Genomic DNA, 72,089 nt, shown 5'->3' on the forward strand with positions numbered 1-72,089 from the left:
GTGCTTTATCACATGTGTTCCCACTAGCTCATCACCTACACATGCACTTGCACATACTCACAAATACAATGGTGCACATGAGGGGTAGACCTCATGTTCATGTGCCTTAGCACATCACCACACACACACATACATCAAGCACACATATATGAAGCACCTACACATGCTAGTAAAACACACACACTAACTTACACTCACATCATGCATTCCCACACCTACACACACAAGATTTCACATAAGTGCTTATCAAGGAACACCATGACTTGGGCATGTGGGTGTCACACACACACATGCACACACAAACATCACATGACCATCTAAACACACACACAAGAACCACTACTCCTACACACAAAGTATGTGGGGGGGGACCCACACACACACACACACTCACACACTTGCACACCCTAGTGCATAAGCTCATCACCTATGCACAAGAGTAACACACACGCATACACACTACCCTAGTGCAATACACACATACTAACACACACCTCTATGTAGCTTGATCACACATACACTAGCTCACAAATACCTACACATGCAATTCTACACATGCTAGCAAAATAATTAGAGACAACTACTGGTTGTGAGGTAAAAAATAGCACACAAGGTGACCAAGCAAGCTGCAGCGACAATCTAGCAAGCAAAAGAAAAACAACAAAGGAAATAGACAAAAATATAAATGGGCTTGGGGGGAATCGAACCCAAGATCCCCTGGTTCACCACGAGCAACTAGCACCACTACACCTCATCACTGTGGCTCGACAGAAGAGATAGGGTAAGCTGGATATGCTTACCCTGAAGCTAGTGTGCCGAAAAAATAAATAGCAAAAGGGGGAGTGTCGCTGCAGGACTCGAACCCACACCCTCCTGATGCCACAAAACACCCCTACCACTATGATGTGCACTTGGATCTTAACAGAGAGGAGGGCTCTGCTCTTTTGAGCAACCGCCTCTGTTCTTTCCTCTGCCGACGGTGGCCGGAACAGGGGAAGCACCACGCTGGCGATATACACCAAATTGAACTGCGGCTCGTCGATTGAAGGGAGAAGGGGCTCCCACGGTTCCATTCCACTAGCTAACTCCCCTCGAGGAGGCCTAAATCTACTGCTCGACGACACGCGGTGGCGCCGGTGACAGAGACATGCTCGGCGGCGATGCTACGGTTCCTATGCGCTAGATCTACCGACAGGAAGGGGGAGGAAGACTCGTGCGCACCCACTGGACGAGGACGTCGTGCCTGTCAGAGAGGAAGTAGAGGAAGGAGTGGAAGAAGCCGTGGCGGGGAAGATCGTCGGAGAGGAAGCAACCGTCGTCGAAGTAGGGGTAACAGTGCAGATCTGCTCCTCCTGGCTGCGGGAACGGGTCCCCTTGGGGTCCCGCGTGCTCACGAAAGTCTTGGAGAGGGCAGAGATGCACGGCTACGACGGCGAGGAGTTCCTCAAGTCACGGCCATGGCGGAGGAGCCACTCGCTTACCTGCTGCCGATGAGGGAGAGGGAGGAGGAGATGGGGAAAGAAGTGGCGGTGGCTAGGGAGCAACCCTAGGCCTTGCACGGACGCCAATGCTCTTTATAGGAGGAGGAGCAGGCGAGGAACGCGTGGCCTCGACGTCCGTGAGACGGTGTTGATGTCTGTCACGCTGTCTTTGTCTGTGAGGAACTGACGGGAGGAGGAGGAAGGAGAATAGCGTCTACAGGGAGTGGCTGCGCGCGAGGAGTTGGGCCAGCCAGTGGGAGAGAGCCCACTCGAAGGCGCCAGATAGAGAAAAGAAAACCCACTGGGGTTTTCTATTTTCAAAACAAACAGAGACAAAACAAATGCACAGGCAAATCTGTTGAAGCTAAAAATAAAACATAAATGCCCCTGGTCATATGGAATTATGACCTATTTAAATAAAATGGAAAAGGAATATTTGGAGCCTTTAAATATTTACAAAACATGATTAATTGATCTGTTTTGTGAATATTTGCACCACTCCAAACAAAGTTTCAAACACTAAAAACATAGCATCACATCCACCACAATCCATACAAAAAGATGGGCATCTTTGAAACAGGGATGGAACAGGTGAATCTTGAGCTTTAAGAAAAAATAGAGAATGGGAGAAAGTTTTGAAACCTAGCATAGTTGCACCCTACTTACAATTGCACCACTCCACAACACTTCACATAGAACCACATATCATCACATGCCATCACATATCACACCACATGCATGGATCACAAATGGCAACATCACAAAGAAGGCAAGGAATGAAATGAATGCATGCATGCAAAGGAAAACAAGACATGAGCACATGAAATACTAGATGGAATATAACTCCTATTGCAATGACAAGATGGACCCACATACAGAAGGTTCCAAATAAGGCAAGTTACACTCTGGGCCATTACATACCGTCCGTTCGGCACTTGCTCGAGACGGATCATGAGACGGTTCGTGGGACGGATCGTGGGACGATTCGTGGGACGGATCGCGAAGACGTACCACTACATCAACCGCGTTTATTAACGCTTCCTCTTAGCGATCTACAAGGGTATGTGGATCCGATCTCCCTCTCGTAGATGATCATCACCATTATAGGTCTTCGTGTGCGTAGGAAATTTTTTGTTTCCCATGCTACGTTTCCCAACAATCAAGTGGTGATCGTCATCAAGATTGCTGTGTGCAAGTTCAAGTGAAGCATCACGAAGATATCATGCTTGAAGCTTGCCTTCCATTATGGTGGCAATGGGCTTGTGAAGATGTGCTGAAGAGTGGCTCACCCATAGTGAGTATGGGGGAGCAATCAACTAGTCTTCATCAAGCCAACGCAATCAAGAAAGGTGGTCCATCTTGAGGAAGTCAAGACCGTTATCATCTAGCTCAAGTGAAATATGTGCAAGGTATAGGTTTATCCTTGATAGGTTTTTCTATTTTAGAATAAATTGTCGTACTGTCAAGGGGGGCTCTCAAGTGAGTACCTTGATCGTATGTTCATTGAGAGCTGAAACCATTTGCATCCTTGCATCATATTTATTGGTTCTTGTTTGGTGTTTCTCTTTGTGAGCTGTAGAGCTTATGGTCATCTTCATGACAAGCTTGAGTTCATCGAAAAAAGAGTCCATATGCATCCTCTATGATGTTTTCAATGTTGGGAGTTGTTGCCGGTTCTTCATTCATAGAGGTTTCACATCTCTATATCATTGGAATTTTCATAACCGCACGTTCTTACGCTGTTGGATAGCTCTTGTCATCCAGAATCCAACAAGCTTGAGTGTGCTCAATTCGGAGCTCATTTGTAGAAGTTATGGTACTTCTCATATTACTTGTTATCTTCCAGCGGTTGTACTGCAGCCTAGGGCGGTTGTACCGTCCCAGCACTGGTCCACAACCAGACACGACTCTGTTTAACTGCGGTAGTTGGGTGGTGGTGGCTCGGTTGTACCACCATATTAAGTATAGTCGGTACTACCGGTGTTCCAAGCGGTTGTACCACTTGGGACTTAGCCACGTCCACCGGCCGTGGCAGGTGGAACCTCGGGCCAAGTCTCTCATTTGGACCGGTTGTTGGGTGGTGGTTGGACGGTTGTTCTGCTAATTTAGGCTGACCGGTTGTAGCGCCCTCGCAACCGGTTGTACCACTGCCGTGTAAAAACGACTGTAACGGTGTGGTTCGTGAGGAACTATTTAAGGGGATGTTCTTGCCCAATGGTTCCCTATCCTTCCAGCTCGTGTTTGCCCCCCATTGTTGACCTTCTTAGAGCTTGCTAACTCCCAATCCCTCCAATGATTCTTGCTAGTTCTTGAGGGAAAAGAGAGAGGAGATCTAGATCCACATCTCCACCAATCACTTTCTCCTTTATGTGAGTTCCCTTGGATCCTGATCTTGGAGTTCTTTGTGAGCTCCTTATTCTTCCTCTCATATTTCTCCATAGCTTTTGTTGTTGTGGAGGGATTTGACCACTTTGTGTGTTCTTGCAATTCCATTAGTTGCATCGGTTTGAGTTCTCCACGGCGATACGTGGAAGTGGAAAGTTGAGAAGCTTATTACCCTTTGGTACTTGGTACCCTAGAGATTGTTCTTCATGGATGTTTTGGCATCCTAGAAGCTTGGTGGTGCCTCAAAGCTCAATCATTGTGGTGTAAAGCTCTGGGCAAGCGTTGGGGTCTCCAATTAAGTTCTGGAGATTGCCCCGAGAATTTGTGGTCACCTTGAAACCATATGCCACTATGGTGAAGCTTCGGATGTTGTTGGGAGCCTCCAATTAAGTTGTGGAGATTGCCCCAACCTTGTTTGCACAGTTTCGGTGACCGCCCTCAAGGGTCCCTTAGTGAAATCACGACATCTTGCACTGTGCGAGTGCGTGAGGAGATTACGGTGGCCTTACTGGCATCTTGGGGAGCATTGTGCCTCCACACCGCTGCAAACAGAGATTAGCATCCGCAAGGGTGTGAACTTCGGGATACATCGTCGTCTCCGCGTGCCTTGCTTATTGATACGTCTCCAACGTATCTATAATTTTTTATGGTTTCATGTTATTATCTTGTCAAACTTTGGATGTTTTGTATGCATTTTATATTTTTTTGGGACTAACCTATTAACTCAGTGCCAAGTGCGAGTTCCTGTTTTTTCCGTGTTTTTGACCCTTTTCAGAGGAGGATTTTAAACGGAGTCCAAACGGAATAAAACTTCCGAAAAGATTTTTTCCGAAACAAAAGACGATCGGGAGACTTGAGAACCAAGGCAGAGGGTCACCAGGGACCCCACAAGCCCTCATGGCGCGGCCAGGGGGACCCGCGCCTCCCAGGCTTGTGGGCTCCCTGGGCCTCCTCTGCCCTAGCTCCCTCTCCTATATATTCCCTAAAATCTCAGAAAAAATCAGGAGAGCCAAGAAAATACTTTTCTTCCGCCGCAAGCTTCTGTCTCCACAAGATCCCATCTAGGGCACGTTCTAGTGCCCTGTCGGAGGGGGGATTCGGATACGGAGGGCTTCTTCATCAACACCATGACCTCTCCGATGATGCGTGAGTAGTTCACCATAGACCTACGGGTCCATAGCTAGTAGCTAGATGGCTTCTTCTCTCTCTTGGGTCTTCAATACAAAGTTTTCCATGATCTTCTTGGAAATCTATCCGATGTAATCTTCTTTTGCGGTGTGTTTGTCGAGATCCGATGAATTGTGGATTTATGATCAGATTATCTATGAATCTTATTTGAGTTTCTTCTGATCTCTTATATGCATGATTTCATATCCTTGTAATTCTCTTCGAGTTGTGGGTTTTGTTTGGCCAACTTGATCTATGATTCTTGCAATTGGAGAAGTGCTTGGTTTTGGGTTCATACTGTGCGGTGACCTCACCCAGTGACGGAAGGGGTAGAGAGGCACGCATCGTGTTGTTGCCATCAAGGGTGAAACGATGGGGTTTTCGTCATTGGTTTGAGTTTATCCCTCTACATCATGTCATCTTGCTTAAGGCGTTACTCTGTTCATCATGAACTCAATACACTAGATGCATGCTGGATAGCGGTCGATGTGTGGAGTAATAGTAGTAGATGCAGAAAGTATCGGTCTACTTGTCTCGGACGTGATGCCTATATGTATGATCATTGCATTTGATATCGTCATGACTTTGCGCGGTTCTATCAATTGCTCGACAGTAATTTGTTCACCCACCGTAATATTTGCTATTTTGAGAGAAGCCTCTAGTGAACAGTATGGCCCCCGGGTCTACTTCACATCATATTTTCAACCTTACACTTTTACTTCGTTGCACTTTCCGCCTTCAGATCTCACTTTGCAATCAATCTTGAAGGGATTGACAACCCCTTTATAGCGGTGGGTGCAAGCTCTTTTGTGTTTGCGCAGGTACTCTCGACTTGACGCGATTCTCCTACTGGATTGATACCTTGGTTCTCAAACTGAGGGAAATACTTACTGCTCATGTGCTGCATCACCCTTTCCTCTTCAAGGGAAAAACCAGCGCAAGCCAAGTCTCCGTCAACGTGCCAATTTCTGGCGTTGTTGTCTGTTGCCGTAGCAGAAGAATTTCTGGTGCCGTTGCCGGGGAGGATCAAGTCAAGAACTCATCCAAGTAAGTGTCGCAAACTCATCTCTTGCATTTACTTTTTTGCCTCTCGTTTTCCTCTCCCCCACTTCTGAAAAAAAATTACAAAAATATTTCCTTTTTTCCTTTGCCTTTTTCCTTTGCCTTTTTTGTTTGCCCTTTTCTCTCGCTTGCTTTCTGTTCGTTTGTGTGCTATGTGCCTTCAATATGCTTGCATCTTCGCTTGCTGAAAATCTATTGATATGGATCCTCATCCACTTGCTAATCTGTTTAAGAGATCCAATTATGTGGAACCAATTGCTAGTGAGTTGAGTGCACTTGACTATCTTTATAGAGTTTTGCTTGAGATGCGTGAATCTGAAAATCGTGATGAAGAAATTTATGAAGTGATTTACGAGGGCTCCTTGAATGAAAAGCATTATTGCAATGATTTCATTATAAATTCTATTAATGACAATCATGCTAAAAATATGCAAAACCCTAAGCTTGGGGATGCTAGTTTTACTATGTCCACTACTTGTTGCAATGATCATCATCGGGGTAATAATTTTTCTTATGATCTTGAAAATTTGTTTAACCCTCATGATTATTATGATGTTTGCAATAATATTGAAAGTGGGTTTGGAGAAGTCATGACTTTAGTTGATGATAATCCCACTATTTTTGAAGATCGTCAACTTTGCATGCATGTGGATCATGAAAAGAATATCCTTTGTGATAGCTATGTTGTTGAATTTGATTATGATCACACATGTAATTGCTATGAGAGAGGAAAATATTGTGGTAGAAACTTTCATGTTACCAAATTACCTCTCGTTATGTTGAGATTGCTATTGTCTCTTTCTTCACCCTTGCATATGGTAACCATTGGTTGTATTGACAACTTGTTTTCCTATAAAATGCCTATGAATAGGAAGTATGTTAGACTTAGATGTGATTTTCACATGCTTTATGGTGCTCTCTTTGTGCTTCATTTCTTGTCTTTTGTGTGAGCATCATTGAATTATCAATGCCTAGCTAAGGGCGTTAAACAATAGCGCTTGTTGGGAGGCAACCCAATGAATTTATCTTTGCTTTTTTGCTTTCTGTTTTGTTGCGTCCACACCATCATAATTCTGTTATGATTGTGTCTTTTGTGTTTCTTTTTTTGTTTGAACCAAGCAAAACCTATATGACTAGTCTTGGTGATGGTTGTTTGATCCTGCTGGAAAAAGACAGAAACTTTTTGCACACGAGATTATTTTTCATTTTTATTCAGAAAGAGATTTTGAGTAGATTCTTTTTGCTGCTGGTTTATATTCCTTTTTACCAGGCAGTAGTAAGTTTTCAGAATTTTTTAGATAAGAGTAGTATACGAAGTATATAGATTGCTACAGACTGGTCTGTTTTTGACAGATTCTGTTTTTGTTGAGTTGGTTGCTTGTTTTGATGAAACTCTGGATAGTATCGGGGGGTACTAGCCATGGAAAAGTGAGAATACAGTATTCTAACACCAATTTAAATAGAAATCAAGATTGCTACAGTACCTAAAGAGGTGGTAGTTTGTTTTCTTGTGCTAATGATATCACGAGTTTCTGTTTAAGTTTTGTGTTGTGAAGTTTTCAAGTTTTGGCTGATGTTCTCATGGACAAAGGGATAACGAGTGGAAAGAGCTCAAGCTTGGGGATTCCCAAGGCATCCCAAGCCAAATTCAAGGACACCAAAAATCCTAAGCTTGGGGATGACCCGGGAAGGCATCCCCTCTTTCGTCTTCAATCCATCGGTAACATTACTTGGAGCTATATTTTTATTCACCACATGATATGTGTTTTGCTTGGAGCGTCTTGTATCGTAGGAGTTTTTTCTTTTTGTTGTGTAACAATCATCCTTGCTGCACACCTTTTGAGAGAGACACGCACTCATCATGGTTTTGCTAGAATGCTCATCGTGCTTCACTTATATCTTTTGAGCTAGATAATTTTGCTCTATGTGGTTCACTTAGATCTTTTAGAGCACAGCGATGCATAACTTGGTAGTTGGCTTGTGCTATGAAAGTAGTCCCAAAGGTGATAGGTACCCAAAGAGGATACAAAAACCTCCATCTTCATGTGCATTGAGTAGAAAGAGAAGTTTTGATTCCTCTCAATTAGTTTTGAGACGTGGATTTGATAATATTAAGAGTTGTGTTAGTAGGGTGTTGTGAATCTAGAAATACTCGTGTTGAAGTTAGTGATTCCCGTAACAAGCACGTATGGTGAACCGCTATGTTAGGAAGTCAGAGCATAATTGATCTATTGATTGTCATCCTTTGTGTTGCGGTCGGGATCGCGCGATGGTTAACACCTACCAACCCTTCCCCTAGGAGTATGCGTTTAGCACTTTATTTTGATTACTAATAAAAACTTTTGCAACAAGTATGTGAGTTCTTCAGGACTAATGTGAGTCCATGGTATAGATGCACTTTCACCTTCCACCATTGCTAGCCTGTCTAGTGCCGCGCAATTTTCGTCGGTGCACAAACCCACCATATGCCTTCCTCAAAACAGCCACCATACCTACCTACTATGGCATTTTCATAGCCATTCCGAGATAGATTGCAATGCAACACCCACCGTTCCGTCTCATGACTTGTGCCGTCATTCTCATATTGCCATTGCATGATCGTAAGACAGCTAGCAAGATGTTTCAACGTCATACGCCAAGCTAGATCGTTGCACATCCCAGTACACTGTCGGAGGCATTTCCTATAGAGTCACCATCGTTCTAAGCTTTGAGTTGTGAGTAAATAAAAGTGTGATGATCATCATTATTAGAGCATTGTCCCATGTGAGGAAAAAAAAGAGAGGCCAAAGAGCCCAAATAAAAAAAGAGAAAAAGAGAGAAGGGACAATGCTACTATCTTTTTCCACACTTGTGCTTCATAATAGCACCATGTTCTTCATGATTGAGAGCCTCTCGTTTCGTCACCACCATATGCTAGTGGGAATCTTTATTATATAACTTATCTTGTATATTCCATTGATGGGCTTCCTCAAATTGCCCTAGGTCTTCGTGAGCAAGCAAGTTGGATGCACACTCACTAGTTCTCCTTTTGAGCTTTCACATACTTATAGCTCTAGTTCATCCTTTGCATGGCAATCCCTACTCATTCACATTGATATCTATTAATGGGCATCTCCATAGCCCTTTGATACGCTGAGTCAATGTGACCATCTCCTCCTTTTTATCTCACAACCACGACCACACTCTATTCCACCTATAGTGCTATATCCATGGCTCACGCTCATGTATTGGTGATAGTTGAAAAAGGTTTGAGAAAGTAAGAGTGCGAAAACAATTACTTGGCCAATACCGGGGTTGTGCATGATTTAAGTTAGTTGTGTGAGGATGATGGACCATAGCCAGACTATATGATTTTGTAGGGATAACTTTCTTTGGCCTTGTTATTTCGAAAGTTCATGATTACCTTGCTAGTTTGCTTGAAGTATTATTGTTTTCATGTCGATAGCAAACTATTGTTTCGAATCTTACGGATCTGAACATTCATGTCACATGAAAGAAGTTACAAAGGACAACTATGCTAGGTAGCATTCCACATCAAAAATTCAGTCTTTATCACTTCCCTACTCGAGGACGAGCAGGAGTTACGCTTGGGGATGCTTGATACGTCTCCAACGTATATATAATTTTTGATGGTTTCATGCTATTATCTTGTCAAACTTTGGATGTTTTGTATGCCTTTTATATCTTTTTCGGGACTAACCTATTAACTCAGTGCCAAGTGCCAGTTCCTGTTTTTTCCGTGTTTTTGACCCTTTTGAGAGGAGGATTTTAAACGGAGTCCAAACGGAATAAAACTTCCGAAAAGTTTTTTTCCAAAACAGAAGACGATCGGGAGACTTGAGAACCAAGGCAGAGGATCACCAGGGACCCCACAAGCCCTCATGGCGCGGCCTGGGGGGCCACGCCTCCCAGGCTTGTGGGCTCCCTAGGCCTCCTCTGCCCTCACTCCTTCGCCTATATATTCCCTCAAATCCTAGAAAAAATCAGGAGAGCCACGAAAATACTTTTACGCCGCCGCAAGCTTCTGTCTCCGCAAGATCCCATCTGGGGCACGTTCTGGTGCCCTGCCGGAGGGGGGATTCAGATACGGAGGGCTTCTTCATCAACACCATGAGCTCTTCGATGATGCGTGAGTAGTTCACCATAGACCTACGGGTCCATAGCTACTAGCTAGATGGCTTCTTCTCTCTCTTGGATCTTCAATTCAAAGTTTTCCATGATCTTCATGGAGATCTATCCGATGTAATCTTCTTTTGCGGTGTGTTTGTCGAGATCCGATGAATTGTGGATTTATGATCAGATTATCTATGAATCTTATTTGAGTTTCTTCTGATCTCTCATATGCATGATTTTATATCCTTGTAATTCTCTTCGAGTTGTGGGTTTTGTTTGGCCAACTTGATCTATGATTCTTGCAATGGGAGAAGTGCTTGGTTTTGGGTTCATACCGTGCGGTGACCTCACCCAGTGACAGAAGGGGTAGCGAGGCACGCATCATGTTGTTGCCATCAAGGGTAAAAAGATGGGGTTTTCATCATTGGTTTGAGTTTATCCCTCTACATCATGTCATCTTGCTTAAGGCGTTACTCTGTTCGTCGTGAACTCAATACACTAGATGCATGCTAGATAGCGGTCGATGTGTGGAGTAATAGTAGTAGATGCAGAAAGTATCGATCTACTTGTCTCGGACGTGATGCCTATATGTATGATCATTGCCTTAGATATCGTCATGACTTTGCGCGGTTCTATCAATTGCTCGACAGTAATTTGTTCACCCACCGTAATATTTGCTATTTTGAGAGAAGCCTCAAGTGAACACAATGGCCCCCGGGTCTACTTCACGTCATATTTTCAGCCTTACACTTTTACTTCGTTGCATTTTCCGCCTTCAGATCTCACTTTGCAATCAATCTTGAAGGGATTGACAACCCCTTTATAGCGGTGGGTGCAAGCTCTTTTGTGTTTGCGCAGGTACTCTGGACTTGACGCGATTCTCCTACTGGATTGATACCTTGGTTCTGAAACTGAGGGAAATACTTATTGCTCCTGTGCTACATCACCCTTTCCTCTTCAAGGGAAAAACCAGCGCAAGCCAAGTCTCTATCAACGTGCCAATTTCTGGCGTTGTTGTCTGTTGCCGTAGCAATTATCTCGTACCCGAGCCCTTTACTTATGCACTTTATTTTGTGATAGCCATATTGTTTCTTGTTATTTATCTTGTTATCACTTAGTTGTTTATCTTTCTTAGCATAAGTTGTTGGTGCACATAGGTGAGCCTAGTTGTTTTACGTTTTGTGCTTGAAAAATTAAACGTTAGTTTTATTCCACATTTGTTCAAGCCTAAATCGTAATTATTTTAAAGCGCCTATTCAATCCCCTCTAGGCAACATCCATTTCCTTTCACTAGGAGAAGTGATTGGCATTAACATTGATCGAACTTATATACTATGCTAGCACTCACACTTCATAAATTATTTCTTTTATCATCTACCTACTCAAGGGCGAGTAGGAATTGAGCTTGGGGATGCTGATGCATCTCCAATGTATCGATAATTTATGAAGTATTCATACCATATTCTCCTATGTTTAAAATAGTTTTATAAGGTTTTGAGGCAATTTATATGTTTTAATTAGAACTAACCCGGACTGACATTGTTTTCAACAGAATTAGCGTGGTGTTGCTTTTTTGTGCAGAAAATGAAAGTTCTCAAAATCGCCCAAAACTTTTTGATGATTTTTTCTCGAACATATGAGAAATACCGGAGCAAAGAACCACTGAAAGGGGTCACCAGGTGCCCCCAAGTCATCAGGGTGCCCTTGCTTGCTAGCAGTCCCCAGCAACAACACTAGAAGAATGTTGTTGACGTGTGCCTGACTTGATGCCTCCGCGGCAACAGAGCCAGAACTGCTCCGAGTTGCTCAACAATTAGTAATTGTCTTGCAATGGCCCACCAACATGTGGGTTCGCGGCAGTTTTCAAGGGTAGAGTATTCGACCCAAATTTGTTGGTTTTCCAGGCGGGAAGTGAAAGGATACTCTCAAGTATTAGCAACTGAATGTGTCAGATTCAACCGCACCTGAAAGATTAGTATCTGCAAGCAAAGTATCAGTAGCAAAGTAGTATGATAACAACGGCGCCAGAAACGATCTGTTGACAGTAGACTATTCCTAACTGTTGTATCAATGGCGCCAGAAAAGTATTGTAGCAGGTAGCAGGAGTGTAACGAGTAACAACAGTGGCAAGGAACAGCTATAGTAACAACAGTAGCAAGTAGCAACAGTAGCAAGTAACAGCAGCAGAGCAAAGCAAGTAACAACAGCAGCAAGTAACAGTAGCAGCAACGGTAGTAACAGCAGCAGAGCAAAACAAGTAACATCAGTAGTGGGACAAACTCGTAGGCAATGGGTCGGTGATTCGTTTGGATGACATTCATCATGCAACAGTTATAACACGGAGAGATATGTGGCTAGCTCCCGTTCGTCAATGTGATGTAGGCATGCATTCCGTGTGTAGTCATACGTGCTTAGGGAAAAGAACTTGCATGACATCTATTGTCCATCCCTCCCGTGGCATCGGAGTCCAAAAGGATACTATGGGATATTAAGGTTCTCCTTTTAATAAAGAACCGGAACAACGCATTAGCACTTGGTGAACACATGAACTCCTCAAACTATGGTCAACACCGGGAGTGGTTCCGGCTATTGTCACTCCGGGGTTGCCGAGTCATAACACATAGTAGGTAACTACAACTTGCAAGATCGGATCTAAAACACACATATATTGGCGACAACATAATAATTTCAGATCTGAAATCATGGCACTCGGGCCCTAGTGACAAGCATTAAGCATGGCAAAGTAGTAGCAACATCAATCTTAGAACATAGTGGATACTAGGGATCAATCCCCGTAAAAACTAACTCGATTACATGATAGATCTCATCCTACTCATCACCGCCCAGCGAGCCTACGAATAGATTACTCACGAACGATGAAGAGCTTCATGGAATTGGAGAGGGAAGAAGGTTGATGATGATGATGGTGACGATTTCCCCTCTCCGGAGCCCAAAACGGACTCCAGGTCTGCCCTCCAGATGAAGAATAGGATGTGGCGGCGCCTCCGTATCGCAAACGCGACGAAATCTTCTCTTCTGATTTTTTTCTGGACGAAAGTGAATTTATAGAGCTAGAGTTGGGGGCGGCAGAGCCACGTGGGCCCCACAAACTTGGTTGCCGCGGCTAGGGGGGTGGCCGCGGCAACAGGGCTTGTGGCCCACTGGCCCATCCCCTCCGGTGGATCTTTGCGCAGGTATTTTTCATATTTTCCAAAAATATTCTCCATAAATTTTCAGGACGTTCCGAGAACTTTCATTTCTGCACAAAAACAACACCATGGCAATTCTGCTAAAAACAACGTCAGTCCGGGTTAGTTCCATTCAAATCATGCAAATTAGAGTCCAAAACAAGGGCAAAAGAGTTTGGAAAATAGATACGATGGAGACGTATCAGCCCTCACCCCTTAGGCGCTCCCTAATAACTTGGGGCCACCTCGTGGCTCCGCTTGACGCGATTCCATCGCTGAAAATCCTATATATACACAAACCCTTAGAAATAAACCTAAAACTTGTGCTCCTCCACCGCAAGCCTCTGTATAAGAAAACTCAGCTGGAGCCCTGTTTCGGCACCCTGGAAGAGGGGGAAATCATCACCAGAGGCCATCTTCATCATCCCAACGGTGTCCATGACGAAGAGGGAGTAGTTCACCCACGGGGATGAGGGTATGTATCAGTAACTATGCGTTTGATCTCTCTTTCTCTCTCTCCCTCGTGTTCTTGAGATGTCACGAACTTGATGTATCACGGGCTTTGTTAATTTAGTTGGATCATATGGTATTTGTCTCTTGCTATCTTGATGTGATGTATTGAATCATTCCCTTTGAGATTTTGTTATGTCGGGTTGAATATTGGATTTGAGATCACTTGATGTATGTCTTGCATGTGGATACCCGTGGTGACAATGGAGTGTTCTATTGATTCACTTGATATATGTTTTGGTACTCAACCTATGGATTTCCGAGGTGACATTGGGGTAATCTATGCATATAGGTCGATAGACGTTCTTGTCCTACTTCGATAGATATCTTGGGGTACTCTTTGAAGTTCTTTATGTTGGATTGAATATGATGAATCTGAAATTGTTTGATGCATGTCGAATAATTAACCCATGGATACTTGAGGTGACATTGGAGCATCTAGGTGACATTAGGGTTGGTTGTTGTGTATCATAGGTGTTATTCTTGTATGAAGTCTAGGGTTGTTTGTGAAACTTATAGGAATAGCTCAATATATTGATCGAAAGAATAGCTTTGAGGTGGTTCTACTACCTACAACTATTTCATCTTATGCTCTCCGCTGGATATGAAATTTGGAGTGACTCTTTGTCACACGTTAAAGGATGATTATATGGTTCTATTATGTTAGCATTGCTGAGAGATTACACTAATGAAAGTATGAACCACATGCCTTATGGATAGTAGAAATAAATTTATAACGTTTTTCTCACTTTTTACTACTTGTTACCTTGCTGTTTTTATTTATTTTGATTATATAAATTTATTTCTACTATCCATATTACACTTGTGTCACCAAGTCTTCGTCGAACTAGTGCACCTATACAATTTACCATTGTATTGGGTGAGTGGGGGACACAAGAGATTTCTTGTGTTCGATTGCAGGGTTGTTTAGGATAGGTCATATTCATCCTACGCCTCCCACCGATTGATAAACCATAGGTCATCCACTTGAGGAAAATTTGTTGTTGTCTTACAAAACTCTGCATTTGGAAGGCCAACAACATCTACAAGAATAAAGTTATGTAGTAGACATCAGTCCCCTTCCCCCATGTAAGTGTAATTATTATTATTATTATTATTACTATAAGGTATCTCAGAAGCTTTGCTCTCTCTCTCTCTCTATGTATGTATGTATTGCATATGTTGCAAACCATCTCTGGATGCCTTATACCATAAACCCCCCTGGAGGCCCCTTCCTCTATGTAAATGTAAATATTATTATTTATGTTAGGAGTCTCTCCAACAATTTACAATGTTAAAAAGTGTCTAATGGTTGTGTGTATCTTTTTTCAAAGCATGTGTGTTGAAACAGATACACCGAATCTTAAAGGAAACAAGTGGAACGTAATGATCACGAAAAGTTTTATAGATAATGAAAATATAAGGAAAGTAGGTGACCGTTCACTTTTACTAACGTGTTAATTAATTGCATACCAACAAATTTGGATACATCAAGATCACACTTTTGTAACGGTCAATCCTATCTAGGGTTAGGGCAAACTAGGGCTCATCTAGGTGCGACGAGTAAGAATTAATGAGAGTGGAGACGCTGGTTTTGCTTGGCATAAGATGAAGATGGTGAGTGGTTGCATAGAAAGATACATGCTATATTTAGACACGTGGCAAGGATGGATACGAGGTGGGTGCATGCCATCGACTACAAGGTGATAACTGAAGCTTGTATGGCGTCGGTGGGAGGTGGTTCACCATGCAAGGGTGTTGGCATAGGGACACAATCATCACACATTTGGTCGTATGTGTCTGCTTGGATATCGGTGTTAATTTAGAAGTAGAAGTACATAATGATGATAATTCCCTTTTTTGCGGGGGAAATAGCATATCGTTGAATATAGGTAGCATCTTTCAGTTGCTCTTCTCTTAGGGCATTTTCAATGCTGAGCACTTGGTTAGGCGCTTAAGGAATAAAAAATCAGCATAGTGTCTATGCAGGAGTTCATCTCTCCGACCCGTAGATTCCTAGCAATTTATAAATGTATGAAAGAAAATCGTAATCGTCTGTTTCGTCAACGCTCGTGACTAAGAGTCCATTCTAATAGCTGATGGATCCTCCTACAAATATTGTTATTTTCTGGCCTCCAGCATCGGACCCGCCGCCATCAATTTTTGTGCGTGCGACAAAAAAAAGCAAGGCACCCGACGATATGTATGCGACGCTAACTGTTTTGCTAGTTTTAGCCGAGAATCAAGGAAAACGAGCATGATGGAATTTCTGGCGTGTCAACGAAGTGTCGACGCTATGCGGATGATGCGACGATGAATGTGACAAACAAATAATCACAGGGCGGCAACGAAATAAAAGGGAAATCTTCTGGAGCGTCGGTCTCAGGCTGTTACAAGCTATGTGTTTGCTCTCTCTCTCTCTCTCTCTCTCTCTCTCTCTCTCTCTCTCTCTCTCTCTCTCTCTCGTGTTCTTGAGATGTCACAAATTTGATGTATCACGGGATTTGTTAATGTAGTTGGATCATATGGTATTTGTCCCTTTCTATCTTGATGTGATGAATTGAATCATTCCGTTTGAGATGTTATATTGGATTCAATATTGGATTTGAGATCACTTGATATATGTCTTGCATGTGGATACCCATGGTGACAATGGGGTGTTCTATTGATTCACTTGATCTATGTTTTGGTACTCAACTTGCAGATTCCCGAGGTTACATTAGGTAATCTATACATATAGGTTGATATACATTCTTGTCCTACTTTCTTTGATAGAAATCTTGGGTTACTTTTGAAGTTCTTTGTGTTGGGCTGAATATGATGAATCTGGAATTGTTTGATGCATGTCGAATAATTAACTAACGGATAATTGAGGTGACATTGAAGTATCTAGGTGACATTAGGGGTTTGTTGTTGTGTATCATAGATGTTATTCTAGTATGAACTCTAGGGCTGTTTGTGACACTTATAGAGATATCTCAATAGATTCATCGAAAGAATAGCTTCGAGGAGGTTCTACTACCTAGAACAATTTCGCTATATGTTCTCCGCTAGATATGAACTTTGGAGTGATTCTTTCTAGCACGTTGAAGGATGACTATATGATTCTATTATGTTAGCATTGTTGAGAGATTGCACTAGTGAAAGTATAAACCCTAGGCCTTATTTCCAAGCATTTATATAACATTTTGCTTGCTTTTTACTACTTGTTACATTGCTGTTTTTATTTACTCTGATTATAAAAATTTATTTCTACTATCCATACTACACTTGTATCACCATCTCTTTGCCGAACTAGTACACCTATACAATTTCCAATGTATTGGATGTGTTGGGACACAAGAGAATTCTTGTGTTTGATTGAAGGGTTGTTTAAGAGAGGATATTTTCATCCTACAACTCCCACGGATTGATAAACCTAGGTCATCCACTTGCGGGAAATTTGTTATTGTCCTACAAAACTCTGTACTTAAAGGCCCAACAATGTCTACAAGAATAAAATTGTATAGTAGACATCAGTCCCCTTCCCCTATGTAAGTGTAAATATTATTATTATTACTATAAGGTATCTCAGAAGCTTTCCTATCTCTCTTTATATATATATATATACATATATATATTGCATATGTTGCACACCCTCTTTAGTTGCCTTATACCATAACCCCCCTGGGGAGGTCCCCTTCCTCTATGTAAGTGTAAATATTATTATTCATGATAGGAGTCTCACCATCAATTTACAGTGTTAGAAAGGGTTTAATTGTTGTGCGTATCTTTTTCCAAAGCATGTGTGTTGAAAGAGATACACTAAATCTTAAAAGCAACAAGTGGAAGTAATGATCACGAAATATTTTATAGATAACGAAAATATAAGGAAAGTAGGTGATCGTTCACTTTAACTAATCGTGTTAATTGCATACCAACAAATTTGGATACGTCAAGACCATACTTCCGTAACGGTCGATCGTATCTAGGGTTAGGGCAAACTAGGGCTCATCTAGCTGAGACTAGTAAGAATTAATGAGAGTGGAGACACTGGTTTTGCTTGACATAAGATGGAGATGGTGGGTTGTTGCATGGAAATAGATATTCTATATTTAGACACGTTGCAAGGATGGATATGAGGCGGGTGTATGCCACCGACTACAAGGTGATAACTGAAGCTCATATGGCGCTGGTGGGAGGTGGTTCACCAAGCAAGGGTGTTGGCATGGGGACATGGGGACACGATCATCAGAGAGTTGGTCGTATGTGGTCGCTTGGCTATCGGTGTTAATTGAGAAGTAGAAGCACATAATGATGATAATCCTCTTTTTGCGGGGGAAAATACATATCGTTGAATATATGTAGCTTATTTTAGTTGCTCTTCTCTTAGGGCATTTTCAATGCTGATCACTTGTTTAGGTGCTTAAGGAATTAAAAAATGTCAACATAACATCTATGTAGGAGTTCATATCTCCAAAGTTAACAGCTATCCGTAGATTCTTAGCGATTTATAAAAATTTCAAAGAAAATCACAATCGTTTGTTTCGCCAACACTCCTAACTAAGCGCCCGTTCTAATAGCTGAAGGAGCCTCGTACAATCTTGCTATTTTTTGGCCTTCAACATAGCGTCCGTCACAACCGATTTTTGTGCGCGCGACAAAAAAAGGGCAAGGCATCCGACGGCTCTTTTTGTTTCGACGCTAACTATTTACTAGTTTTGACCCAGAATTAGGGAAAACGAAGAGGATGAAATTCCTCGCGCCCAATTTAAGCGCCCACAGTGGAGATGCCCTTAGAGGAAACCAAGACATCATAATGGATAATTTCCAGCATTTATACCCACGTGCTTTGTATTTTTTATGAACTTTTATAATAGAACCTGGTAATTTTCACAAACAAATAACACTTACAGCACACAAACTGTAACTTGGCGGAAAAAAGGAAGAACGCTCAAACATCACGGATGGGACGGCTCAAACCGCACTGCGTGCCCGCAGATTTCTTGCATGCATGCATGCATGGGTCGAGAGTCCAGACGCGCCTCTGCAGCCCAGCCTCGCACACGGCGATGTACATCCCCTCTCGAGATAATTGCAGGGCACTACCACACTTGAGCACCATGTAACGAATTGGTACCGATGGTCATTTTTTTTGCGTGTCAGTAACATCTCATAGCCTAATTGTTGCAATACGATCTGACAGCTGTATAACATGTATTGACGTTGTATATGACGTATCGGGCCCTGATGTCAGTCTCCACGGTGGCGTACACGTACCGGCTCGGTCACTCACTCGAACCTGGTTGAACCCGACCATCTCGCTCGAACCTGGTCGAACCGGACTAACCCTCTTCTCTCGCTCGAACCCTAGCCTTTCTCTCCCCTCTCCCTCTATGTGCGGCTCTCCGACGATGGCGACGGTGACTCCGGGCGGCGGTGACGTTGCTGGCGGCTACGGAGACCTCCCCAGCCTCGGGGTAGATGACCACGTAAATCTGGTCGTGGACGATGATGGCTACAGTTCGAACCACTCCTCCAGCGCTGGTTCGGAGGATAAGGATTTGGAGGAGGAGGCGGCGCTGTCCATGGAGGACAGGGTGAAGATGGCAGAGATCTGGGTCGCCAACCCTAGCAGTAGCCATCACTGGACCAGTGGTGATGGTGGCGGCATGATGTAAGTCACTGATGAACACTGGCAATTTTTTTCTTTCTTTTTTTGGGTTGTATCAATGGTAGAGGCTAGTTGTATCAATGATAGAGGTTGTGTGTCGCTCGTGGACTCTGAACCAGTGCTCCTGGACTCGATATGTGTGTTGCTCCAGCTAGGTTTATCAATGGTAGAGGTTGTGTGTTGCTCCTGGACTCTGAACCAGTGCTCCCGTGACATTCAAAATTCATAGTACAGGTTGTGTGTTGCTCCTGTGCAATTCAAAATTCATAGTAGAGGCTTTATATGCTTATAGTTTGACTGATGAAGACAACAAGTGCTTATGTGTTTATCTGAATTTTGATGTCTATGTGCTTATTTGAATATTTATGCTTATGAGTTTACTTATCTGAATTTATATGCTTGCTTATCTGAAGTTATATGCTTATGTGCTTATCTGAATTTTTATGTCTGGACTGTAGTTTGAATGATGATGTTTGGGAACTGAGGATTCACTTTGATTCTCAGCCAAATATTGATATGAAGCTATGTAGCTCAGATGTTACATTTCTTAACCTTTATGCAGTGTTGCAAACACAAGGTTTTTATTTGTCAGATGAGTTATACCACATGAGGAATTTAGGAATAGGAGAGGAGAGAGAGCAGGGCTTAGATTTGATTGACACAAACATCAAACTGCAGGAACTAAAAAAGGAATATAACCATAGTTTAGTTCTCAACTTGCTAGTGAGGGCAACAACAACTTATTTAGCAGCAAGTGCAACAACTGAAGAGGATAAATTAGCAGCAATAGTTTATGAACCACCTGTTCTTTATGATCTTAGTGAGCCTGTAGTTCTTGATGTTGATCCAGAAGGTGTAGTTTTCCATGGCAGCCCTAGTCAGCCTACTGCCTTTTGCACCCAAGAGAGCATAAACTTCAGAAAGGACAATCTGAATGTTATAATGGAGGAAGAGCCAATGTTTGAACAGTCACATAATAGTAGTGATGCATATGGCAGTGATAACAATTCAGATAACATCTCACAATTAGGAGAGGAGGAATAAGATGTAGATCAATCTGAAGATTCAGATGAAAATTCAGATGAGGAACTATTACATTATGAGGGTGACACTGATGTTGAGGATTTGTTTGAGCAGGAAGATGAGGATGTTTTTGCAACAGAAGAGCCTCAAATGCAAAAATCTCCAAAAAGGAGAAAGAAACTTGAAGTTAGGAAAGGCCCCACTACTAGGTCACATTGTAGTGTGTTAGAGGAGGTGATACCTGATTTCATTCCTTCAGCAGATGAAGAAGATGATTGGTTGTTGTTTGAGGATGATGATGATGGACATGAGCCACGCTCATTTGTGCTACCTAAAGGGAGGAAGAGTAGGGCCAAGAAAAGGAAACCAAGGATCTGGTACAATGACAAACTTGAGCATCCACATCAGCAGTTATGTCTATACATGTGCTTTAAGGATCAACATCAATTCAGAGAAGCTTTGTTGAGCTTGCACATCACACGGGCCAGAGACTTTAGGTATCACAGAAACTCAGACCAAAGGATCATTGCTTGTTGTAAGCAAGATCATTGCCAATTTTGCATTGTTGCTGCAGTTATCAAAGGGGAGAAGACCTTTGCTATTAAGAAAATGAGGCTGGAGCAGACTTGCCCTACCAATACAGAGAAATCAAGGATTAGTGCAAAGTGGCTTGCAAAGACCTATGAGTCATTGTTCAGGTCTGATCCCAGCACTAACATAAACACTTTGATGGATAAATGTAGGGAGAATTATGGTGTTGATGTGGGAAGGCACGTGGCCTATAGGGCCAAAAACCTTGTTGTAGAAGCTATGCTAGGAGAGCACAAGAAGCAGTATCCTAGACTTGGAGATTATGCTCAGACCATCATGGATACAAACCCTTGTAGTAGAGTTGTAGTCACAACAGTTACTTCTAAACCTACTACAAAAATACCACATCCAGCACCAAGGTTTCATGATATGTTCTTCTGCATCAATGGAGCAAGGGAGGGATTTCTGAATGGATGCAGACCATTCATTGGTTAGTCATTCTTTTATTGTGCATCAGTAATTTTAATTGTTTAGCAATGCTTTATAGACTTAAATTGTTCTTTGCTTTCCATGAACAGGTGTTGATGGATTCTTTGTTGGGGAACGTCGCATGGGAAACAAAAAATTTCCTACGCGCACGAAGATCTATCATGGTGATGTCCATCTACGAGAGGGGATGTGTGATCTACGTACCCTTGTAGACCATACAGCAGAAGCGTTAGTGAACGCGGTTGATGTAGTGGAACGTCCTCACGTCCCTCGATCCGCCCCGCGAACTATCCCGCGATCAGTCCCACGATCTAGTGCCGAACGGACGGCACCTCCGCGTTCAGCACACGTACAGCTCGATGATGATCTCGGCCTTCTTGATCCAGCAAGAGAGACGGAGAGGTAGAAGAGTTCTCCGGCAGCGTGACGGCGCTTCGGAGGTTGGTAATGATCTCGTCTTAGCAGGGCTCCGCCCGAGCTCCGCAGAAACGTGATCTAGAGGTAAAACCGTGGAGATATGTGGTCGGGCTGCCGTGGAAAAGTTGTCTCAAATCAGCCCTAAAACCTCCGTATATATAGGGGGGAGAGGGGGAGCCTTGCCTTGGGGTCCAAGGACCCCTAAGGGCTTCGGCCGAGCCAAGGGGGAAGGTCTCCCCCTCCCAAAACGAGTGCTACTTGGTTTGGAAGGTGGAGTCCTTCTTCCCTTTCCCACCTCCTCCTTTTTTTTCTTTTCTCGTTGATTTTTCTTCCAATGCGCATAGGGCTCTTTTGGGCTGTCCCACCAGCCCACTAAGGGCTGGTGCACCACCCTCAATGCCTATGGGCTTCCCCGGGGTGGGTCCCCCCCCCCCCCCCCCGGTGAACTCCCGGAACCCATTCGTCATTCCCGGTAACTCCGAAAACCTTCCGGTAATCAAATGAGTTCATCCTATATATCAATCTTCGTTTCCGGACCATTCCGGAAACCCTCGTGACGTCCGTGATCTCATCCGGGACTCCAAACAACATTCGGTAACCAACCATATAACTCAAATACGCATAAAACAACGTCGAACCTTAAGTGTGCAGACCCTGCGGGTTCGAGAACTATGTAGACATGACCCGAGAGACTCCTCGGTCAATATCCAATAGCGGGACCTGGATGCCCATATTGGATCCTACATATTCTACGAAGATCTTATCGTTTGAACCTCAGTGCCAAGGATTCATATAATCCCGTATGTCATTCCCTTTGTCCTTCGGTATGTTACTTGCCCGAGATTCGATCGTCAGTATCCGCATACCTATTTCAATCTCGTTTACCAGCAAGTCTCTTTACTCGTTCCGTAATACAAGATCCCGCAACTTACACTAAGTCACATTGCTTGCAAGGCTTGTGTGTGATGTTGTATTATCGAGTGGGCCCCGAGATACCTCTCCGTCACACGGAGTGACAAATCCCAGTCTCGATCCATACTAACTCAATGAAAACCTTCGAAGATACATGTAGAGCATCTTTATAGTCACCGAGTTACGTTGCAACGTTTGATACACACAAAGTATTCCTCCGGTGTTAGTGAGTTATATGATCTCATGGTCATAGGAACAAATACTTGACACGCAGAAAACAGTAGCAATAAAATGAGACAATCAACATGCTACGTCTATTAGTTTGGGTCTAGTCCATCACGTGATTCTCCTAATGACGTGATCCAGTTATCAAGCAACAACACCTTGTTCATAATCAGAAGACACTGACTATCTTTGATCAACTGGCTAGCCAACTAGAGGCTTGCTAGGGACAGTGTTTTGTCTATGTATCCACACATGTATATAAGTCTTTATTCAATACAATTATAGCATGGATAATAAACGATTATCTTGATACAAGAATTATAATAATAACTATATTTATTATTGCCTCTAGGGCATAATTCCAACATGCTTCATTAAGCTGACAACTGGTGCTCAAATCCTTGCTGCCACTGGAAGAGATGGCAATAACAATATTTTCCCACTTGCATTTGCTATAGTTGGACAAGAGGACACAACTAACTGGTGTTGGTTTCTGCACCAATTGAAGATATGTCTAGGAGGTGAAATTGGGAAATTTGGTCCTTATACTATCATGTCTGATAGACAGAAGGTATGTGCTTTGCAACTGAATCAAATTTAGCATTTCTATTAAGTTCTGCATTTGTAGTTGTATAGTAGCTAAGTTTAGGATGCTATGTGATCACGGGCTGCTAAATGCAGTAAATCAAGTATTCCCAAACTGCCATCAAAGATTTTGCCTTAGACACCTCTATGCAAATTTGCAGAATGCTGGTTTTAGGGGGTAAGATCTTAAGAAATGCATGGATAATGCCAGCTATGCTTACAGCCAACACAAGTTTAACATTGCCATGAATGATCTAAAAAATGAGAGCGAGGAAGCTTGGAAGTGGCTGACTGGTATACCTAAGCACACATGGGCTAGGCATGCTTTTGACACTAACTGCAAGAGAGACTTGGTTGTTAACAACTGTCTGAGGTGTTCAACAATTATATCCTAGATTTTAGCAAAAAACCTATTAGGACTATGATTGATGGTATTAAGGGCAAGCAGATGGTGAGGTGTCATAGGAATAGAGAGAAAGGAAAGGCAGCTCTATGGGAGATTACACCACATTATGCTGAGAAGCTAGAGGTGGAAAAGGAAAGGGCTAGATACTGCAAACTTATCCAAGCTGGTGTTAATCTATGGCAAGTGAGTAGTGGGTAGCAAACACATGTTGTAAACTTGGAACTGCATACATGTGGCTGCAGAAAGTGGGACCTGTCTGGCATACCTTGCAACCATGCAATATCAGCAATTAACAAGGCAAAAAGATTTCTAGAGGAATATGTGTCCAAATTCTTTAAAAAATCTTTCTACCTTGCTTCTTATGAGCCAATGATATATCTTCTTCCTGGTGAACATGATTGGACAAGGACAAGTGGACCAGACATAGAGCCACCCACATTTCATGTGAAGAGGGGAAGAAAGAAAGAGAACAGAATAAAGGGAAAATTTGAGGTTCCAAAACCAAAGGACAGTTCAAGAATAGCCACTATAACATGCAGCAACTATGGGTTCCAAGGCCACAGTTACACCAACTGCAGACAACAGTTGAGAGCAGAGTTGGCTATGAGGAAAAACAAGCATGTGGTAAGCACATTTTCTCATAATGTGCTTTCCAAGTATTGTCCTTTTGTGTTTATTTGCTTTGCAACTATTATGTTCATGTGTTCAATCCATTATTACAGGCTAGAACTGGAACATCACAGCCTCCAACTGCAAGATCACAACCTGCAGCTGCAAGACCAAGGAGGGAAGCAAGATCACAACCTCCCCCTGCAAGATCTACTAGAAGATCAACAAGTAGTGCCAGTGTTCATAGGACTTTCACTACCCCAAGATTTGCTGGTGGAGGTTCATCATCTATTGATGCAGGTTCATCATCTCCTCCTGCCCCAAGATTTGCTGCTGGAGCTTCATCATCAGCTCCTGGAGGTTCATCAGCTTCTCCTACACCAAGAAACCATTCTGGCTGGATGGCATTTTTTACTGCCAGTGGTAACCATGACTAATGATGTGTATTCACAGCATTTTCTGGTTGTATGATCAGTACTAAGTGATGTGTGATAAGTGATAAGTACTAAGTTCTATGATGTGTATTAAGTGAATTTGCTGGTTGTATGATCAGTAGTAAGTGACGTGTGATAAGTGATAAGTACTAAGTGATAAGTATTAAGTGAATTTGCTGGTTCTATGATAAGTACTAATTTCTTGGTGAGCTAATGATCAGGTTATATGATGTGTGATGTGATGATCATGGTTCTGATCTATTTATGTGTTCATCATCTGTTTATAGCAACATGATAGGAAATTAAGAGCTCTCTTTAGTCAGGAAATTAATAGCTAGCAGATTTCACATAATATAACAAATGGGCATTCATCATGCATTAAAGAACAACATTTCACAAACATAGCATAGTAGAGTTACAAACATAGCATAGTGGAGTTTCATCATGCATTAAAGAACAACATTTCACAAAAGGGCACCACATCAACCATAGCATAGTGGACTTCATTTTCATCTGATCAGCTCATCCATCCAAAATGTCCCTGATCATCTTCAACTTCTCTTAGTTCTTCTCCAATGCCTTCAACTGATCAGCAATCTGGAGCTTCAGCTCATCCCTGCATTTAATCAAATTCTCAATTCCTTTCTTTAGACCATCAGTGTGAAGGTTGAGAACCACAATGGCATCATTAAGTTTTTCCTCAGATTTTGACAGTTTATCAACCTGAAACTTTAAATAGTAGTTCTCTTCACTTAGCTTCTCCTTCTCCTTCAAATGATTTTCCTTCTGGGTCCTAATCACCCTGCCTTGAGCTTCTGCAAGGTTCATAAGCACTGAATACTTCCCTTTAACTTCCATTATCTCTGCCTCTTTCTTCTCAATCTCAGACTTCATGACAGACACAACAGAACTAGAGCTCTCTGCACCATGGGCATTCACCTTCATATAGCTCAAATCCATGACCCTCTCCTCCTGGGCATTGAGCAGTTGATTCACATCTTCTACTAGTTTTTCATAGTTTGCATCAAGATTTCTTTTCTCCTCTGTGAGGTGGTGAATTTTCAGTGAATTCTCCAAATTATCATCCCTCCTACCACTCTTGTTGTCTTCCAACATTTCCCAAAGTTTCAACAATGCATTTTGCATTGTGGGAGGCCACTCTTGGTCTACCCACCCAACAAAACCACAGTTTTGAGGTGGCTGCAATACAAAAAACACATATTATATTATTCCATAAAGAACACCAATAAAATAATTGCAAAAGTACTGACCACTACTTCCACTACTTGTAAGAAAATAACAGCAATTGCAGAAGTAATGACCACTACTTCCACTACTTGTAAAAAATACCAACACTTCGAACTAAGCCAAAATCTTTGAGCTAAGCTCCATCTTTAGTATTAAACAATCTAAGAGCACTTGCCCATTTGTAATAAACAATGACAGTGGTGGGATCAGGAACAATGATAGTCTGCATCTAACTAAGCTAATAGGGATCTAAAGAACCAACCAAAAACAATTAACTATGCAGTCTTCTATATTGACTAAACAGGGATCTAAACAGGAATTTAGCAAGGCACATTCTATATTGTTACATCAACAATTAGCTAATCTAACTAAGCTGCATCTAACTAAGCTGAGATAATTGCAGGGAACCAGCAAATAGAAAAAACTGAAGCAACTTCATGCATCTTACTGGCTAAGCACACACTAAAAACCTCCCGCTTGTCTCAAATCCTTCGAATGCTACGCGACGCTCAGGTGGCAACCCATGCTCCAAGCAAACATCCAGGGCAGAATTCTCGATGCCCATGTAGTCTTCGTCGTCGATGCTAGCAGAGATCTAAAAAAGAACCAAAAAACAGAGATAAATCCTCAATGTGAAGAAACAGAAACCCTAAACCTAACCCTAGCTCTACAAATTACCCGGTACATCATGCCGTCGGAGGAAGAGCTAATGTCCAGGCTCGATAGGTCGTTGCTACTCTCATGCTCATAAACCATGGCGCGACAGAGGTGGTGGCAGCCGACGAGGTTCGGCGACGAGAGGGGCAGAGTGCGAGGAGAGAAGAAGGGGGGAAGGAGGCGACTGGCTCGGTCGAACTCGGTCGACCAGGTTGGAGCGAGACACAAAGACCGACCGAACCGGTTCGTGTCGACTGCCATGCGGGTCCGGTACGTCAGATACAGCGTTAATACGTGTTATACGGCTGTCAGATCATATTGCAACAATTAGGCTATGAGATGGTACTCACACGCAAAAAAAAGACTATTGGTACCAATTCGTTACATGGTGCCCAAGTGTGGTACTGTCCTGCAATTAGGCTATGTGATGGTACTGACACGCAAAAAAATGACTATTGGTACCAATTTACAATGTTAGAAAGGGTTTAATTGTTGTGCGTTTCTTTTTCCAAAGCATGTGTGTTGAAAGAGATACACTAAATCTTAAAAGCAACAAGTGGAAGTAATGATCACGAAATGTTTTATAGATAACGAAAATATAAGGAAAGTAGGTGATTGTTCACTTTAACTAATCGAGTTAATTGCATACCAACAAATTTGGATACGTCAAGACCATACTTCCGTAACGGTCGATCGTATCTAGGGTTAGGGCAAACTAGGGCTCATCTAGCTGAGACGAGTAAGAATTAATGAGAGTGGAGACGCTTGTTTTGCTTGACATAAAATGAAGATGGTGGGTGGTTGCATGGAAAGAGACATTCTATATTTAGACACGTTGCAAGGATGGATATGAGGCGGGTGTATGCCACCGACTACAAGGTGATAACTGAAGCTCATATGGCGCCGGTGGGAGGTGGTTCACCAAGCAAGGGTGTTGGCATGGGGACATGGGGACACGATCATCAGAGAGTTGGTCGTATGTGGTTGCTTGGCTATCGGTGTTAATTGAAAAGTAGAAGCACATAATGATGATAATCCTCTTTTTGCGGGGGAAAATGCATATCGTTGAATATATGTAGCTTCTTTTAGTTGCTCTTCTCTCAGGGCATTTTCAATGCTGAGCACTTGTTTAGGTGCTTAAGGAATTAAAAAATGTCAACATAACGTCTATGTAGGAGTTCATATCTCCAACGTTAACAGCTATCCGTAGATTCTTAGCGATTTATAAAAAATTGAAAAAAATCACAATCATTTGTTTCGCCAACACTCCTAACTAAGCGCCCATTCTAATAGCTGAAGGAGCCTCGTACAATCTTGCTATTTTCTGGCCTTCGACATAGCGTCCGTTGCCATTGATTTTTGTGCGCGCGACAAAAAAGGAGCGAGATATCCGACGGCTCTTTTAGTTTCGACCCTAACTGTTTACTAGTTTTGACCGAGAATTAGGGAAAACGAAGAGGATGAAATTCCAATTTAAGTGCCCACAGTGGAGATGCCCTTGGAGGAAACCAAGACATCATAATGGATAATTTCTAGCATTTATAGCCACGTGCTTCGTATTTTTTGTGAACTTTTATAATAGAACCTGATAATTTTCACAAACAAATAACACTTACAGCACACAAACTGTAACTTGAGGAAAAAAAAGAAGAACGCTCAAACATCACGGACGGGCCGGCTCAAACCGCTGTGCGTGCCCGCAGATTTCTTGCATGCATGCATGGGTCGAGAGTCCAGACGCGCCTCCGCAGCCCAGCCTCGCACACGGCGATATAGGTACATCGTCTCTCTGAACACACCGCGACGATGCTTCCTGCAGTTGCGCCCCACAGCCTTTTCGGCCCCGCATGTCAGTGTGGTAACCATGCCATACCCTTGTAGGAGTAGGTGACAACACGTTCTCCGGAAAGTGGAAACCGACGTCAGGGAAGCTGCCGTGGAACGCGCGGCGCTGCCCCTTGTGCAGCCAGTCTACGGTGGACTTCTGCACTCCATCCCTAGGAGCGTACTGCATAAATACAAGCCAGAGATAGCACTCCAGTTCCAGTGCCAACTCTGCCGTTTCTCCTCCGCTCGATCACCCATGGACCTGCTGCGAGGAAGCGGTGCGACGCCGGCGGTCACGGCGGCCACCGCGCTGCTCAACGCGCTCGCCAGGGAGTTCGTGCCCATGGGCGCCACCGCCGACGTCCTGAACCCACTCGCCAAGGAGTACTTGCCCGCGGGCGCTGCTGCCGTGCTTAACCCGCTCGCCAGGGAGTTCATGCCGTGGTGGTGCGTTGGGGGCGGATCAGGGAGGGGGCTCTCAGCGGACCCGCCGGAGTTCGTCGTGGCGCCGGGGCTCTATTTGCAGGATCTCACCACGGTAGTCGGCTACCCTGCACGCGGCACCGGCGTCTACATCGGCAATGCCGTCCCAACTAGGACCTGGAGAAGATCAGTAAGCTAAACAGACAAAGTGCTAGTCACATGCTCGTATCTATAATTCTATATCCTATAGGCGTAGAGTGATAGATGCATACGTATGAATGCAGATCCATCTGCGTTTTCAGTTTTCATTTTGCCCCTTTCCTCCTGCACTTCTTCAGTTCTTCTTTCTTCCTCGATCTCCATTCTTGATTTCATTTTGGAGTTTTCTTGTTGGGGTTTTAAGCTTTCCTTTCTATCAAGTGGTTTCTTGGATCTTCGCTTCTTCTGTTTGAACTGATCATGGTTGATCCGTTCAAGACCTTGATTGTAATTTTCTGAATCTTTCATTATTATTGTGCTTGAGACATAGCTTGTCTTCCCAGTTTTAGACCGTGTCATGTTTGCCTTTTTTTCTGGCATATCCAAAGCAGATCAATTAGTTTTCTCTTTGAATAGAGAAATATGGTGTATGTGATTCCTAGCCGCTTCAAACATCCCTCTCTTTTGGATTTATGAAACGTTTCTGATCATTTCAATTATGCAACACAGTTCAGCATTGGCTACAATGTTATATTTTTAGCCATCCTAGTTATATTGTTCTTCAATTTTGACGCCGTTATCATTACTTGTTTGGTAATTTGATGGTTACACATTTTTACAGAGGGTTAGCAGCTACTCACGACAGGGAAGGGGCAGGTATTCTTACCGGATTCAAAGGATCCACGACCAAGAATTTGTGAGAAGAACAATTTATGTTGGCGATATTGATCACACCGTAAGAATTAATGCCATTTCCATGTGGAATAAACGTGATCTTTTTGTGTAACTTGCAAATCTGAAGTAATGTGTCACTTTTGGATGTGACATTTGTTTGTTTCAGGTCACCGAAGAAATGTTGGCTGGGCTCTTTGGAATATGCGGAGTCGTATGTCTAATCCTTACCCTTCTAAACCTGATAAAAAAAATATGAGTACTCTTGAACAAATTGCTATATTTACATGTATTTTATTTTTATTTTTGAGTATACAAGATCTTGCGGATTATGCTCTCCACCGATCAGTTCACATGCTTGACTTTCTCAGCAAAAAGTTCGGATGCTTGACAGATTGATGGCTAATATTACACTTATTTGCATGTTTATGTATTATATATCTTAGAAAGGTCTTAGTTTAGTTTAGCAATTTAATTGCTATAGCATATTTCGCTATGTCAACATTGTTGTAAATCATATATGGAACTCGTAGCTTCTAGCTAGCTAGCTATATCTAGGCTTATATTGTGTACGATTTTGTGTGAGAGTGTACAGGAAGGATGCTATGATTTTGTAGTGTATGCATGTGCGAGCTGAAATAGGTCGGTGAACTCGACGTGGCTAATTATAATTCATAGAAGAATTTTTCATTTCATGTTTGGATTCCTTTTGGGGGTATGAGAATGTACTCGCTTCTCATCACATACCCCCGGCTAGGCCTGGACGTACCGAGCGGGCTTCTTGGCCCGCTCGTGGCCCGCTCGGTCCAGGCCCGACCACAAAAACAGGCCGGTCCGGTCCCTCAAAACAAGCCCGAAAATCGCTCGGTCCGGTCCAATTAAAGCTTGGTCCGACCGAGCGGACCGAACAGCTCACCGGCGGCATGGCGAGGGCACGGCCGGGGCATGACGGGGGCGTGCTGGAGGAGTGCCAAGGGCATGCTGGAGGAGTGCCGGGGGCGTGCTGGAGGTGTGGCGTGCTGGAGGATGCCAAGGGCGTGCTGGAGGACGTACTTGTGCCGTGGCCGCCACCGTCCAGAGCACGAGATCTCGCGGACGTGGCCACCGTCCTCTCCAGGACGAACCACCATGTCCAGGAGCTTCGCAAGCATCGGATCTCCTCCCCCTCCCCCGTAACAAATCGATGGGATTCGCCACAAATCAGTCGGGATCTTGCTCCATCTCCAGCTCCGGCCGTCGCCGTTCGTCACCGATTGCTTCGCCGTCCCTGCTTCTCCGGCCTCCCCGACCTCGGTATCGAGCTCTACATGAGTGCCCGCACCTATTCCCTCTGTCCCCGCTTCCAATTACGGCCTAGAGCCTTTGATAGCCGGTGCCATGGTCACCACCTCGCCGCCGGTGAGCTGTTGGCCGGTCCGCTGGTCCGGCTCGGGCTTTTGCCTCGCCGGTGCGGTCCCTGAAAATAGGACCGCCAGCCTGCTCGGTCCGGTCCGGACCGGACCGCCGGCGGCCGGTCCAAATGCCGGCTTGGACCGGGACCGGACCGGCCCGGACCGTGTCCACCCTGACCCCCGGCTGGGTGTGGGTGAGAGTGTTTTTGTTTCTTAGGGCTTGTTAAGGTGTGCCCTTAGCACAACCCTTTGTTGGTGTTCCGTGCCACTTATGTGTGTTTTTGTGTATGTTGTTGAATCTGGGTGTGTTGAACCTATGTTGTTTGTATTGGTCTGACGGTTTGCTTTATTTATAAAGCGGGGCGAAAGTCTTTTTTGATAATGTACTTGTGCATATGACGTGGTTAATTATGATTCATAGAAGAAATTTTCATTTGATGTTTGGATTCCTTTTGTGGTTATTTATTATATTAGTTTTTCACATTATCGAATTATGATATACTAGTTACATTCTTATTATTTTGTCAGAGATTGCAAATAGAAGTTTCAAGTGCAAGAAAGTTTAAATTGTTGCCTTCGTATGTTATATAGTAAAGAGTGTGTTGATAGTCCAAGAGCATTCTTTGTTTTACGCTACTTAAAAAACTAGGGCGAGAATGTTGATGCTTAAACAACACATACATATTTTGCGTTAATTACATAAAGTACTTGTGCTTTAGTATTAAAAAAATAAAGCATGTACCTATGTAGGATTGAAATTACAAAGAATCAGATACTATTTGTTTGACATGAATGCTTATCGTTTGACTGTGAGAGCCCCGACAAGCATTAGGTAAACTATTTTTTCTTTGTAGTGTACCGTTTCTGTTCATAATTAAGAAATATTTTTATGTTGTTTTGCAGTGATCTGCCGTGCACCTTTCTTACTAATTAACTAAGCTCCATCCACTCCTAACAAGCAACTTAACATATTACTAAGTTTTTATTTGTTAGACCGTCATACTAGTTAGCATGTTTAATGTCATCATCTAATTGTTTTCATCAAAGTAATGGACTTTTCACTTGATCAATTGGTTGTGGTGAGGTAATGTGTTAGAGCATATTTGGGTGATGTTCTTCTTATTTTCATGCAGTTCTGTGATTAACATAAATAGTGTAATAATTCTGAATTCCCTTCTCCATCACACAGGAAAATAAATATAAAGGATATATACCATTACATAAATAATGTGACTTAAACATTGTTTATTCTTATTGATAGGTTGTAGATTGCCGTCTTTGTGGACACCCCACTTCTGGTTTTCGCTTCGCCTTCATAGAGTTTCAGTATCAGGGTTAGTCATCATATCACAAGCTCAAATATTGATGTTCATCAACAATCACTACAGAGTGCAGTTCGTAAATAAGACCTAAAGCAACCTTTACACATTTTCAGAGGATGCATTTGTTGCGCTGCATTTTGATGGGATCATTATAGGACGTCGCCCTCTGAAGGTAGCACCTTCTAGGACTGCAATCGTGCCTATCAAGCATTCGTTTCTTCCTCAGGTATGTACAACATAAACATCCGTTAATGTTAACTTGTTAAGTGATTCTTAGATGACAATACCCCATGCAAGAAAATTATTCAATATTTTTGCAGTCTGAAGATGAAAAGGAGAGGTCTTCAAGGACAGTATACTGCACTAATATTGAAAATATGGTATGCATACCTGAGGATTCGTTTCCGCATGTTGTGTATTAGTGTTTATACTTTACTTATAACTTGCCTTTATATATAGGTCACTGCCGTTGAGCTAAAGGACTTCTTCCAGACATATTTTGGCTTGGTTAGAACTCATCAAAAAAATCATCATATATTAATTGTGTTGAATTAAACTTATGCAAAGGAAAAAAAAAGTATAATACATTTGTATCCTTGTTTCAATGGATTATAGGTTTCTCGTGTAAGGCTTCTGGGTCATAGCAACCATGGCACTAAGATAGCTTTTGTTGAGTTTGTGGAGGTGATAATCTCAATCCGTTAAATCTTTTATTTTTATATTTTATTTTGCTATAATTATATGGGTATCCATCGTCGTACTTATCATGTGGATATTACACTTGTGTGTGTGACCCACTCTGTTTTCCTGTACATACATCTTACGTTGATAAACCTAAGAGCTACCTAATGTTCTCACTCTTGTATTATTTTCCAATGTTGATAATAAAAAAAAGTACACTGAAAAAAAGTTATAATCTAAAATCGCTAGCTATTATGTTCATTCTTTACAAGATATCCAATAACATGTAATGTCTTTCTGAAGAGTTTTTTCCATTTTATGTTGACCACCAGGATGTTTATTCGTCATGCCTGGATTTTACTCAGGATACGAAGACTAAATTTCTAAAAACATACTTCGTTTCTCTGGATTACAGGTTAATGGCGCTATTATTGCTTTGAGATCCAGCGGCATATACATGAGAGGCCTTGCTATCAGGTTTGATAAACAGCTCCTCATTCAAAACTTTTTGCACGGTGACAAGACCAAATAATTTTTACTTGTATATTTAACAGGGTGATCCCTTCAAAGACACCAATCAGGACAACCTTCAATGATAATGGGCGCATTGATAACTAACTGTTGCCTCTCTGCGAGTTATTGTGCCTTAGAGAATGAGGCGTTTTATCTAGAGGCTAGCTGGTCAACTACTCGTTTAAGCAATCGATGCATGTGAATGCTAGTTCAAGACTATGTTGTCGTTATCATAGTCCTCCTGGACTCTTGTAACTGGAGAGATGATGTTACACTCCCAAGACTAATTTCATTGTGGATGTATCTGTGATGTCATTTCAATGTTTGTCGAAAGGCCTAGACCGATCTTTATGAGTACTATAGTATGTGATGATAACACACAGATTGTGTTGTGGTCTTCAGCGTATGCGGTAACAAAGATCGCTATTCAAAGAAGAGTTAAAAAATATATAAATATTAACCTCCACGGTCGGAAAAAATCCATACCAAAGCGCCTACTACTTGAAAGAAGAGCTCAAGTATTTGTACCAAGCGACTACCGCATGAACTTGTCACCATGCTAGCAAATCTTAACATCTGTGCAGTTATTAAGCATGGATCCACAAGAATGCTCCGCAACTCCAAGGAGAAACACTATCGCACATGTACACCTTCCAAGGAGACCCAACACGAACACAACAAGCGGTTGAAGAAGGCCTTGCTTAGGCCAAGATCTCTACACTCATCATTTTCTCGCGGATGAAAAAGAGTTTTATTTCATTATAATAGGGTTACAATCGAGAGGCAGAAGATCATCTATACATGGTGGTGCTCTATGTAGTCACACAACAGTGCCCTTCCCTATGACTATGCGATGCCAACCTAACTACCACCCTGTTTTGCTCATGCTTAACTTTCATGGGAATAAACTCTTTTCGTTCCATAAGGAACTTGATCTCCGCTACCAAATGACCATATGTCAATCTCGACAGGCCCTCCCTAGTCAAAGCGGAGACGTTGCTCAACACGATAGCGCATAGCTACTCCATGGCCCGATACTGGGCAAGGAAGATGGCAAAGCAAGGAAGTTTTGTACTCAACAAAGAGCTAGGCGCAAGAGTGCTCAAGAAAATTTGCCTTCCATTTTCCCACATCCTACCACTATGTTACGAGGTTAGCAACATGTCAACTGTGTGTACCTTGACACAATAATCCAGTAATCCTACACCTAAGGTCGGTCTTCCATTAAATCCCCCCCCCCCTCCACCACCACCACCACCACCATGGATGGACCCCACCCGCTAATCCTAAACCACTGATTTGCTCCACATCATGACGTATGTTAGAGCATATATCTCCATATGTGGTTTTGGTAATTGATGACAATTCCTATGGACTAATGGTTGCCTTAAGTTATATTTATAGGATTTGTCCATATGCACTTCTTGAAGTCCATCTGTTGGGTTCAAGGAGTTTATATGATGACCAAGGTGGTATTCAAGGTATTATCCAAAGAATGGTCATAGAGACACAAGGTTGATCAAGATCGTGAGACAAAGAGTAAATCAAGATGATCATCACACAAAGCGTACAAGATGTACCGAGAGGGATCAAGTGATCCCATGGTATGGTAACCAGTGTCCAGTACGTATTTGTGTACTAACCCATGGTCTTTGTGAGAGTTCTATGTGGTGGTTAGGTGTGTTTCCATGGGCTTGCGTCTAGAGGAAGATCTCATACAACCCATGAAGGATGACGTCAAGTGGTGATCGTCATCAAGATTGCGGTGTGCAAGTTCAAGAGGATCAGCACGAACATATCGTGCTTGAAGCTTGCCGTCCATTGTGGTGGCAATGGACTTGTGAAGATATGCTGAAGAGTGGCTCACCCATAGTAAGTATGGGGAAGCAATCAACTAGTCTTCATCAAGCCAACGCAATCAAGAAAGGTGGTTCATCTTGAGGAAGCCAAGATCATCATCATCTAGCTCAAGAGGACGAGGTGCAAGGTATAGGTTTGCCCTTGATAGGTTTTCTGTTTAGGATAGATTGATGTACTATCAAGGGGGGCTCTCCAGTGAGTAGCTTGATCGTATCGTTCGTTGAGAGCTCAAACCATTTGCATCCTTGCATCATACTTCTTGGTTCTTGTTTGGTGTTTCTCTTTGTGAGTTTTAGAGCTTATGGTCATCTTCGTGACAAGCTCGAGTTCATCGAAAACGGAGTCCATATGCATCTACTATGATGTTTTCCATGTTGGAGTTTTTGCCGGTTCTTCATTCATAGAGGACTCACATCTCTATATCATTGGCATTTTCATATCTGATGTTTGGATAGCTCTTGTCGTCCTGAATCCAACAAGCTTGGGTTTGCTCGATTCGGAGCTCGTATGCGAAAGTTATGGCTGTTTCAGTGGCGAGCGGTAGTACCGCTGGACCTAGCGGTAGTACCGCTAGAGTTGGCGGTAGTACCGCTGGCCCTAGAGGTAGTACCGTTGTCCCAGCGGTAGTATCGCCCCTGGTCAGTGGTAGTACCGCTCCAATATTTTAGTACCGTCATCTTTGCGGTTGTACTGCGTCGGACATTTTTGCGAAGACTTTCTTGGTGGTGGTTGGCCCAGTAGTATCTTTGCGCTACCATGGGCTCAGCGGTAATACCGCTGGGTATTACCACTGGAGGGTCAGCGGTAGTACCGCTGCAGCCAGCGGTAGTACCGTCGGAGGGTCAGCGGTAGTACCGATGGAGCGAGCGGTACTACCGCTGGGCTCGGGCTGTGAGTGGGGGTAACGGTCTGATTCCTTCCCCCACTATATAAAAGGGGGTCTTCTTCCCCCTTGGTCTTATCCATCCGTTGAGCTCTTGTTCTACCTTCATTGTTGACATTCTTAGAGCTTGCTTACTCTCAATCCCTCCAATGATTCTTGCTTGTTCTTGAGGGAAAAGAGAGAGGAGATCTAGATCCACATCTCCACCAATCACTTTCTCCTCTATGTGAGGGGAACCCCTTGGATCTAGATCTTGGAGTTCTTTGTGAGCTCCTTGTTCTTCCTCTCATATTTCTCCATAGCTTTTGTTTTTGTGGAGGGATTTGAGTTTGAGGGACTTGACCACTTCGTGTGTTCTTGCCATTGCATTAGTTGCATCGGTTTGAGTTCTCCACGGTGATACGTGGAAGTGAGAAGTTGAGAAGCTTAGTACCTTTGGTACTTAGTAACCTAGATATTGTTCTTCGTGGATGCTTTGGCGTCCTAGAAGCTTAGTGGTGTCTCGGAGCTCAATCATTGTGGTGTGAAGCTCCGGGCAATCGTCAGGGTCTCCAATTAGGTTGTGGAGATTGCCCCGAGCAATTTGTACGGGTACCGGTAACCGCCCCCAAGGGTTGCCACGTGTACGGGTTCGGTGACCGCCCCCAAGGTTTGCCATTTGTACGGGTTCGGTGACCGCCCTCAAGGGTCCCTTAGTGGAATCACGGCATCTTGCATTGTGCGAGGGCGTGAGGAGATTACGGTGGCCTTAGTGGCATCTTGGGGAGCATTGTGCCTCCACACCGCTCCAACAGAGATTAGCATCCTCAAGGGTGTGAACTTCGGGATACATCATCGTCTCCCCGTGCCTCGGTTATCTCTTACCCGAACCCGTTACTTATGCACTTTACTTTGTGATAGACATATTATTTATTGTAATATATCTTGCTATCACTTAGTTGTTCATCTTGCTTAGCATAAGTTGTTGGTGCACATAGGTGAGCCTAGTTGTTTGTAGGTTTTGTGCTTGAAATATTAAACGTTAGTTTTATTCCGCATTTGTTCAAGCCTAAACCTTAATTGTTTTAAAGCGCCTATTCACCCCCCCCTCTAGGCGACATCCACGTCCTTTCAACGTACAATGAATCACGTAAGAGCATGATTAATAGTATAGCCAACTAATGGCTATAACATATTTCCATGTCATAATATAGTCATCATTTTTAATCACTCATACAACAAGGTTAGTTATAAGGATGGCTATAATAGCAGTACTTGCCTTCACCTTCTCTCTATATTTTTTTTCATATTTAGTGTATGTGTCTAGAAACACATAGATAGCTAGGATCTTGCATGGCGTCTTTTTCTTCATATTTATTGTATTTATCTCTCGGAACAGGCTTTCGCCCCGCTTTATATATAAAGCAAATAGACCAGAATCCAAACATCATATACCAACAAAGAAATATAAAAGAGAGTCCGCTCGGGCATCAGCACAGTCCAGCCCAAGAAAAGAGAAGAAACAAAAAATGCCATCACAGGGACAAGCTAAGCAGCATGCGAGGAAGAGGAGAGTCGTCGGGCGGTCACCATCAATGCGTCCAGGTAGCGCTGAAGCCGGTCCCGGTCTCGGGTCCTACCAAGCGGATGCTAGTGCTGCAAGAAGGCAAGGAATTTGAAGAACGAGTCGGATGCACGCCGCTGAAACACCTTCTCAATCACCATTTTATTGCGAGTAGTCCAAAGGGTCCACATCATAGCTGCGAAGACCAGCCAAAACAGTCGACGTTTATGGCCGACCTGGGTGGCCCGTACCTGCAGAAAATCTGCAAGTTCATAGGCCTCCCACTCCGGTCCCAGAGCCTCTCGTACAAAGCACAAGAGTGCCTGTGCCGCGACGCAGGAGAACAGAATGTGAGAACCAGTCTCCGGGACATGGCACAGGGGACATATGCCGTTACCCGGACCATGGCGTTTCAGCACCTCGGTCCCTGAAGGTAAACGGTCTCGGAGAAGCTGCCAAACAAAAATCTTAATCTTCAAGGGCAACGGTGCCTTCCAGAATGGGGATAACCACGGGAAGACCGGCATCCTGCACAGTGCCATGTAGGCCGAACTAACACAGAATTCTCCCGAGGGAGAAAGACTCCAAGAAACACTATCGTTGACCGCCGAGACCGGGAGGGGAACCACTGCCAGTAGTAATTCCCAGTCCTGGACCTCAGCTGAACCAAGGGGACGGCGGAATGCAACATGCCATCCGTCCTCCAGAGCAGATGCAGAAACAAGGACAGCAGGGTCGGAGCAAATAGCAAAGAGCCTCGCAAAACGAAAGCGTAAAGGCTCCCCCTCCAACCAGGGATCTAACCAAAACTGGGTCCCAGACCCATTGCCCACCGAGATCCGCAGACCCAACCTAATCTCGTGCTTAATGCTCTGGATAGATTTCCAGAACTGCGATCCATTCGCGAGCGAGCAGGCCAAGAGGGGTCTGCCTCGAAGGTACTTGGGCTCAATCAATTGAAGCCACAAACCCCCGTCTCCATGTAGAATCCGCCATACCCATCAGAGCATCAGGGCCACGTTCATGCGGCGGGACGCAGGTATGCCTAAGCCCCCTCGGTCTTTTGGCACGCAGATGTCGGCCCATTTCACCATGTGATACTTGGGTCTACCATTTCCTGCCTGCCAAAAGAATCTAGCCAGCTCCTTGTCAAAGGCTTTGTGCACACCTTCGGGCAGGATATACATCCCCATCATATACATGGGGAGGCTCGCAAGGTTAGAGCTAATGAGAATGGATTTGCTACCTTTAGACGTGAACCGGCCGCACCAGGGTTCCGCACGGGACGCTACTCGTCCCACAAGCGGATCAAACCCGCTAACCAGAATCCTGGACTCAGCCAGGGGCATCCCCAAATACGAGATGGGGAAAGCAGCCAGCTTGCAGTTAAGGTTGTCCGTGATCCTGTGCTGCTCAGTCTCAGAGTAGCCTAGGACCACCACTTCACTCTTATCGAAGTTAATCTTAAGCCCAGACATTCCCTCGAAGCAGAGCAAAAGGAACTTAAGATTAGCAATGTCCGAGTCCGAGCCTGAGACCATGATCATGGTGTCGTCCGCATACTGGAGGTGGGAAACCCCACCACCCGGGATGAGGTGGCCAACCACCCCCCTGATATGTCGGAAACCGCATATTTATTGTATTTGTCTAGAGCACACATATAGCTAGGTTATTTCATGAAAACCCACTTCCCTCACTTTTTTCATGTCTCTCTTAATTGTCGTGTAAGCGGATTATGAGCCCACTATTGTCTCAGTCAAAAAAAGAACTGACAGTAGCTCTAGCATCGAAGGAAGGAACTGACCTTCGCTTTATCCCACTACATCACTCAGGCCAACCCAGCTGATGGTTCTACACCGCAGCTCTACATATTACTTCTTTTTGCCAAACATTCATAATTCTGCTATTCATCTGCCAACATATTACAATCGTTTTGGATACACCTTTCAAGGAAAGGAGGAGTAGTTTCAGCCCACAAGCTACATACATTATCACTATTAGCCTGTTGCGCACATAAGTGGGCAACAAAGTTAGCCTCACGTCTTACAAAGATCAAATTACAATGTAGCAATTGTGAAGCGATCTCTTGAGTCTGATGGAGGATTGCCATAATTTTAGACCAATGATGTTGACGAACCTCCCAAAGTTGCACCAAATTATGATAGTCAGTTTCGACCATTACCCACTAGAAGTTCAAAGTATTTGCAAGATCAACACTATCGCGGTATGCGAGTGCTTCCATCGATAGTAGCATTGGGTACCTCCTGTAGCACCTATGCTACCCATCGGGCAACTTTGTTTGCTGAGAGGATCTGATCTCCTTTTTTTTTCTTGTTCCGACTGGTCCATATGGCATACACCGCTGTTGTGATTGTCTCAGCATCCTTGGCTGAACACACTTCCCGCTTATGATATGTGACGCTCATGTTTTTGGGTTAAGATGAGGGAGTTTGACGCTGGTTGCCTCATTTACAGCGTTCCATATTAACATGCTAGATGTACACGGTATTATCGCATGGAAGATAGACTCGTCATTATTTCCACAGAAAGAACATGCCCCATATGTTCGATATGTCGTCTCTTTAAGATAGCTATGGTAGGAATGAACTCTCCACCAGAAATGCTTTATCTTTGGGAGAACTTTGAGTTGCCAACATAGCCTCCACATGGAATGACTGAACCTCGTGATGATGTTGGATTAATGTGCCGGCATGCAGTTGCATTATTCAATAAACAATGATAAGCTGAACGCAGTGAATACATACCATGTTTCCCGAATGCCCAGGCTAAAGTGTCACAGTCCAAACCACCTAGAGGAATGGAGAGGATTACATCAGCATCCGGAGGGAGGAAAGAGTTTCTTATGAGATGATCATCCGATGTTTCATCTTCGCGAATGAGTTCACACACTAGAGTTTGGTGAGTATTATTGGGTTTCCACAAGGGGCGTATTGATGGATTAGACAGGATCCATTTATCTTCCCAAATATTAATCTGTATGCCTCTTCCCACACTTTTGATGAGGCCCATGTTACTGCACGCCCAGTAATAATCGCTCGCCAAGTACTCCCTCCGTCACGGTTTAGAAGACACGATTAAATTTGCGTGCGTTTTCAAAATAGACCAGGTTTAAGGCGCGAAAGCAATTACTCCTATTAATTAGTACTAGTACATGCATACGCCCTTCCAATTTGCTGCTCACACATTAGTACTAGTATTTTCTTAGTTGATTAGGCGCATTAGCATCTACACCTGCTACATCTCACAACCAATCGATGACTACCTTGGTCTCAGAGAATTTTCAAACGTGTCTTCTAAACCGTGATGGAGGGAGTATGTGATGAGTGTCTGCCTTTTTTAGCGTCCATAAAATTGCAATGCGGGTAATATTTTCCTTTTACTATCCTAACAAATAATGAGTGTCTTCATGATTAAACGCCACCCTTGTTTCCCAAGCATCGCCAGATTGAAGGTAGGGAAATCATGGAAGCCCATACCACCATGCAGTTTGGAGCGAGTCATGTCCGGCCAATTTAACCAACGGATTTTCCTCTTCTCTCGACGGCCCTGTTTGGATACTCTAGCTTAGCTAGTGGTTAAAGTTAGTTTCTAGCTCATGACTAACCCTAAACTAACTCTAGCCAAATAGGTGTTTGGATGAAAGGGTTAGATTAACAATAGATGCACTTTATGGAAAAAGAAAAGTGATTTTTTAATGAGCCCCATGAGAACTATCTCCAATTAGCATTTCGTGGATGGTGGGAGAGAGAGAAAAATATTTTTTAATGAACCCCATGAGAACTAGCTCCAATTAGCACCTCTTGGGTGGGATAGTTTTTTGGATGGGTTAGATGCAACTAGCTTCAATCTAACCCTTATGTTTGAATACTTTAGGGCTAGTTGAACCCAAACTAGCTCAAACTAACTCTAACCCATGGATCCAAACAGAGCCGACATTCCCTCCAATAGTAGCTGGATATTGACGATCTAACTTTCTTGTAACCGGACTGAGCTTGAAACAGTTCATTGAATAAATTGGGATGGCTTGCTCCACTAACTTGAGAAGGACATCTCTCGTCTGCATTTAGCTTCTTTTCACGCCAACCTGATACCAATGAGCGTGCATGTTCACGAATATGCTCGAAGGCTTCCTTAGTGGACCGACCAACGGCCGTAGGTAATACCAAGTATTTAGCACCAACATTGTGGATATTCAAAATATTACACACTTCCATCTTAACATCATATTCTATATTTGGAGTGAAGAAAACTGAGGAATTTTGTTTATTGACTAGTTGGCTCGAAGCTCAGTTATAATCCTCAATCACAGCATGAATCAAGTCCGCTCCTTTCTTGGAAGCTTCAGAGAAAATAATGCAATCGTCCGCTAACAAAAGATGTGACACCGAGGGAGCATGGATGCCAAATCTGGTTCCTTTTGCCAAGTGTCTTAGACCATGTTGACTTTTGAACGTGCGTATCCAGCTGTACAGGCGTGCCTACGTGATTCTTGTTTCGACCGGCTACTTGACGGAACTTGCGTAACTAGCGATACGAATAAAACTGATCGATGGATTTGATGGCTAAAGGCTCGTGTCGTGCCTTTACTTTGTATTGCTTTTTGTTTTTCTAGTGTTACAATCAACACCCCTAGGGTGTCTTTTATACACGTCCACAAGGGACTATGGAAATAGACTAGGACTAGGAATCCTAATACTACTAGGACTCGGTTTGGCTTTCTTTCCTAATTCTAAAGAAACAACATGATTAACTTCTATATTCACCTCCTTAATCTTGTTGCTTGACTTCACTTCTTGCACTCCGACTTTCCTCCTCATCTCGATGAACTTCTGTCGACCGAGGGACTTGGTGAAAATATCGGCAAGTTGGCATTTCGTGTTCACATGTTGAACCTCAATCAACCCTTCTTCAATGCACTCCCGGATGTGGTGGAACCGGGTATCTATGTGCTTGCTCCTTTCGTGATGAACCAGATTTTTGCACAATGAGATTGCAGCTTGGTTGTCAATCTTCAATGACACCTTCTGCACCTCCCGCTTTGCAAGAATAGCTAGGAGTCTTCTCAGCCACACTGCTTGACAAGCCGCCGTGCTTGCCGCCATGTATTCTGCCTCGCATGAAGACAGTGCCACCACCTTTTGCTTCTAAGAATTCCAGCTAATCGGATTCGGGCCAAGGTAAAAAACCATGCCCGTTGTGCTCTTTCGGTCATCAACATCACCTGCCATGTCGCTATCTGAATATCCACGAAGGATCAATCCTTCCTTTCCGTTTTTGCACGTGCAACCAAGATTAATGGTGCATTTCACATAGCGTAGAACTTGATTGACCGCGCTCATGTGTTCGGTTGTCGGATTCTCCATGAAAAGACTCACGATCCCGAATGAATACGCCAAGTCAGGTCGGGTATGCACCAAATATCTCAGGCTGCCCACAACGCTTCGATACATTGTGGTGTCCACCGGCGGATTTGAGCTACGCTTTCTCAACTTGTGACGTTGGTCCATTGGAACTTGTGTCGTGTAGCAATCTGACATGCCACACTTGTCCAATAACTTGACCGCGTAAGCCGATTGACATAGGGAAATCTCTCCGGAGCTTTGCTTCACTTCGATGCCCAAGTAATAGCTGAGTAATCCCAGATCACTCATGCTAAACTTGTTCTTCATTTGCGCCTTGAAACGTTCAATTTCGTGTACGCTATCTCCGGTGATAATCAGATCGTCGACATAAACTCCAACTAGCAGGTTTGAGCCTTTGGAGTTCTTTGTATAGACTGCGTGCTCGAGGGGACATCTCTTGAACCCGAGCGAGACCAGACTTCGGTCTAACTTTGAGTTCCAAGCTCTTGGCGCTTGCTTCAACCCGTAAAGTGTCTTCTTGAGCTTGTAAACTTCCCCTTCTTCGCCTTTCTTCTCGTAGCCGAGGGGTTGTTCCACGTACACTTCTTCTGTGAGATCGCCATTGAGGAAAGCGGATTTAACATCCATATGATGAACCTTCCAATCCTCTTGTGCTGCCAAAGCTAGGAGCACTCTCACCGTCTCCATTCGAGCAACCGGTGCAAACACCTCATCATAGTCAACTCCTTGACGTTGAACGTAGCCCTTTGCAACGAGTCTTGCCTTGTACTTCACAATGGCACCCTCCGTGTCCTTCTTTAACTTGTAAACCCACTTCAAACCTATCGTCTTTTGGTTTGGAGGTCGGGTTACCAAAGTCCACGTGCCATTGCTCTCAATTGCCTTCATCTCCTCATCCATGGCGTGCGTCCAGCTAGGACTTTTTCTCGCCTCTACGAAGTTCGCCGGCTCCTCAACTCCGAAAAGACATAGTCCGGAGTATTCGAGCGTAACTGGCTTTGTATACTTGTAGACTTTCTTGAGGGTCTTGTAGCGACGAGGCCCTGAGGAATCCATTGTGGCTTGCGAAGGAGGTGACACAAATTGTGTCGATGTTGATGCACTTGAGGAAGATGGCTGAGTCTCGGGCGTGTCATCGACATCCGCGTCGTCGGCGTAGTCGTCGTGATCATGATCATCATCTTGATTGTCATCCTCACTATGCGCCTCGTTGTCGATGTTGTCGTCGAGATCTCCACCCGTGTCGTGCGCTTCGTTATCGCTATCTCCTTGCGACCTATGCACGTCGTCGTCGGTGTCGGCACCATGATGATCACTACCATTGTGGTCACCATGGTTGGGCGTCTTATCAACCACTTGGACATCCTCCCCTGCATCATCATCAGTTGGAAATGCAACCGTGAATATGTTACTGTTTGGAGCATTGTCGGTTGCGGCGCTCCAATTCCACGCTTGGTTTTCTTCAAACACGACGTCGCGTGAAATCCGTAGACGCTTGGTTTGTGGATCGTAGAAGCGGTATGCTTTGGTGTCGGAACTCCTCTCGTATCCGATGAACACCATCTTGGTGCTACGATCGGCAAGCTTTGAGAGATGCGGCTCCGCCGTCTTCACATGTGCCACACACCCGAACGTCCGTAGATGAGACACATTCGGCTTACGTCCGTAAATTGCTTCATACGGAGTCTTGTCGATCACCGCCTTCGTTGGAGCCCGGTTGAGAAGATAGACCGCCGTCGAGACAGCTTCTCCCCAAAAAGTCCCCGGCAGGTTCTTGCTCTTGAGTAAACTCCTTGCCATGTCAACGACGGTTCGATTGCGCCTTTCAACGACCCCATTCTGCTGCGGCATGTAAGGTGCCGTGAGGAACCTCTTTATGCCAATCTTCTCGTAGTAGTCGTTGAACTCATTCGACGTAAATTCTCCGCCGCGATCTGTCCGTAGAGCGCGAACCTTCAACTTGTGTTCCATCTCCGTTGCAGCCTTCAGCTTCTTGAACGCTTCAAACGCCTCATCTTTAGATCGTAGGAGAACGACCCACATATATCTCGAGTAGTCGTCTACCACCAGGAAGAAATACTTCTTTCCCGCGTGAGTTGCTGGGGTGATAGGGCCACATAGATCACCATGGAGCAGCTCGAGTGCATCACTTGCACGATAGGTAGACTGAGCAGGGAACGGCCTGCGGTGCTGTTTTCCAACCAAGCACCCGTCACATACTCGATCAACATGGTCGATAAATGGCATCCCGGATACCATCTCCATCTTTGACATCTTGTTCAAGGCGTAGAAGTTAACGTGTCCAAATCTAGCATGCCATAACCATGAATCATCATCACTCTTGGCGAGCCAACACTCCGGTTGAGATTGATCAAGGTTGAGGATATAGAGCCTATTCCGTGTGCGATTAACACGAGCTAGCATGTTTCGGAGGTTGTCGAAGATCGTCATCACTCCGTTCTCGATATTCACCTTGCATCCATTCTCGTCAAGCTTCCCAATAGAGATAACGTTGTTGCGAAGCCGTGGGATGTAGTACACTCCGGTGAGTATGCGATGTTCGCCTGTGAGACCCTCGAAGAGGACAGATCCTTGCCCCCAAATCTGCACAGCTGAACCATCACCGAACTTGACCGAGCCTTCAACATCGTATTCCAGCTCGAGGAATTTCTCCTTGCATCCCGTCATGTGGTTACTGGCACCCGTGTCGAGATACCACGACCCATTGTGATCCCCGGATAACTTAGGTGTCACATTCTTCTCATGAAGTAGCACCTTCCGGGTTGGTTTCACAACCACTGTTTTAGCGAGATCACAAACTTCGGCCATCAGAAGACCTGGGCCTTCGTCTTCCTGCTTTGCCAAATTTGCCTTGATCTCCCGCTTGTTAGGCTTCGGACAATCCTTTGCAAAGTGACCCATCTCGTTGCAGTTATAGGACTTAACCTCGGATAAATCCAAGTTCCGTGGCTTCCGCCCTTTAGATTGGTCCGCCTTACCACGACCTTGTGGCTTGCCTTTTCCTTTGCCTTTTCCGGTTTGTCCGTCGCGCTTCACGTTGCTTGAGCCTTCGCCACCATCACGCCTTCCTTTGCTACTTGGGGCCTCCCAATTTGCGCGCGAGTACATGAGTTGGTCGCTACCTCCTCCTTTGCCTTTCCGACAGCCACGAGCATTCTCTTCCCATGTCCGCAAGCGTACGATTGCCTTCGTTATGGTCATGTCGTCGATGTCGTAAAGCTGCTCGAGCGTGCCGATGATGTACGTGAATTTATCAGTCACCGAACAGAAAAATTTCTGCACAATCTCTGTCTCATCGAGCTTTGCACCAAGCGCGCGGATCTCTCCCACCAAAGTAGTAAGACGCATGGCATAGTCGTTCACCGATTCAGTTTCCTCCATCTGCAACTTGTGAGATTGGCGCTTCAGCATTTGTGCCCGAGCCTTGGTGACGCGATCTTCTCCGATCCTCATCTCCTTGAGTGCGTTCCACGCCTCTCTTGCCGTCTCGAACTCCGCCAATGTCATTAGTACGGAATCCGGCATGGACTGGGCTATGGCGGCCATGGCACCTTCGTCGGACTCGTCATTGACATCGTCGTCCGTGATTGCCTGCCACACTCGAAGGGTTCGGAGAATAATTTTCATCTTCATCGCCCACACGCCGTAGTTGGCGTCGGTGAGCATCGGATACTGGATGGGGATGTTGCGATGCGCCTGGGTGTTGGCGCCGCTCGTTCCTCCACCACTGGTTGCTGACTTGACGCCCTTCTTCACCTTGTCGCCGTTCTTGTTCGCCTTGGCACCGCCGCTGCCGGACTTGACCGACTCAGCGTCGCTGTCCGTCATCGTAGATCGTAGATCGTCAAGGCTCTGATACCAATTGTTGGCTTTTGAACGTGCGTATGCAGCTGTACAGGCGTGCCTACGCGATTCTTGCTTCGGCCGGCTACTTGACGGAACTTGCGTAACTAGCGACACGAATAAAACTGATCGATGGATTTGATGGCTAAAGGCTCGTGTCGTGCCTTTGCTTTGTATTGCTTTTCGTTTTTCTGGTGTTACAATCAACACCCCTAGGGTGTCTTTTATACACGTCCACAAGGGACTATGGAAATAGACTAGGACTAGGAATCCTAATACTACTAGGACTCGGTTTGGCTTTCTTTCCTAATCCTAAAGAAACAACATGATTAACTTCTATAGACCAGAATTCTTCAATAAATAGGAAAATCCTTCAGCACATAATAGAAATAAACACGGTGATATGGGATCACCTTGTCGAAGTCCTCTAGATGGCCTTAAGAATCTTGAATATTCTCCATTCACACGCACGGAAAAAGAGATTGTACGAACACATTCCATTATTCTTGTGTCCAAGCTTCAGTAAATCCCAGTGCAAGCATTATTTATTGAAGATATTTCCATTCAACGTGGTCATAGGCCTCGGCTAAATCAATTTTGATGGCACATCCACTAGTATTTCCTTTCTTCCTTTTAAGGTAGTGAATGCATTCATACGCCGTTAGAACATTATCAGATATGAGACTTCCTGGGATGAAGGCACTCTAATCTTTCCCAATAATATCATCAATAATTATTCTCAAGCAATTAGCGAGCGCCTTGGAGAAAATTTTATATAAAAGTTGCATAAGGAAACAGGGCGCTACTATGACAAAATTGCACGTGTTTAACTTTGGGAATAAGAACCGGTACTGTCTTATTAATATCTCCACGCATCACTTCACCATTCAAGAAATCCAACACAGTCGGTACTACGTCATCTTTGACTAGATCGCAATGTTTTTTGAAATAAAAAACGTCGTGAATCCATCTACTCCCGAGCTCTTATTTGGTCCCATACTAAATAGAGCTTTTGAGATTTCACCCTCTGTAAATGGTGCATCCAGGATCAAATTCATGGTCGTGGTCACTTTCTTCTGAACAAAATGAGTGACTAGTGATGGATTCAGTTCCTCTTGAGCTAGGAAGGCTACTTTTCTCCGTAAATTGGTTAACATGGCTAATAATAATCCTCATCCTATTCTAATAGGTGAAGATTTTAATATGCTACGACTCCCAAATGAGAAAAAGTAAAGTAAGGTTTGATAATCATTGGCCTTTTTTATTCAATGTTGTCATTGATGGCTTGAATTTAAGAGAGGTTCACATGACGAGAAGGCAATTCACTTGGGCGAATAGTTTTCCCGGGCCCACATACGAAAAGTTAGATCGTGTACTAATGAGCACTGATTGGGAAGACAAATCTCCGATGGTGACGGTACACGCTCTAGAACGTATCAAGGCATTATCTCACCATGCCCACGTACTCTTATCTACTGGCACATTGAAACCAAATACAAAACAACCCTTCAAAATTGAGTTGGGGTGGTTGGAACATGATGGGTTTGATGAGCTAGTTAAAAGAGTGTGGTCAAAGCCAGTGGGTGGTGTATCACTTATTCAAAGATGGAATAATAAAATGCATAAACTATGCATTCATATTCGAGGTTGGGCTCGACACACGGCTGGCATTCTCAAAAAAGAAAAAGAATGCCTCTGTACCATCATTGACGAGCCTGACCGTCACGCAAAATTACGTGTTCTCTCACTGCAAGAGATCGAGCTTAAAAGCCAATCTAATGCGCAAGTAGCACGTATGCTGCGTGAGGAAGAAATCAAATGATACCGGAGATCTAAGGTGCTACACTTACTGAAATGGGACTCAAATACGAGATATTTCCATAATGTCACCAATGGTAGATGTAGGAAAAAACGTATTCACTCCCTTAATCAGGAAGAAGGCCGGATCGAAGGCCAAGAACAAATCAGGTCATATATCACAAAGTACTATAAAGGTCTGTTCGAGGCTCCAGAAAATGGGAATATTTCCATGGATGAGTCATGAATAGATGATATCCCCTAGGTTTCCGCTGAGGAAAACTACTTCCTAAATGCTCCCTTCACTGAAGAGGAGATTAGAAAGGCGGTCTTCCAAATGGAACACAATAAGGCACCTAGCCCAGATGGCAGCCTTGCGGAGTTTTACCAGCACTTCTCGGAAGTCATTAAGCCGGATCTTCTAGAATTATTCGGATGCTTGCATTCCGGGCAGCTAGATTTGTTTCGCCTGAACTTTGGGGAGATCATTTTGTTACCTGAAATTTCAGAGGCACAAAGGATACAACAATATAGACCTATATTCCTTCTTAATGTTAGTTCCAAAATCTATATGAAAACTGCAAGCGTAAGGCTAAAATTTGTGCCTGGTCATGTGGTTAAACCTACAGAAACTACTTTTATGCAAGGTAGGAGTATCCTGGACGGGGTCGTTGTTTTAGAGGAAACCGTACATGAGATGCACACTAAAAAACTTAATGGTGTAATTTTCAAGATAGAATTTGAAAAAGCCTATGATAAGGTTAATTGGTCGTTCCCCCAACAGACTCTAAGAATGAAAGGGTTCTCACGAGAAAGGTGTGCCTTGATCCATAGTTTTGTTTCTAGGGGTAGCGTTGCCGTAAAAGTCACTGATGACATAGGACGCTATTTCAATACAAAGAAGGGATTAAGTCAAGGGGACTCTGTATCTCCACTACTATTCAATTTAGTGGCGGATATGCTCACGATCATGATTGACCGGGCTAAACAAGATGGTCAGATTGAGGGGGTGGTCCCACATCTCGTTGATGGGGGATTATCAATCCTTCAATACGCAGATGATACGATTCTATTTATGGATCAAGACCTAGATAAAGGAGCGAATCTGAAATTAATATTATCAACATTCGAGCAGTTATCGGGGTTGAAAATTGATTTCCATAAAAGTGAATTGTTCTGTTTTGGCGAGGCTCGGGACACAGCTCCTCAATATGCCGAGTTATTTGGATGTGATCAAGGTCAATTCCCTATTAAGTATTTGGGCATACCAATTCATTATAGGAGATTAACAAATGCCGAATGGAAGCACGTCGAAGAATGTGTGCAAAAAAGACTCGCGAGTTGGAAAGGAAAATTGCTATCCTTGGGAGGAAGACTGGTTCTCATAAATTCAGTATTAACCAATATGATACTATATATGATATCTTTGTTCCAACTACCCAAAGGAGTCTTACAAAGATTAGATTATTTATGATTGAGATTCTTTTGGCAAGGGGATAGTGAGAAAAAGAAATATCGACTTGCTAAAGGAAATGTCGTCTGCCGATCAAAAGACCAGGGAGGACTGGGGATCCATGACCTACATGTTAAGAACTCGGCCCTCTTGGGTAAGTGGCTTTTTAAGTTACTTACGAAGGACGGTGTCTGGCAAACACTCCTTAAACAAAAATACATTGGCACAAAACCGTTATCACATGTCCTATGAAAACCTGGTGACTCACATTTTTGGGCTGGCCTAATGACGAAGAAGAAACACTTCTTTTGCTTTAGGGTATTTAAGATTAATGATGGATCGGAAATTATACTATGGGAGGACAAGTGGTTAGGGAATACCACCCTTCAAGAACAATATCCGGCTCTATACAATATTATGCAACACAAAGGTGCTATGCTTGCTTCTGTTATGCAAGATTCGCCATTGGATGTGACGTTCAGACGAGACTTAATTGGTACGAGACTACAATCTTGGAATGCCTTGTTGGGACACGTGGCATCGGTTCAGCTGTCACAAGGTTCCGATGAGTTTCATTGGAATCTATGTGGGAATGGGCAATTTTCGGTGGATTCTATGTATAGGGGGTTGGTCCAGGCTGATGTGCTAGTTGATAATAACAAAAAAATATGGCGCATGAAGGTTCCATTCAAATTAAAGATATTCGCGTGGTACCTTCGCAAATGAGTCATCTTAACTAAAGATAGCATTGTTAAACAGAACTGACATGACAGCACGAAGTGTGTTTTCTGTCCTCAAGAAGAGACAATAAAACACTTATTCTTTCAGTGCTAGTTTGCACGTTCTATTTGGTCAGCTATCTAAATGGCTTCCAACTTGTATCCACCAACTTCAGTTGCCAATGTTTTTGGTAACTGATTATTTTGGATCGAAAATATGTTTAGACCATTTTAAGGGTAGGAGCGATTGTCATTATATGGTCGATGTGGCTGAGTAGAAATGACGAGGTTTTTAATGATAAAAATTCTTCTCGTTTTCAGGTTTTGTTTCGATGCACAGGTATTCTCCGTTCGCGGTCCACCTTACAATGGACGGAGTTTCGAGACCTTTTTATGAAGGCATCTGTGCGACTGGAGAAGGTGACGAGGGATATTTTTATCCCACATGAATGGCAGCGTGATCTTCGGATAGGTCTCCCATAGGCGACGACGATTTACGTCTACATGATTGTATTACGTCTGTTGCTGTTTTATTTTTCATACTTTTCGACTGTGGTTGTGTGTATCTTCGCTATGCAGGCCGGTGTAATGCTTAAACTTTTTAAGTAATAAAAGCCCTTTATCAAAAAAGGAAAAGTTTAGCAAAGAAATCCTCCGCCATTGCCTTAAGTTCACATTGATTAGTAGTGAGAGAACCATCTTCTTTAATTAGAGGACCAATATGTTTTTGAGTGTTGCGTTCTTTTTCTTTGGCATGAAAAATGCAGTATGTCTGTCTCCATCTCGAAGCCATTGCACCCTAGACCGTTGCCTCGTCGTTGTTTCCTCTCGGCTTAACATGATATTTAGCTGATGGATAAGGTTATGCTCTTCCACCGTTGGTCCTCATTAGAGAGATACAGAGTGAAGCTCTTCCATTAGAGAGATACTTTTGCGGACTGAACCAAAATTATTATAATTCTAGTGTTGCAAATCATTCTGAACTCTCCGTGAGGTGGAAGCAATATCATTCAAATCATTCTGGACATTGTTTCTCTTCCATGCACCCTTAACAACATATTCGTAGTCCTCATGCGAACACCACATATTCTCATTCCTCAAGGGTTTTGAGGTCCTTTTGTAAGCATTTGGATTGTGGCCTCTTTTAATTTCTATAAGCAGAGCACCAAGGTCTAACATAGTGGTTTGCAAATGCTGAACCCATGAATTTTCAAAAGCATCTACAAATTCGACAATGGCTAAGGCTCGGTCCATCGGATCTTAACTATGTTGTTTTCGTGTTGCCAATTGTCCCAAGTATATGGAACTCCAACATAACCAAGATCAATGAAATCAAAGTAGTCAACGACTTCACGAAAACCATCCATCTGGCATTCCTCCCTTACCCTAGAACAAAAATATTCAGAGTTGGAGAGCACTTCATTGAAGTCCCCAACACATAACCAGGGGCTTCTGAACCGTCTCTTTAGATACTTCAGCAAGTGCCAACTATCTTTTCGATGTTCGGGACGAGGCTCGCCATCGAATCTTGTAAGCATGAATTCCTTCCATTCTGGATTAACCAAAGAGATAAACACATCTATATGGGCTTTACCAAAATATTTCAAGCTCACACATATTTCTCTTTTCCATGATAAACACATATTTCTCTTAAATCCAGAACCTACATGCGGGATAGGATGTTTGTGTGTGTGGGGGGGGGGGGGCTGACGGGGCGACTCGAGCACCAACCCCTCCACCACTGGAACCACCACCAGGGCAGGTCCTCTCTTCGCCGTCGGCAGGGAGGGCTACGCTGCGGTGGGACCAATCTCGCCCAAGAGATGGCATACCTGCTTCGTGGAGGCGACCGTTGGTGGAGATGTTGAGCGTCATTTAGGGGTGCTCAACCTGCATCCGCCGTCTCCGTGGATCACGATGAGGGATGTTGAGGATGATATCCTAGCCTGAAAGTACTTGCAGGAGGATGAGTCTGTTCATGAGGGGGATCAGATGGAGATCAATGGGTTCCAAATCGTGGTGGGGAACCCGATCCAGCCGGCATGGGCTAATGGGAAAGGATGCAAGCCTGAGGTTTGTATTGACCTTACTGTAAATTCTGATCGCCCGTGGTTTGGAGGCCGTTTTTGGGTTTTGTTAGGGGACGATGACAAGGATGATTTGGATGAGCTGGTCGATGTTCTTAGTTCATCGGAGACATTGAAGCCAGCTTCGGGTTTTGCTATGATAACCCGCTAGAGTCGTCAGGGGTAGTATTTCATCCTAATTTATTGATTCGATACAAGGGGAGCCAAAGAATATTTATTGGCCTTGATAGTTTAGTTGTAAATTCAACCGCACCTGGGATATCTCTCTGCAGCAAGGATTTAGTACCACAACAAATGATAGTAGTAATAGTAACAGTGATAGCAACAATTTTGGTAACAGTAGTAACAATAGCAATTGAGTAGCTGGTGTAATAGTAGCAGCAACAGTAGTAACTTAGCAATATTCAGCATATGTAAAGCATAGGCACGTGGATCGGTGATGGATAATGATTTAGATGACATTGATCATGTAACAGTTACACACTAAGACGACACAGTACTAGCTCCAATTCATCAATATAATGTAGGCATGTATTCCTTATATAGTCATATGTGCTTGCGATAAGAACTTGCATGACATCTTTTGTCCTACCCTCCCGTGATAGTGGGGTCCTATTGGAAACTAAGGGATATTAAGGTCTCCTTTTAATAGAGAACTGGAAAAAAACATTAACACATGGTGAATACATGAACTCCTCAAACTACGACAATCACCAAAAAGAATCCTAATTATTGTCACCTTGGGGTATGCGGATCAAGACACGTAATAGGTGCATATAACTTGCAAGATAGGATCCAAATCAATCTTATATTCATGAAAACATAATATGTTCAGATCTGAAATCATGATACTCGGGCCCTAGTGACAAACATTAAGCATATCAAAGTCATGGCAACATCAATCTCAGAACATAGTGGGTACTAGGGATCAAGCCCTATCAAACTTAACTCAATTACATGGTCAATATCATCCAATCCCACCACCATCCAGCAAGCCTACAAAGGAATTACTCACTCCTGGTGGTGAGCATCATGGCGGTATTGACGGAGAAGGGTTGGTGATGACAACGGCGAGGAATCCCCCTCTCCGGAACCCCAAACAGGCTCCAAATCAGCCCTTTGGAGGAGGAACATGAGGTGGTGGTGGCTCTGTCTCATAAAATGCGATGAAAACTCCTCTCTCATTTTTCTTCTCCGAAGTTGTGATTTTATAGGACTCGAATTAGGGTCGAAGGAGCCATGTGGGCCCCACAAGCCATCAGGGCGCGGCCTAGGGGTGCACCCTGTTGGCTTATGGCCGCCTGGCAACCTCCCTTCGGGAGACTTTACTCCATAATTCATCATAAATGCTAGAAATAATTCATAAAAAATTTCGTCCAATTCCAAGAACTTCTATTTTTCCAAAAATAGCACCCACGTAGTTCTGGTGAAAACAGCGTCACTCCGGGTTAGTTTCATTCAAGTCATGCAAATTAGAGGTCAAACATAAGCATAAGTGTTTGGAAAAGTAGATACGTTGGAGACATATCCACTCCCCAATCTTAAATCATTGATTGTCCTTAAGCAATTCATTTGATAAACTGAAAGTCATAAAGAAAACTTTTACAAACTCTTTTGTTCTCGTCGTTATACACATGCTTAGCTAGTGTTCAAGTCTTCAGCATAAATCATAAATAACCACATCCATGATAATTGTTAAGCATCATATTCAATCATGACAATACATAACCAACTAGAAAGCAATAATAAGATATCTCACATGCCAACAATTTGTCAAAACAATCAAGATATAACATGGTGACATGCTATCTCGCTAGCCCTTTTTGTGGCCGCAAAACATAAATGTAGAGTACCTCTATGGTTCAAGGAGTGACTAGACATTATAACTCAGAATAGAAAAGATCCTAGTCATGCTCATATCCAACATTGACCAGACTCAATGCATAAAAATGACAATGCTGCTCTCAAGTCTCGTGTTGTAGGTAAGAGGGTGATGACTCAACGTGAAAATAAATCGTAGAGGGAAGCATTGATTTGTACAGGTATCATAGCTCAAAGTTTAAAACAAGATTGAAAGTAAGTTTTTGGGAGGTGCGCTTTTCTTGTCAACGTTACGACAAAGGTTTTAGTATCTTCCATGCTAAACTCATTATTGGTGGTTCCCAAACAGAATTGTAAAGTTTACTCCTTTCCACCATCCATACACAAACCATGGCTCAACGAATCCACGAGTGTGTGCCAACATACAACTGCCCCAAGGAGTTTTGTTTAATTAATTTTGATTATGCAGGACTGGGCATCCTTTTTACCAGCCTCTCTCGTGTAATGACCTTGACTAAACGACCGTCTTAAGAATAACTCACTTAGCATGCAAGATATTGACCACCTCGTCGCTCCATGAGCGAGACGAGTGCACAAATCAGATGTTTATTTGAATATTTAGAGGTGGCACATGCAAATTTACTTGGACGGCAGGGTAATACCACATATAGGTAGGTATGGTGGACCCATGGGAAGGATGTTGGATGCACAAGGAGCATTCCCGCTTAGTACAGGTGAAGGGAAGCAAAACATTGGGAGGTTCTACTTGTAAACTGCGTTGGATTTTTATCCCCGAAGAGGAGAGGATGATGCAGCATAGTAGAGTAAGTATTTTCCTCAGTTAAGAAACCAAGGTTATCAAACCAATAGGAGAACCAAGCAAGATCGGCGCCTGCACGCACAACGCAAACCTTCGCACCCAATGCGGACAAGAGGTTGTCAATCTCTCGGCGGTCAAGAAGCGAGATTAAATGATATATGATAGATTGATAAATAAATAAAAGATAAAAAAAAGTGCAGCAAGTATTTTTGGTATTTTGTATAAGTAAACGAGATTGATCTTATAATAAAAGTAGACCCGGGGGTCGTAGGACTCACTAGTGGCATCTCTCTCAAGAAAAGAGCATACACTGGGTAAACAAATTACTGTTGGGCAATTGATAGAAAAGCAAATAATTATGACGCTATCCAAGGCAACGATCATGATATAGGCATCACATCCAAATCAAGTAGACCAACTCCTGCCTGCATCTACTACTATTACATCACGCATCGACCGCTATCCAACATGCATCTAGTGTATTAAGTTCATAAGAACGAAGTAATGCATTAAGAACGATAACATGATGTAGTCAAGATAAAAGCATATAAGAATTCATCCCAACTTGTTATCCTTCATGGCAACAACACATGCATATCAATTCCCCTTCTGTCACTAGGACTGAACACCGCAAGATCGAACCCATTACCGAGCACCTCTTCCCATTGCAAGAACATCTAATCTAGTTGGCCGAACCAAAACAAAACTTCAAAGAATAAATACAAGTCTATACTAAATCATGCATAAAAGAGATCAGCAAAGAACTCAAATAAAACAAGGATAGATCTGATCATAACCTCACCATTCATCGGATCCCAACGAACACACCACACAAAGTCATTACATCGAATGGATCTCCATGAAGATCATAGAGACCGTTGTATTGAGATACAAAGAGAGAGAGATCCATCTAGCTACTACCTACGGACACGTAGGTCTGTGGTGAACTACTCACGCATCATCCGAGAGGCGGCAAGGTTGATGTAGAGCCCCTCCGTGATGAGTTCCCCCTCCGACAGAGTACCGAAGAAGGCCTCCAGATGGGATCTGACGAGAAAAGAGGCTTGCGGCGGCAGGAAAAGTATTTCATGGACTCCCTTGAGGGTTTTGGAAAATTTCTGAATTTATAGTGGAGGAGGTAGGGCAAATGGAGTGTGGAGGCGCCCACACAACATCAGGGCGCCCCCCTGGGTCACACCCTGGTGTTGTGTGGGGCCCTCCAGCAAGATCTTCCTTGGCCTCCAAGTTCCAGGTGATCCTTAACTTCAATAAAAAAATCCTCAAAAAGTTTTGGGACAATTTGATCTTATCTCATATTGATTTCCTACAAAACAAAAACAGGGCAGAAAATAGGAACTGTCACTTGGCACTAGGTTAATAGGTTAGTTCCCAAAAATAATATAAAATGATATAAAATGATAATAAAAACATCAAATACTAATAATTTCATAGCATGGAACAATCAAAATAATAGATACGTTGGAGACATATCAGCATCCCCAAGCTTAGCTCTTGCTCGTCCTCGAGTAGGCAATTGATAAAACATATTTTTGATTCTGGAATGCTACCCAACATACTTCAAGTTATTTTAATAGCATAGACATGAGGACTTAGATGATTCAAAGAAATAGTCTATATTTGACATGAAGACATAGATACTCAAGTGATGCTAACAAGCAACCATGCCTTTCAAAATAATAATGCTAAAGTAAATTATCCCTAGCCCATTGTGCTCAATCATTGATCCATTCATAATGCACACTCGAATATCAATCATACTCCATGCAAACACATGACTACATGACCCCCTAGTTGGTGCTTTTAAAGAGAAAGATGAGACTCAAAATAAAAACTAAATAGAAAGGCCCTTCGTAGAGGGAAGCATTGATTTACAAGGTGCTAGATCTCAAGTTTTAAAAGCGATGAAAAAATTATTTTGGGTGGCATGCTTTTCTCATCAATGAGAACGACTTATGGTTCCCAACACTTCTCACATTGGATACATCATAGGCGGTTTCCAAACAGAAAGTAATTTTTTTTGTATCTCTATTCCCCCATCATCGTTTCAATGTCATCAAGACTTTGGTCTTTCTAGTGTCACATCCAAGAGAATAAAAAATGGTTTACACCATTACTTTTCACAATCCATGGCTAACTGAATTCATGGGTGCCTTCCATACCATCACTCTCGTGCAATGACAAGTGAATAAAAACTCATCGTGAGAATGACATATCCAGCACAAAAAATATTGGCCACCCCTCACCGCTTCATGAGCGATACATGCATACAAAATAGAAAATATTTTTGAGATTCTTTTAGAGATGGCACATGCAAATTTACTTGGAACGACACTGAAATACCGCATATAGGTAGGTATGGTGGACACAAGTGAAAAAACAAGGTTTAAGGATAATGGATGCACAAGAAGTATTCCCGCTTAATACAAATGAAGGCTAGCAAAAATATTGAGAAGCGCCCAACTAGAAAATCATAATGATGCACATGCATACATAAAACATAACCAACATCGAACAATACACCATAAGTAGGATATAACTTCACTTCATAACTATTGACTTTTCGCGCTTGCATAGCGAATCATAAACCTTAACATTAATATTCATACTAGAGCATAATTGACTCACTAACATAACTCACATATCATCATATACATATCTCAAAACTATTACAAAGAATCAAGTTTTTCATGTCCCGTGAAAATTTTGTATGCTAGTTTTCATTATTCTACTTGAAAATTCAACACAAAGGGACCAAGCATCATATCTTGTATCAATTAACAAGACTATTTTCACACTCTCGAAAAGATATAAGTTAAGCAAGAGAGTGAATTTCTTCAAAACATTCGCACCACCCTGCTCAAAAAGATATAAGTGAAGCACTGGAGCAACCGCCTAGCTTAACAAATTTAAGTGAAGCACAAGAAGAAATTCTAACAAATTATGATGACGTGAGGCCATGTAAATAAAATGTGTTAAGAGGTGATGATTGTGAAAAAATAGTAAGAAAATATTCATATCATACAAGACGCTCCAAGCAAAACACTTATCACATGACGAATAAAAATATAGCCTCATGTGTGTTACCGATAGTCGTTAGAAGAAAGAGGGGATGACTTCCGGGGCATTCCCAAGCTTAGACGCTTGAGTTTCCTTAGATATTACCTTGGGGTGCCTTGGGAATCCCCAAGATTTGTCTTTTGCATCTCTACATTCCTTCATCCCTCGACGTCACACCCAAAACTTGAGAACTTCAATCACACAAAACTCAACAAAACCTTCGTGAACTCCGTTAGTATAACCAAGCAAATTACTACTATAAGTACGATTGAAAACCCATTCAAATTCTATAATTGCATTATAGGTACTGTATTCTAACTTTCCCATGGCTTGCACCCCACGATACAATTCATAGATTCATCAAAATAAGCAAACAATGCAACAAAAATAGAATCTGTCAAAAACAGAATAGTCTGTAGCAATCTGACGAAAAGCCATACTTCTGAAACTCCAAAAATTCTGAAATATTAGGAAAACGTGTACAGTTTGTATATCAATCACATGTAAAAAATTCAGACACATTCTATGCTCTCATGAATTTATAAAATTCCTGGACTTGGCGTCAAAGTTTCTGTTTTTCACAGAATTGCATTCACAAACATCCATATCATCCCAAAGGTCTTACTTGGCACAAACAATAATAAAAAAATTATAAAACCAACTCAAACCTGAAGAAAATAAAGGAAAATATAAATAACAGAAACAAAAACCAAAAATTTATTTATTCGTTGGGTTGCCTCCCAACAAGCGCTATTTTTTTATGCCCCTCGCTAGGCATGATGATTTCAATGATGCTCACATAAAAAGTAGTAATTGAAATATGCAAAAGAGCATCATGAATATCATGACGAACATATTTAAGTCTAAATCACTTCCTATGCATAGGGATTTTCTGAGCAAACAATTTATGGGAACAAGAATCAACTAGCATAGGAAGGCAAAACAAGGATAACTTCAAAACTATGAACACATAGAGAGAAAACTTGATATTATTGCTATTCCTACACGCATATGTTCCTCCCTCATAATAAATTTCAGTAGCATCATGAAGGAGTTCAACAACATAAATATCACATAAATCATTCTTTTCATGATGCACAAGCATGGAATTTTCATTACTCTCCTCACAAAAAATTCCTTATCATCCATGGTAGTCGAAGCAAACTTAACAAAATAACTATCATGAGATACTTGATTGACATAACAACATTGAAAATTAAAATCATGATGATAAGTTTCATGGTTATCATTACTCATTATAGCATACGTGTCATCGTCATCATCATAAATAGGAGGCATGCAATCATCATAATAAATTTTCTCATCAAAACTTGGGGGACTAGAGATATCATCTTCATCAAACATGGCATCCCCAAGCTAGTGGCTTTGCATATCATTATCATCATGGATATTTAGAGAATTCATACTAGCAACATTGTAATCATTCTCATCATTCAAGGAACTATCGTGAATCACCTTATAAATTTCTTCTTTCAACACTTCATCAAAATTTCCAGATTCATGATTTTCAAACAAAACTTCATAGAGATAATCAAGTGCGCTCAACTCATTAGCAATTGGTTCATCATAATTTGGTCTTTTGAAAAGATTAGCAAGTGGATGAGGATCCATATCAATAGATTTTTAGCAAGCGAAGATGCAAGCAAATAGAAGGCACATGGCAACATAAGCAAAGATAGCAAACAAACAAAAAGGCAAACGGAAAAGAGGGTGAATTTTTTTGTGAAGTTGGGGAGAGGAAAATGAGAGGCAAATGAGAAATAAAGTAAATGCAAAGATAAGAGTTGATAGTGTAGGTACTTGGTAATGGCACCAGAGATTGGCAAGTTGATGATGTAGGCTTGATCCTCCCTTGCAACGACGCTAGAAATTCTTCCTTCTACTTGTAAACTTCATTTATTTTTATCCCCGAAGAGGAGAGGATGATGCAGCACAGTAGAGTAAGTATTTACCTCAGTTATGAAACAAAGATTATCAATCCAGTAGGAGAACCAAGCAACACCGGCACCTCTGCACACAACGCAAACCTTTGCACCCAATGTAGACGAGAGGTTGTCAATCTCTCGGCGGTCAAGAAGCGAGATTAAATGATATATGATAGATTGATAGATTGATAAATAAATAAAATATAAAAAGTGCAGCAAGTATTTTTGGTATTTTCTATAAGTAAACGAGATTGATCTTATAATAAAAGTAGACCCAGGGGCCGTAGGACTCACTAGTGGCATCTCTCTCAAAAAAATAGCATACGGTGGGTAAACAAATTATTGTTGGGCAATTGATAGAAAAGAAAATAATTATGACGTTATCCAAGGAAATGATCATGGTATAGCATCACATCCAAATCAAGTAGACCGACTCCTTCCTACATCTACTACTATTACTTCACACATCGACTGCTATCCAGCATGCATCTAGTGTATTAAGTTCATAAGAACGAAGTAATGCATTAAGAACGATGACATGATGTAGTCAAGAAAAAAGCATATAATAATTCATCCCAACTTGTTATCCTTAATGGCAACAACACATGCATATCAACTCCCCTTCTGTCACTAGGACTGAACACCGCAAGATCGAACCCATTACCGAGCACCTCTTCCCATTGTAAGAAGATCGAATATAGTTGGCCAAACCAAACCAAAACTTTGAAGAAGAAATACAAGGCCATAGTAAATCATGCATAAAAGATATCAACAAAGAACTCAAATAAAACAAGGATAGATCTGATCATAAACTCACAATTCATCGGATCTTAACAAACACACTGCACAAAGTCATTACATCAAATGGATCTCCATGAAGATCATGGAGACTGTTGTATTGAGAGAAAAATATAGATATAGAGACAGACATCTATGTAGTACCTACGGACCCGTAGCTCTGTGGTGAACTACTGACGCATCATCGGAGAGGCAGTAAGGTTGATGTAGAGCCCCTCTCTGATGAGTTCCCCCTCCGGCGAAGTATCGGAGAAGACCTCCAGACGGAATCTGGCGAGAACAGAGGCTTGCGGCGGTGGAAAAAGTATTTCATGGACTCCCTTGAGTGTTCTAGAATATTGTTGAATTTATAGTGGAGGAGGTAGGGAAAATGGAGTGTGGAGGAGCCCACACAACATCAGCCCCCCCCCCCCCCCCCGGGGTCGCGCTCTGGTCTTGTGTGGGGCCTTCCTGCAAGATCTTCCTTGGCCTCCAAGTTCCAAGTGATCCTTATCTTCAATAAAAGATCCTAAAAAAATTTCGGGACGATTTGATCTTATCTGATATTGATTTCCTGTAAAACAAAAATAGGGTAGAAAACAAGAACTCGCACTTGGCGCTAAGTTAATATGTTAGTCCCCAAAAATGATATAAAAGATATAAAATGATAATAAAAACATCCGAGAATAATAATATGATAGCATGGAACAAGCAAAAATAATAGATACATTGGAGACGTATCATGTGGTGACCAGCTAGAGAGCGAAAACGGTCGTAAGCATGCATTGAAAATAATCAACTTTGGACATAACATGAGTAGGATATAAAAATTCTGAATTTAAATGTCATGAAGGTTGCATTGGTTTTGAATCAACTACATGTTTGCACATGGACCAATTCAAACCACTCGAATTACTGAGAGGAAAATACCATTCTACCATATCACACCATAACCATTTTAATGCATGTTGACACATAGGATAAACACGGACGGGCACATGATAAAAAATGATTGGGGCAACCAACTATAAAAAACTCTTAAACATATTTACACATAGACTAATAAATGCTCCAATATGATATATACATATAGCAATTTTATTTTAAGTGATAAGATATTTCATCTGAGTTATTAATAAAGGATAGTTTATCCAATAGTGAGATTGTTAAGCTATCACATAAGTAAACATACAATACAAAAAGATTAATGTAGATGGTAAACATTCTTTTTCTCGAATACGCAAGGTTGTGTATCATTCCATTGATTGGTTAGAGTGAGAAGAGTTATAGGGGAAGCATTTTTCGGTGTCGTAAACACGAATGGCGACCTTGAAAGCACTAAAGTGGCATTAGGCATCAATACTAATGTAGATGGTAAATACACAAAATGTGTACGGTATTGGATCATTATGATTTCATTCCTCCTTCCATGATCTTTCATTTTATGGCTTTCCAGATGGCAAAGAAAATTAGTAAATGGTAATAGAAATTAACCCTATTTTTTGTTAGAATCAACCATACATATTTGATATAGTACTCCTTGTGTTCCAATTTCCTAGATGGTACTAGAAATTAACCCTAAAAACAACACCTGTTTGGGGATGGAGGGTGTAGTACTGTACTATTACGGATGGCATATTTTCATTTGATCTCACATGAAACAAACCAATGAATAAACAAAGAAATGAGCATAGGAGAGGTTCAGACGTCACACAAACCAAATCGTGAAGTACGAGAGTGTTTACCTAGGGGAAATTAGGAGTTCGGGATGAGGTGACAGATAAGATTGGTAATGAACAGAGGTTGATGCTGCAGACTTGCGGACCCGACCTAGGTAGACCAGCGGCTGGGCTACGGCTGTCGGCGGCTGTGTTGGAAATATGCCCTAGATGCAGTAATAAAATAGTTATTATTATATTTCCTGTTTCAAGATAATCGTTTATTATCCATGCTATAATTGTATTGAATGGAAACACAAATGCATGTGTGGATATATAGACAAAACAATGTCCCTAGTGAGCCTCTAGTTGACTAGCTCGTTGATCAAAGATGGTTAAGGTTTCCTAGCCATAGACAAGTGTTTTCAGTTGATAACAGGATCAAATCATTAGGGGAATGATGTGATGGACAAGACCCAAACTATAAACGTAGCATGTGATCGTGTCATTTTGTTGCTATTGTTTTCTGCATGTTAAGAATACGTTCCTATGACCATGAGATCATGTACTCGCTAACACTGGAGGAATGCCTTGTGTGTATCAAACGTCACAACATTACTGGATGACTGAAAGGTGCTCTGCAGGTGTCTCCGAAGGTGTCCGTTGAGTAAGCATGGATCAAGACTGGGATTTATCACTCTGTATGACGGAGAGGTATCTCGGGGCTCACTCGATAATACAAATATCACAAACAAGCCTTGCAAAGCAATGTGGTTAAAGTGTTAGTCACGAGATCTTGTATTGCGGAACGAGTAAAGAGACTTTTCGGTAACGAGATTGAAATAGGTATAGAGATACCGACGATCGAATCTCGGGCAAGTAACATACCGAAGGACAAAGGGAACATTATACGGGATTAACTCAATCCTTGACATAGAGGTACAACCGATAAGATCTTTGTAGAATATCTAGGATCCAATATCGACATCCAGGTCCCGCTATTGAATATTGACCGGAGAGTGTCTCGGGTCATGTCTACATAGTTCTCGAACCCGCAAGGTCTGCACACTTAATGTTGTTCGGAGTCCCGGATGAGATCCCAGACGTCACGAGGGTTTCCGAAATGGTCCAGAAACGAAGATTGATATATAGGATGTTTCATTTGTCATCCGGAAAGATTTCGCGCATGAGCGACAAATGGGTTCCGGGGTTTTACCGGGAGGGGCCACCCACCCGGGAGAGGACCTAATAGGACCATGCTGGCGCACCAGCCCTTAGTGAACTGGTGAGGCCAGCCCAATAATCCTATTTCGGCTGAAAGCAAAAAATAAAAGGAAAGGTAAAAAAGGAAGGAGGTGGACAAGTAGGGAAGGAGTCCTCCACCAAACCGAATTGGAGGAGGACTCCTCCCTCTTGGGCTCGGCCGAAGCTCCTTCTTGGAGTAGGAGCCAAGCCAACCCTCCCTCTTGTTCCTCCTATATATAGTGGAGGTTTGAGAGCCTTTTTGCACCCAAGCCATTGTGCAGCCCTCTCTCCCTCCACCACTTTGTGACACCCCATAGCTAGTTCGGTACGGCACGACGAAGCCCTGTCGGAGTAGCTCCACCACCATCACCACCACGTCGTCGTGCTGTCGGATAATTCATCTACCTCTTCGTCTCTCTTGCTAGATCAAGAAGGCGAAGATCGTCATCGAGCTATACGTGTGCTGAACGCGGAGGTGTCGTCCGTTCGGTACTAGATCGGGATGGAATTGGTGGGATGCTTGCAAGTCAGATCGCGAAGACATTCGACAACATCAACCGTGTTTCTTAACGCTTCCCACTTAGCGATCTACAAGGGTATGTGGATCCGATCTCCCCTCTCATAGATGATCATCACCATGATAGGTCTTTCGTGTGTGTAGGAAAATTTTGTTTCCCATGCAACGTTCTACAACAGGCCGGCAACTGGGCGGCAGGCGAGTGGGCAGCCACCGATCGACAAATCCACAATCGTCGAAGCAAGCGGTGGTTGACAGTTGGCTACTTGGTTTAATCGTTTTTCTAGATTTCACAGGAGTCGAAGCGGCAAGCAGTTTCTCCTCGTGTTCCTCGATGTCTGATGCAAGACATGCATGCTTCTTTTTTCGATTTGGTTTTGTTTCCTTTGCTCGGCTACTGCAGAAGGGAGTCGGGGCACCTTCGCTGGGCTGACCGGGGGCCCGCGGCTGGCATCGGACATTAATATAGGGGTCCACACAAACTTGAGTGGGGTCCTCGGCCCCCGCTCGTCACAACGTGTGTCCGCCCCTGAGGATAAATCATTATCCACTCCTAGCTATTTAAGCATGGCATGAGAAACTATAATCCTTAATTGTCATCATAAACATGTCTACTCATGATATACTCAATCAAGATCGAACTGGCTAAACATATTTACAAAGATGGAAAACAAGAAGAGTTCATACCACCTTCCTTTGCCACGACCACTTTGTCGAATATCGCCATTATTGCCTTTCATTTGCATGACCGAATGTTGTGATAATAGTAGTGCAACAATACCATGGACTAAGCTAGAATCTGCAAGGCGATTTCATACAAAGGAGAAGACAAGGTAATATTGGCTCATTATTATATTGGCAATAAAGCATAGAAGAGCCAATCAACATTTTCATCGTGGTCTAATACTTCCACAACTCAAAAAAAGGAAAAGAAATTCATAGAAGCACACTCAAATATGTTTTGGAGTTTTGTTTTTCTTAAGCAAGCAAAATAGACTAAGGGAAAACGAGAACGAGAAAAACTATTTACACGGGAAAGATCCCAACAAGCAAGAGGAAATCTTTTGGGGCTTTCTTGTATTTACTACAGCTAATTAAACAAAAAAAGAAAATAAAAAAGAAATGAGAAATATTTTTGGGTTTTCAAAGTTTTTGCAAACACATAAGAGGAATGCGGAAAAATAAAGCTAACATGGATATACAACGAAAGAGGATGAACACCGACAATTTGTATGAAGTGTGTGAACATGAATGAAATGTCGGTGACAAATACGTACTCCCCCAAGCTTAGTCTTTTGCCTAGATTGGTAACCGCCACTAGTAATCTGGAAAATGGTTGAGATGGTAGCTTGTGGGGGCATTCTTGGCCACTTCTTCTGCCAAGCGAGCAGCCTCCACTGCAGCATTGAACTCTCGCACTTCGTTCTCAAGAACGTAGAATCTCTGGCGAGCCTAAAAATTCAAGAGGGCAGGTGCACGCAAAGTGACGGGCATAGGTGTACGTTTCTCAAATATTAAGTGTTGGAAATATTCCCTAGAGGCAATGATAAATATTCCCTAAAGTAAAGGGTTACGTCGATGCAAGCTTTGACACTGATCCGGATGACTCTAAGTCTCAAACTGGATACGTATTTATTCTTAATGGGGGTGCGGTAAGCTGGTGTAGTTCCAAGCAAAGCGTCGTAGCAGATTCTACATGTGAAGCGGGGTACATGTCTGCCTCGGAGGCGGCTAAGGAGGGTGTCTCGATGAAGCAGTTCATGACGGATCTTGGAGTTGTGCCGAGCGCACTAAATCCAATAACTCTGTTTTGTGACAACACTCGTGCCATTTCTCTAGCCAAGGAACCAAGGTTTCACAAGAAGACCACACACATCAAACGAAGCTTCAACCTCATCCGCGACTATGTCGAGGGAGAGGACATAAATATTTGCAAAGTGCACACGGATCTGAATGTTGCAGATCCGCTGACTAAACCTCTTCCACGAGCAAAGCATGATCAACAATAGAACTGTATGGGTGTTAGATTCATTCCAATGTAAATCGCATAGCGATGTGAGACTAGATTATTGACTCTACTGCAAGTGGGAGACTATTGGAAATATGCCCTAGAGGCAATGATAAAATAGTTATTATTATATTTCTTGTTTCGAGATAATCGTTTATTATCCATGCTATAATTGTATTGAATGAAAACATAGATGCATGTGTGGATATATAGACAAAACAATGTCCCTAGTAAGCCTCTAGTTGACTAGCCAGTTGATCAAGGATGGTTAAGGTTTTCTTACCATATGCAAGTGTTGTCACTTGATGACTGGATCACATCATTGGGAGAATGATGTGATGGACAAGACCCAAACTATAAACGTAGCATATGATCGTGTCATTTTGTTGCTATTGTTTTCTGCGTGTCAAGTATTCATTCCTATGACCATGAGATCATGTAACTCACTGACACCGGAGGAATACCTAGTGTGTATCAAACGTCGCAACGTTACTGGGTGACTATAAAGGTGCTCTACAGGTATCTCTGAAGGTGTCCGTTGAGTTAGCATGGATCAAGACTGGGATTTGTCACTCCGTGTGACGGAGAGGTATCTCGGGGCCCACTCGGTAATACAACATCACATATAAGCCTTGCAAGCAATGTGACTCAAGTGTTAGTCACGGGATCTTGTATTACAAAATGAGTAAAGAGACTTGCCGGTAACGAGATTGAAATAAGTATAGGGATACCGACGATCAAATCTCGGACAAGTAACATACTGAAGGAGAAAGTGAATGGTATACAGGATTATATGAATCCTTGGAACAAAGGTTCAACCGATAAGATCTTCGTAGAATATGTAGGATCCAATATGGACATCTAGGTCCCGCTGTTGGATATCGACCGGGGAGTGTCTCACATCATGTCTGCATAGTTCTTGAACCCGCAGGGTCTGCACACTTAAGGTTTGGTAACGTTTCGGTATAGTTGAGTTATAGGTGTTGGTGATCGAAGGTTTGTTTGGAGTCCCGGATGAGATCACGGACGTCACTAGGGTTTCCGGAATGGTCAAGAAACGAAGATTAATATATAGAATTGTTTTATTTGGCCTCCGGAAAGATTTCGGGCATTACCGGTAGTGTACCGGGAGTGACGAATGGGTTCCGGGTTTTTACCGGGAGAGGCCCACCCACCCGGGAGTGAACCTGATAGCCCAAGGGTGGCGCCCCGGCCCTTAGTGGGCTGGTGAGGCCAGACCAAGTGGGGTATTTTGGCCAAGAGGAAAAAATCAAGGAGAAAGAAAAAAAAGGAAAGAAAAAAAAGAGTAGGTGGGAAGGAAGGAAGGGACTCCTCCCTCCAAACCGACTTGGAGGAGGATCCCTCCTCCCTCTCGGCCGGCTCCCTAGGGCAAAGCCCCACCCCTTGGCTCCTCCTATATATACTTGAGGTTTAGGGATTTTGAGACACAACTTTGCCACGTGCAATCCTAAACCTCTACTTCGTAGTTCTTCCTCTAGATCGGTTTTCTGCGGAGCTCGGGCGGAGCCCTGTAGGAATAGATCATCACCATCACCGGCGCACCGTCACGCTATCGGAGAACTCATCTACTTCCCCATCTCTCTTGCTGGATCAAGGAGACGGAGATCGTCATCGAGTTGTATGTGTGCTGAACGCGGAGGTGCCGTCCGTTCGGTGCTAGATCGGGACGGATCGTGGGACGACGGTGATTTGAATTAAGAAGTTGTTCCACTACATCAACCGTGTTTCTTAACGCTTCCCGCTTAGCGATCTACAAGGGTATGTGAATACGATCTCCCTCTCGTAGATGAACATCACCATGATAGGTCTTCGTGTGCGTAGGAAATTTTTTGTTTCCCATGCAACGTTCCCGAACATTAAGTTATACTCATTACCTCTAGCATGATTTACAATAAATTCATGATAACGCATGGCTTCATAATCTAAATATCTATCAAGCGAAATGATCATTAGGTTGGCGTGACACTCCCAATTGCGCAGCTATGCGCGAGGCATAAATTCCTCCATACAAATCGTTGTTGCTAGAGTTGGAGTGCAACCTTCAGGCAACAATTGCACCAAGGTTATAGCATTGTTCACCAGTCACATCAGTGTGAATAAGGCTCCAGTCAGGGGCATATAACGCACTGCAATATGTCTCCCTACTATAAATTTCCCATTAAATAGTGTAAAGTAACGAATAGAGGGAAAATGAACGCTTTTCATTCTGGCATGCATTACTCATCTATCTTCTCTAACGAAGAGGCTCTCAAGGAACTTATTATAACTAGTTATTGATGGCTTCTCATGTGAACCCCAAAGTGGGAGCTTGCATGCGATAGAAAATTCTTCTAGACTTATGCTAAAGGCTTTAAAATTCTTCTCATGTGAACCCCAAAGAGGAAATCTTTTACTTGGCAGTAGGCAGAGGGATTGTAAAATCTCCAATGATGACCGTGGGAATTGGCACAATGACATTAATATTGCTAACCAAAGTTTGCTTCTTCGGAAAATGCACACTATGTTGCTTGCCATTAATATGAAAAGTGACCTTGCTTTTGTTGCTATGAATAACAGCCCCTATAGTATTTAGAAAGGGTCTACCAAGGATGATCGACATATTGTCGTCCTCGGGCATATCAAGAATAACGAAGTCTGTTAAGATAGTAACATTTGCAACCACAATGGGAACATCCTCACAACTTCCAATAGGTAAACCGACGGATTTATCAGCCATTTGCAAAGATATCTTAGTGGGTGTAAGCTTATCCAATTCAAGTCTTTTCTAAAGGGAGAGAGGCATAACACTAACATCGGCTCGTAAATCACATAAAGCAGTTTTAATATAATTTATTTTAAAAGAGCAAGGTATTGTGGGTATACCCGGATCTCCCAACTTCTTAGGTACTCCACCATCAAAAGAATAATTAGCAAGCATGGTAGCAATTTCAGTTTCGGGTATCTTTCTTTTGTTGGTAATAATACCCTTCATATACCTAGCATACCGAGGCATTTTCAATATATCGGTCAAGCGAGTGCGCAAAAATACAGGTCTAATCATTTTAGCAAAGCGTTCAAAATCTTCATCATCCCTCCTTTTAGAAGGCTTTTGAGGGAATGGCATGGTTTTTTCACCCATGGTTCTCTTTCCCTTCCATGTTTTCTAGAAATGAAGTCCCTCTTATCATAACGTTTATTTTTAGGAGGCGGGTTATCAAGACCCTCAGCAGGTTCTATCTCCACATCATTATCATGTTCTTTATTACTATCTAGTGGAACATCTACATGCACCTTATTACTTTCATCTTCATTTTCAGTATCACTAGGTGCATGCTCATTACCGTATCGTGTCTCAGCATCATAAATAGAAACATCATTGTGATTCTAAACTGGTTTTTTGTACAATAGGTTTACTAGAAGCGGGCAAAGTCCTATCATCTTTCTTTTTTTACCTGTTAGGTGGACCAGGTGCATCATCATTTATCCTCTCAAAATCTTGTTCAATTATTTTAGGGTGAACTTCAGGAAAAATAGGTTCTTGAGTCATTCTACCTCCTCTAGTCACTACTCTAACTGGATGATCATTAATATTATTATTCATTTCAGCAAACGAATTATTTTGTGACTTAGCTACTTGATCTAATTGGGTGTGAACCACTGATGACCCACAAGTGTAGGGGATCTATTTTAGCATTTTCGATAAGTAAGAGTGTCGAACCCAACGAGGAGCAGAAGGTATTGACAAGTGATCTTGAGCAAGGAATAACTACAAGTACTGAAAGGTAACTTTTTATGGGTTTTCTAGTAATAACAACAAGCAAATAAATGCAAGGAAAATAAAAGGTGCCGAGGTGCAGCAAGTGGCCCAATCCTTTTGAGATAAAGGATAAGCCGAGGGACTAAACTTATAAAGACTAAGGCGTTCCTGAGGACACACGGGAGAGATAGTCAAGTGCTTTCGCCATATTCCGTCTAGTACTATGTTTTGTATTGATAAGTGTTATGTGGGTGGATCTTAACTAGTGCACCATCTAGACTAAGACAAGTACACTCTAATGATTAATCCCTCTTGCAAGCATCCGCAAATACAAGAGAGAAATTAAGGCAAAGCCTAACCATAGCAATAAGCTTTAGGATCCAGTACTGTAACGACCAAGATGCGGTCCTTTCCGATCTCGGGGTCGAGGCCCCCGAATAGGAAAGAAGCGCACCTAAGCGTTTCGCAAGCAAGTAACATAGCACAAAATAATAATACAAGTAGCCAATTCGGGATTCAACTGTCTTCTTATTAATAACTCAGAGTACAACACAGATACAAACAAGGTAGTTCCGGTACGGACTACAAAATATGGAAAATGCTATGCTACCCTGCTGCAGGCCCACGATCACGACCACGCCTCAGTCCTCTGGATAGTTCACGTAGAGACGGTCTGTCTCCTCGTCGTACTACCACGCCAGCCGGGTGCCGTCGGGATCATCTGTCTCTGGGGTACCTGTACCTGCTGGT

The 72,089-nt window shown here is 42.9% G+C and overlaps 1 protein-coding gene across 1 annotated transcript; it reads left to right on the forward strand.

Annotated features, from left to right (window-relative positions):
* Positions 1 to 29,004: 29,004 nt before the first annotated feature.
* Positions 29,005 to 34,476, forward strand: LOC123396734 (polyadenylate-binding protein-interacting protein 8-like). Its single transcript, XM_045091585.1, has 10 exons — positions 29,005 to 29,535; positions 30,166 to 30,279; positions 30,385 to 30,429; positions 32,868 to 32,940; positions 33,042 to 33,154; positions 33,249 to 33,308; positions 33,388 to 33,435; positions 33,544 to 33,612; positions 34,025 to 34,086; positions 34,164 to 34,476. Exons 1-10 carry the CDS (start codon positions 29,179 to 29,181, stop codon positions 34,225 to 34,227), a joined length of 1,005 nt encoding a protein of 334 aa, XP_044947520.1. The 5' UTR covers positions 29,005 to 29,178; the 3' UTR covers positions 34,228 to 34,476.
* The last annotated feature ends 37,613 nt before the right edge of the window (positions 34,477 to 72,089 follow it).

The sequence above is a fragment of the Hordeum vulgare genome, chromosome 5H (assembly GCF_904849725.1).
Source record: "Hordeum vulgare subsp. vulgare chromosome 5H, MorexV3_pseudomolecules_assembly, whole genome shotgun sequence".
In the NCBI taxonomy this organism is placed as follows: Eukaryota; Viridiplantae; Streptophyta; class Magnoliopsida; order Poales; family Poaceae; genus Hordeum; species Hordeum vulgare.

Bases quoted from the DNA above. Each gene is read 5' to 3' on its own strand.
- LOC123396734 (XM_045091585.1), top strand. From the start codon at position 29,179: ATGGACCTGCTGCGAGGAAGCGGTGCGACGCCGGCGGTCACGGCGGCC. The intron at 32,941-33,041 runs GTTAGTCATCAT...ACACATTTTCAG, and splicing joins CATAGAGTTTCAGTATCAGG to AGGATGCATTTGTTGCGCTG. The intron at 33,613-34,024 runs GTGATAATCTCA...TCTGGATTACAG, and splicing joins CTTTTGTTGAGTTTGTGGAG to GTTAATGGCGCTATTATTGC.